This window comes from Nothobranchius furzeri, chromosome 13, assembly GCF_043380555.1.
Source record: "Nothobranchius furzeri strain GRZ-AD chromosome 13, NfurGRZ-RIMD1, whole genome shotgun sequence".
Taxonomy (NCBI): domain Eukaryota; kingdom Metazoa; phylum Chordata; class Actinopteri; order Cyprinodontiformes; family Nothobranchiidae; genus Nothobranchius; species Nothobranchius furzeri.
This window is the reverse complement of record NC_091753.1, coordinates 64,375,037-64,447,125: the sequence shown is the minus strand read 5'-3', so window position 1 is coordinate 64,447,125 and position 72,089 is coordinate 64,375,037. Positions and strand designations below refer to the sequence as shown.

General features: G+C 43.8%; 2 protein-coding genes and 2 long non-coding RNA genes across 4 annotated transcripts in view; 2 read left to right on the top strand and 2 right to left on the bottom strand.

Moving 5' to 3' along the window:
* The first annotated feature begins 21,315 nt into the window (after positions 1 to 21,315).
* apoa1a (apolipoprotein A-Ia) lies at positions 21,316 to 23,574 on the top strand. Its single transcript, XM_015974545.3, has 4 exons — positions 21,316 to 21,699; positions 22,241 to 22,286; positions 22,370 to 22,514; positions 22,594 to 23,574. The coding sequence occupies exons 2-4, from the start codon at positions 22,250 to 22,252 to the stop codon at positions 23,192 to 23,194; spliced, it is 783 nt and encodes a 260-aa protein (XP_015830031.1). The 5' UTR covers positions 21,316 to 21,699; positions 22,241 to 22,249; the 3' UTR covers positions 23,195 to 23,574.
* Positions 23,575 to 27,363: 3,789 nt separating this feature from the next.
* On the bottom strand, positions 27,364 to 48,448 carry LOC129157043 (uncharacterized). The gene is made up of 3 exons (XR_011515978.1): positions 46,766 to 48,448; positions 45,477 to 45,606; positions 27,364 to 27,626 (listed from the first exon to the last, which is right to left on the bottom strand). It is a non-coding gene; the product is annotated as an uncharacterized lncRNA (long non-coding RNA).
* An 18,129-nt stretch (positions 48,449 to 66,577) lies between these two features.
* On the bottom strand, positions 66,578 to 69,489 carry LOC139062441 (uncharacterized). The gene is made up of 3 exons (XR_011515977.1): positions 69,331 to 69,489; positions 67,057 to 67,727; positions 66,578 to 66,708 (listed from the first exon to the last, which is right to left on the bottom strand). It is a non-coding gene; the product is annotated as an uncharacterized lncRNA (long non-coding RNA).
* Positions 69,490 to 69,592: 103 nt separating this feature from the next.
* LOC107395220 (T-box transcription factor TBX1) overlaps positions 69,593 to 72,089 on the top strand; it is a gene marked incomplete at its 5' end in the record, with an annotated part of 3,656 nt that continues 1,159 nt past the window's right edge. The window contains 6 exons of the mRNA XM_070543288.1: positions 69,593 to 69,738; positions 70,320 to 70,421; positions 70,509 to 70,680; positions 70,797 to 70,952; positions 71,037 to 71,104; positions 71,786 to 71,840. Coding sequence (XP_070399389.1) covers positions 69,593 to 69,738; positions 70,320 to 70,421; positions 70,509 to 70,680; positions 70,797 to 70,952; positions 71,037 to 71,104; positions 71,786 to 71,840 — 699 coding nt within the window. The remainder of the gene's footprint in view (positions 69,739 to 70,319; positions 70,422 to 70,508; positions 70,681 to 70,796; positions 70,953 to 71,036; positions 71,105 to 71,785; positions 71,841 to 72,089) is intronic.

Here is a 72,089-nt window from a genome sequence, read left to right as displayed (position 1 = left end):
TATCCCAAGCAAGAATGAGCATCATGTCCTATATACCTCAACCTGCCAGTACTCCAAACATGTTGTGTAAGTGAAACCCAACATTTTTTTAAAACCAGACTACACTTCCTATAACCTATACCGATCTAAGACATGGTTTACTCCATTTCTGTATACTCCTTGTTGTTATAACCTATGGGTCAATCCTTTTCCCATCTATTACAGCATACCCTTCCTTCAGAAATGCTCTTCTGCCTTTGTTCCGAGCCTCCAGTACTTTCAGCCACAGCTTCATTCGGGCTTCACGATCTTCTTTGGAAAAGTCCTCTTTGAATTTTATGTGCAGCTCCTTGCAGACTCTGGCCTCCTTGGACATCCTCTACACCTCATCTCTTGCCGTCCTCATGCTGAACTGGACGATGATCGGTCTTGGTATCTTGTTAGTCGCAGCATTGTCTTTTTTCCCAGCCGATGTTCTGTGTCAACCATGATTTGAAGTTTATCCACCGACACAGAAATGACTCGGAATTCCAATCACTGTTTCGCGTGTATTTTCATTTTCTTTTTCAGCCAGTCCCAGTAGTCTCAGGTCCTGTTTCATCCGATGTCAAGCGCTCTCCAAACTTTTTTCTTTCAAATCTTTATTTTCCTTCATCAGAGACTCCATCTGTGTTTTCAGTTTGTCCATTTCTTCCTTGTTTTCTTTTGTTGCCTTCATGTTTGCCTCAACTCGACTTTCAAAAGCCTTCAGGTTTTTGTCAAGAATGTCAAATCTGTCCTCCATTTTTGGCGTAAAGGCTAGCAGTGTCCCATAAATATTTTCAATGCTTTCTTGTTTTCCTTCGGTCTTTTTTCTTTGTCTCTTTGGATTTGGGCTTGGTTGCGGAGTGTGGTCACCCAGAGTTTTTGCCAACTTTTCTTGGATTTCCATCTCTTCTATCTATCTATCTTTCTCTTCCCATGCTTCTCGGATTGCCTCCAGGTCATAATCGTGATTAGAAAGGCAAGGTAGCCTAGCTTTAGCCATTGTAGGTCGGATATATTGCTTAGTCAATATAGATGTTTTCTTGAAAGTATCTTCTGTAGCTTTCACTGACTGTATTTACTTCAGGAGTAGTTGTTCACAAAATAATCCTTCAGGACATCACAATTGTATTTTTAAGTCAGACCCACAAACTCTTCCAACTGCTCACTCTGCCATCATGAATTCCCCCCCCCCCCCCCCCCCCCCCCCAGGCGGGACCTTCCTTGGACATACTAGAATTCCAAATGACGCTTCCAGCGACCCATGGTGACTTAGGTTCCCGGAAAACGGTTTACCTTCACAACTTTAAACAGTCTCTCATTAGGCGCTTTAACAAAATTGCCTAGGTCTCACTTCATAATAAAAACACACAAAGTACCTAAACTGAAAAATAATGAAAAAGCTAGCAAAACCAAAATTCCCAAGGACACTTCTCTAGTTCTCTGTTGACGACGGATTGGCTAATTATTGTGAGGCTTTCATGGCTTTTTGGAATTTTGAAACGCATTAGAATACCCAGCTCTGTCATGGCGCAAATCGGATTGTTTATGTGAAAAAATTAATACTTGTTACTAAAAACTTGACTTGATTCTTAAAATCATTACATATATTTGTCAATGAACTTGACAATATCTTGTCATTTACTGCATTTCAATCAACTTTTATATAATGTATTTTAATTCTGTCTTTTAATGGTAACTGGTAAATGACCTGCATTTGTAGAGCCTTCTTAGGGGTTCTACAGCCCCCCAAGGTGCTTCACAACACAATCAGTCATTCACCCATTCACACACACAGTCACAGACTGGTGAGTGACTGACAGAGGCAAAGTCTGCCGAACAGTGGCGCCACCGGTCCCTTTCTACCACCATCAGCAGGCAAGGCGGGGTTGCCCTGCCCAAAGACACAACAGCAGCATTCTCTGGTCAAAGCCGGGATCAAACCTGCAACCTTTCGATTACTGGACAACCCACTCTACCTCCTGAGCTACTGCCATCCCAATGTCACCAGTTGGTCACAAAGCCCATAATTATAACTCTCCAGAGCATCATCATAAATATCCACACAACTTTCATTTCTTAATTCATTTAACAGGGTTTTTGATGGGCTCAAAGTCTGAAAGTAAAACTGTATGCTGGTTCAAGTCTGCACCACAAGAGGGCAGATTAGGAGACAAATACATTTATCACTAGTTCTATGAACAGGCAGTCTCTGTACCCATTTGTTGTGTAAATCAATTGCACTTGCCATGAACTAATGAGTTCTGTTTTATATTTAAATGTTGATTAAAAAATCTATTTGTATGAAACTTAAAATTTTCAACAACTTTTCCTCTTTTTGCATGTGCTTTATCTCTGATGTGGGTGGTTTGTTTCAAGTATCAGGGTGAATAGCCTCTACATCTTGAGCAATGTGTTAGAGCTACAAACAGGCCTTGAAACTCTGATTACTGACACCTACGCACTCGAAACTCCACAAAAAAGTATTGGGACATTTCACAGTGAAACGCATCTCATACTTTGTCAACTTGATCGTTTAAGAAGCTATTACTTTAAAACTGTATTTGTAGGTACAAGGGAAGAGCACAAACATTCATATAAACATGCAAACAGATGTGTATGAGGGAGACACATGCAGTACTGTGGAAAAAGCACTTGTCTCCTTGGTGGTTTTGCTTTTTGTCAGTTAAATGTTTCAGACTACAACGATAACCTGAGTAAATACAAAAATTTCACATGTTGATTTTATTTATTTGTAATTAAGAAAAAAAATTAAACCAACTTGGTCCTTTATAATTGACCCCTAAATTGGTTGTAACGCTTGGCAGAAACAGTTTAGTCCCACTCTTCTCTACAGAATCAGCCTATTTAAGGTCAAAGGTCAGATGTTCCCTATTCAGGATGTTCTGCTAGGAAGCAGAATTCACCACTTCCAGCAGGTGGTCCAGGTCCTGAAGCAGCAGAGCAGCTCCAGACCATCACACTACCACCATCATGTCTGACTGTTGCCATGGAGATGTTTTTCTGGAATGAAAACCGGATGTTTCAGGACACACATCCTCCAGAGAGTTCACCCTTTTGTCTCAATAGCCCACAGAATATGTTTTCTAAAAACTCACTATGCACTAATATGGTCTCTGATCTGATTTATTTTGGTTCTGAAAATAGTAACGCTTAAAAATCTGTCAGACATTTTTCAGGTTTACTCCAATCATTTTAAAACAGTTTGGTTTCCAACCCACAGCAACGGGTTGTAACCTCAGACATTCCAGCTAATCAAACATCAGCAATGGTGCCAGTAGAATTAAGTGTCCGCCCCATAATTGGAGGGCTGCTGGCTCAAGCGCCAACTTGCCTGCTGGTGGTGGTCGGAGGGACCGGTAGTGCCGGGGAAGCTGTGGCTGCATTTTAGACCATAAGCACCACTTTGTGAATGTGTGTGTGCATGGGTGACGACCTGGATGTGTTGTGAAGCACCTTGGGGGGGTGGGGGGGTGGTGGTGGTGGTGGGGGGGGGGGTAATAGAACCCTGGAAGGTGCTTTACAGAATGCAGGCTAATTATTATTATTATAGTTATTATTATTAGTAGTAGTAGTAGTAGTAGCAGTAGTAGTGGCGGTGGTAGTAGTAGTAGTAGTAGTAGTAGTAGTAGCAGCAGTAGTAGTGGTGGTAGTGGTGGTAGTTGTAGTAGTAGTAGTAGTAGTGGTGGTGGTAGTAGTAGTAGTAGTAGTAGTAGTAGTAGTAGCAGCAGTAGTAGTGGTGGTAGTGGTGGTGGTAGTAGTAGTAGTAGTAGTAGTAGCAGCAGTAGTAGTGGTGGTAGTGGTGGTAGTTGTAGTAGTAGTAGTAGTAGTGGTGGTGGTAGTAGTAGTAGTAGTAGTAGTAGTAGTAGTAGTAGCAGCAGTAGTAGTGGTGGTAGTGGTGGTAGTAGTAGTAGTAGTAGTAGTAGTAGTGGTGGTGGTAGTAGTAGTATTAGTAGTAGGGGTAGTAGTAATGGTAGTAGTAGTAGTAGTGGTAGTAGTAATGGTAGTAGTAGTAGTAGTAGTAGTAGTGGCAGTGGCGGTGGTGGTGGTGGTGGTGGTAGTAGTAATCATAGTAGTAGTAGTAGTAGTAGTTGTTGTAGTAGTAGTAGTATTTCAATTCAATTCTTTTTATATAGCGCCAAATCACGACAAGAGTCGTCTCAAGGCAATTCACACAATAAACATTCCAGTGCAGGTCATTTCAGTAAGCCAATCAGAAAAAAGTTTTCTAAATAAGGAACCCAGCAGGTTGCATCAAGTCACTGACTAGTGTCAGTGACTTTACATCAATCAATCAATCAATCAATCAATCAATCAATCAATCAATCAATCAATCAATCAATCAATCAATCAATCAATTAATCAATCAATCAATCAATCAATCATCAATAATCAATCAATCAATCAATCAATCAATCAATCATTCAATCAGTCAATCAGTCAATCAATCAATCAATCAATCAATCAATCATCAATCAATCAATCAAAGATACTTTATTAATCCCAGAGGGAAATTAGAGTTTCAGTACACACAATTCAGAGATCAGACATACATGGACAAGACACATGACAAGAATTGGTGACTGTGGTCATTCGCAACCCTGAGTCGCTCTACTTTAATAGAGATAAGAGGGTTACATGAGGATTGGTTCAGGTGGAGGGAAAAAAGGCACTTCAGAGCTACCCTCCCACCAGGAGGGCAGCTTTGCTCTGCAAAAAAAAAAAAAAAAAAAACACCTCAGACATATATGCAACAGACTTCAGACAGCACAACATAAGTGTCCACTAGGTGGGGTGGTGGGTTGGGACTATCCCTACTTCAGTTCCTGCAGCCACGATAAGCAGTGCATGTCACCTCAGTGTGGATAGGGGGAGGACCATTGAGGGTTGGAGGGTTGCAGTGACCCTGGAACGTTTCAGCGGCCTTCCCGCAGTCCCGCCCAGGCTGGGAAAGGAGACAGAGTTGAGTTGCTATAGCGATGGCACATTCCACATATCTTCTGAGGGGGGAGTTTTCGTTGGAGCCTTGATCAAGGGTGCCAGATTCCGATTAGAAATTGTTTTGGGGCCAGACAGAGATAATTTCCTCTCTGTCTTACAGTTTGTTGGTCCTCAACCTCTCAAAATCCCAATAATGGACATTAAACTATCCCAATCCATGCTGATTCGTCCACTCTCTCCTTAATGGCATCCATCTTTGTGCCAATGAATGAATCTCGACCAACGTTCCAGGCTTACAATTCATCTAGACAATTATGTGAGTCTGTGAATTCACAGCGCGGTGCAAACCATCTCTGAGCTCCGGCATCCGGCCAATATTCCTCGACAGCTCGTTAATTTTCCGGTAAGCCAGGTAGCCTCCAAGGCCATTGAGCAGGAAACCTGACACCAACACCACGAATGTCCACACGTCTTCAGAGTCTTCCACAGAGAGCTGAGATAAACAAATCAAGTTCCACTGTTTCCAAGAGTCCATGATGTGTCCAACTGGGTCTGTCACGGAGGGGTATCCGGGAGCCCCCTCTCCCGTTCTCATCGTTGAAAAAAATGTATTGATCGCGTTGAGAGACCAGCTGACGAGATTTATTTTAGAGAATTTCAGTTTCCAGTTTCCAGGAAAAATGCAGAAGCAGCCGTGCACCCAGCACACAGACAAAGGGCCTTGAGGATAAGATATGGAGGAGAGGAGGAAAAAAGCATCTGCACCCTCCAAGAGCCGGAAGAAGAATCCTCATACTAAGCAAGCATTTAGCGACAGTGGAGAGGAAAACTCCCTTTTAACAGGAAGAAACCTCCAGAGGATCCTGGCTCAGTATAAGCAGCCATCCACCACGACTCACTGGGGATGGAGAAGACAGAGCAGACACACACACACACACACACACACACACACACACACACACACACACACACACACACACACAAACACACACACACACACGCACGCAAGCACGCACGCACACACACACACACCATATACACCAAGTAGTGTTTCTATGGTTACATTGTGATTTCTTAGTAAATATTCTATTTGGTGAGAGATAAACTGTATTGTATTTATCCTAGTGAATCTTTAATTAAACCGGTAAACTAGTAGTAGCACATTCTATGTCAAGGAAAGTAAAAAGTTATTATCAGGAGAGGGAGAATGTGTGGTTAGCAACAGTGTTCATGCCAATCCCCCCCCCCCCCCCCCCCATGAGGTTACCAAAGCTCAGCAGAAGATCATTGTAGCTTCCTCTGGGGAGAAAAACAGAGAAAAATAAAGTTAACAGCTGAAATAGCAGGAAATAATACAGTTAAAGAGCAGATTGTAGAAGAAAGTAGTAGAGTGTGGAAAGTGGTCAGTATGTCCTCCAGCAGTCTAAGCCTATAGCAGCATAACTACAGAGATAACTGGATAACGTAGCCTTTTAGATGGAGGCATGTTGGAGGCGGGGCAAGGGAGAGCCATCTTTACCGACTGTACACTCCACCTCCCTCTACTCCCCCACTTGTCCTGATCTAAGCTAACGTCAGATTTTAACCAGAAGCCCTATCAAATAAAATGTTTTAAGCCTATTCTTAAAAGTAGACAAAGTGTCTGCCTCACGGACTAAAGCTGGGAGCTGGTTCCACAGGAGAGGAGCCTGATAACTAAAAGATCTGCCTCCCATCTTAATTTGAGATATTCTGGGAACCACCAGTAGACCTGCAGTCTGAGAGCGAAGTGCTCGGTTAGGAACGTATGGAACAATCAGATCACTGATGTATGATGGAGCTTGATTATTAAGAGCTTTATATGTGAGAAGAAGGATCTTAAAATCTATTCTGAATTTAACAGGTAGCCAATGTAGAGAAGCTAAGACAGGAGAGATATGATCTCTCTTTTTAATTCTCATCGGAACTCTAGCTGCAGCATTTTGGACAAGCTGAAGACTTTTAACTACATTCTGTGGACTTCCTGAGAGTAATGGCTGTAACGAACACCATGTTCGAACATAAAGATGTCCATCGGTCAAGGCCGGATTAACCATATGGGCAACTGGTCAATTGCCCAGGGCCCACGGACTCTAAAGGGCCCAGGGCAGCAAGGGCACGAGCAAAGTACTGTATCTGTAATCTCCCGTTTTATATTAAACTAGGGTGACCGTCCTGTTTTCCCCGGACATGCCCACTTTTCACTCTCTGTCCGGGGCGTCCGGACTGGAGTTTTTTTGTATTGATGAAAATGTCCGGCTTTTCATCCAGGAGCAGGGATTGAATTATGGGGGAGCTGTATATCCTACACATCCAGGGGAGGCGGAAACTAGTTTTCTACCTATATGACATCATTTTTGGACTCTTTTGAGCAGAGCACAGAGAGCGGCACAGCGCTGATCGTTGTTGAGCAGGATCCAGGCTGCTGCGTCCAGCGGACGGTCCATTCTCAAAGTGGCGCAACCAAATAACAATAATTAGCACACGATCGTTCATGTCCGCACATGTTCTCTACTTTCTGTCTTATTTGTGCCTGAAGCGCTCTGCTACTGCGGAGCTCATCACCTGTGCTGCGGTGATTTCACCTCACTGACGCAGCATCGAATCGTCCACTCCGCTTTGTGGTCAGGAGAAAGACATGGAGAAAGACTATTGATTGGCTTCTAAGAGGTTCTGGCAAACTGTCTGGCACCTCAGGAGAGGAAGGCAGCAACTTGCTCACACTATTTACAGTGGGGATGGGGAGCTGCTGATGTCAACTGGGGCTATAGTCGGACGGTGGAAGGAATACTTTGAGGAGCTCCTCAATCCCACCTACGTGCATTCCGAGGAGGAACCAGAGCCGGGAGACCTGGGTATGGACTGTCCAATCTCGGGGGCAGAAGTTGCTGAGGTAGTCAACCAACTACACAACGGTGGAGTCCCGGGGGCGGATGAGGTTCGTCCTGGGTATCTCAAGGCTATGGATGTTGTAGGGCTGTCGTGGTTGACATGTCTCTGCAACATTGCATGGTCATCGGGGGCATTTCCTGTGGAGTGGCAGACCGTGGTGGTGGTCCCCATCTTTAAGAAGGGTGACCTGAGGGTGTGTTCCAACTATAGGGGGATAACACTCCTCAGCCTCCCTGGATGGTCTACTCCAAGGTACTGGAGAGGAGGGTCCGATCGATAGTTGAATCTCAGATTGAGGAGGAGCAATGTGGTTTTCGTCCTGGCCGTGGAACTGTGGAACAGCTCTATACCCTTGCAAGGGTGATTCAATTCAAGTTCAATTCAAGTTTATTTATATAGCGCCAAATCACGACAAGAGTCGTCTCAAGGCACTTCACATAATAAACATTCCAGTTCAGGTCAGTTCATTAAGCCAATCAGAAATAATGTTTCCTATATAAGGAACCCAGCAAATTGCATCAAGTCACTGACTAGTGTCGGTGACTATACAGCAATCCTCATACTAAGCAAGCGTATCCAACGTCAAGGAAAGCAAAAAGTTATTATCAGGAGAGGGAGAATGTTTAAGTGGTTAGCAGTAGTGTGCTAGACAATGGCCCCCTCCATGAGGTCACCACAGCTCAGCAGAACATCGTTGTAGCTTCTTCTGGGGAGAAAAACACTTAGAGAGAAAATAAAGTTAACAGCTGAAATAGCAGGAAATAATACAGTTAAAGAGCAGATTGTAGAAGAAAGCAGTAGAGTGTGAAAAGTGGTCAGTGTATCCTCCAGCAGTCTAAGCCTATAGCAGCATAACTACAGAGATAACTCTGGCTAATCTATCCTATTTAGATGGAGGCATGTTGGAGTCAGGGCAAGGGAGAGCTGTCTTAACCGACTGTACACTCCACCTCCCTCTACTCCCTCACTTGTCCAGATTTAGGCTAACATCAGATTTTAACCATAGGCCCTATCAAATAAAAATGTTTTAAGCCTATTTTTAAAAGTAGACAAAGTGTCTGCCTCACGGACTAAAGCTGGGAGCTGGTTCCACAGGAGAGGAGCCTGATAGCTAAAAGATCTGCCTCCCATCCTATTTTTTAGATATTCTGGGAACCACCAGTAAACCTGCAGTCTGGGTGCTCGGTTAGGAACATACGGAACAATCAGATCACTAATGTATAATGGAGCTTGATTATTAAGAGCTTTATATGTGAGAAGAAGGATCTTAAAATCTATTCTGAATTTAACAGGTAGCCATTGTAGGGAAGCTAAGGCAGGAGAGATATGATCTCTCTTCTTAATTGTCATCAGAACTCTAGCTGCAGCATTTTGGACAAGCTGAAGACTTTTAACTACATTCTGTGGACTTCTCGAGAGTAACGAATTACAGTAATCCAGTCTTGATGTAATAAATGCATGAACTAGTTTTTCAGCATCACTCCTGGAAAGGATGCTTCTAATCTTAGCAATATTCCGAAGGTGGAAAACGAAAATCCTACAAACCTGATTAACCTGGGATTTGAATGACATGTCCTGGTCAAAGATAACACCAAGATTCCTTACTTTGTTCTCGGAGATTAATGTAATGCCTTTCAGGTCAGTTGATTGACTAAGCAATTTCCTTTTCTGGATTTCTGGTCCAAAGATTAAAACTTCCATCTTGTCTTGATTTAAAAGCAAAAAGTTTAGTCATCCAATTTTTTATGTCCTCAAGAAAAGCTTGTAATCTACCTAACCAATTAGGTTCATCAGGGTTAATGGATAAATATAGCTGAGTATCGTCAGCATAACAGTGGAAGTTTATCCCATGCTGTCTAATGATTTTACCAATTGGGAGCATATATATAGTTAAAAAAATTGGTCCAAGCACTGAACCCTGTGGTACTCCACAAGTAACCCTGGAGTATGAAGAAGTAGTAGGTGTAGTTGTAGTAGTAGTAGTAGTAGTAGTAGTAGCAGTAGTAGTAGTAGTAGTAGTAGTAGTAGTCTAGTAGTAGACAACCCAGGACCCCCTTGCTGCAAGGCAACAGAGCCAACCACTGTGTCACTGTGCAGCCCCAACTGTTTAGGAGGCATTTTGATGCTTAATGATAACGGACTTTTAAAAAGCACAACTTGCATGTTAATGTAAAAATTCGTCGCACTCTCCTCCCTCTCGCTCGCCTTTTTCCTCCTCCTCATTCCCTCTCGTCTCCCTCCACTCGCATGTGCTCTGCTGTGTGTCTGAGTCTGATCCTCCCTCTTCCCCGTCCCTACTGCTCTGTGTGTGGACAGTCTGGACACGCAGTCACGCATGTTGACCAATCGCCTGTAGCTTTCACCAAAGCAAGAGGAGAGGGGGGAGGGGACGCCTCCCAATGACGAGCCGGCTCCCGTCGTTCACTTCAAAGAGCCGGTTCTTAGAGCCGGTTCGTTCGCGACCGACACATCACTAATCTGTGGGGGAAACCGGAGAACCCGGAGGAAACCCACGTGTGCATGGGGAGAACATGCAGATCCACGCACAAAGGCCACAGCCGGGTTTCAAACCTGCAACCTTCTTACTGCGAGGCAACAGTGCTAACAACTGCACTACCACAGCTGTTGGTGAATTCTAATATTCAAACCAATGAACCAGATTAGCTAAAGAACAACAAAAAATGATGAATGATAAAAGACCCGCACTTGTATAGCACCTCTCAGAGTAAAGACTCCAAAGCACTTTACACTACAGTGTATCATTCATCCATTCACACACATTCACACACTGATGGTGATGAGCTACGATGTAGCCACAGCTGCCCTGGGGCGCACTGACAGAGGCGAGGCTGCCGAGCACAGGCACCACCGGTCCCTCCAACCACCACCAGCAGGCAAGGTGGGTTAAGTGTCTTGCCCAAGGACACAACAGCAGAATTCTCTGTCCGGAGCCGGGATCAAACCTGCAACCTTCTGATTACTGGACAACCCGCTCAACCTGTTGAGCTACTGCTGCCTCCAGTAAAGGGCTGTAACGCCTAAAACAAGAGCTTCAGCACGGATTCATCGCCTTGTGGAATCCCATTTGAAAACATCCAGGACCTTTCCCTGTAAGGGCCGGTATCTCTCGCTACTTCGGAGAAACACTTTGCTTCACAGTGTTGCGTCGTTTCATAGATGTTTGTGAACATCAGCTGGTGCTCAGCTCTTTGTGAACTCTGATGGTCCACTGAGGCGGTGGGGGCTCTTGCAGCTCGGTGCTCACATTTGATGGTAAAAATTTTAGGTTATTGCTAACTGAACTGTGCCACCTGATTTTGTCTTTACCTGTTGTAACATGCAAGGTTAATTTGTTACCTAAACCAGAGTGCACTCAGCTATCATGGCTTCATGCGAATGGCTTGTTTTATGATTCCGATATCTCCTGTTTATCGTCATAACTGCATCTCGTTCAGGTTATCTGAGTTCAGGGTGCATGTTCATGCTTAGCTGTCAGCTGTACAACCTTCGGGGCGATGTGACCTGCAATGATGCTCTGCTAGCAACACTTTGCTCCAAACATCTGTAAAAGAAAAGCAGAAGTGGCCTAACAGGTGTGAAATTGCAAAAGCACATCGTGCATAAACTTGTGGAAAGTGAACTATGATGTATGTGTGGGAGGGAAAAGCTGACACGCAGCTGAGATAACCTCCCCCACTGGTCTGAGAGCCACACTCCATCAAGGAGGCAGCTGGAACACTGATGCGACCTTTGAACCTCAGCTAGCACACAATCAGATGATGGATTTGGTGATTAAATATTTATCAGCTAATTACATGGTACTGTGAAAAAAAGTATAACGTAAAGGGGATTTCTGACCATGAAAACAGGCAAGAAACAAAAACTGTTAATATCTAATGGTTGTTTGGCAACTGATTTGTTTTAAAAGAAGCTCAGATGAGATGATGTCAGAGCTGCTGTTAATCCGACCAGGTTTCTCCTGCAGGTACGCAGTTTATAATGTTGCTTTGAAATTACATTTTTTAGCCCTTGTCTGAGAAATGAAGGGTTTCTGTGAGACCTGCAACCTCAGCAACCGTCCTGCCAGTGGACACGTTTTGAGGCCCTCGTGATAATGGTGATGACAGCAGTAATCCATGCAGATGGATCAGTGTGGATGCTGATGCTCAAAGGTTACTGTCCCAGATAAGAGTCCCTTCTCTGGTCCTGTCCCACTGAGGAGCTCTGAAAAGCTCAGTGTATGCGGAACATTTTTATCTCTGGGTGAGTCTGCTCTGTCTGCTACATGGAGAGGAAACCTGCTGCTATTCTGCACCAGCTGCTTGTGCCAAGATTTTAACTAAATTCCAGCTATTCTTGCTCCAAATCTATGGAACACCCTCCCTCTATGTGAGAGCTGCACAATCTATTAGTCCATTAAAAATTAATCTAGAAACCTGTTTGTTCTCTCTGGCTTTTAACTCCAGCTGTGCAAGAATCTGGGTTCCTGTTTTCATGCTGTTCAGCACTTTGGGCAACAGACGTTGTTGATAAATGTGCTAGAATACAAATAAACGTCGACTTAACTAAACAGCGTTCTCGGAACTGTGCATCTCAGAACAAGCTTCATAGTGGTCTCCTTTAAAAAGCAGCTGAAGACTCACTTGTTCAAGCTGGCTTTTGTATGACCTTCTTCACCTCTCTCTCTTTATTCTGCTCTCCCCACCTATTCCGCCTTCCTCAGGATCCACTGATTTCCCTCTTTCCTATTCACTCTCTCTCTTTCTTAACATTTTTTCTTTTAAATCGCAATTGCCTATTTTTGCCCATTTAATATATATATATATATATATATATATATATATATATATTTTTTTTTTTTTTACCGTGTCCTGTCTGGCTGTGAAGCAAGCAGAATTGATGTCTGAATGCTGGTAACAAGCCTTACAGATTTATTCTCAGGTGGGGCATCAGAGCGTCTGCTTTTAATGTCACGCCTGATACTTAAAACTTTATTGTTATTGTTTTCGAATGCTTTGTAATTCCGACCAGACACGGAGACAGAGGTGAAAGAGAAAGGAAAAGAAAGGGGGGGGGGGTCCACATAAATAAACAATAATGAACAAGAGTCTGCTTCTAGACCTGCAGAAAAAGACAAAAAAGCAAAAGAACAAAAAAAATGGGACACACAACAATACAACAGGAACAAGCTATCACTGCGTCAACTTGATGAAGAAATATATAATCAACATTGCTTAACTGAAGAATCACGATAATAAATCACAGTGCATTAAGTGCCCACCATAGTCTTAAGACCTGTGTTGAACGTGCCCAAGCCCATACTTATGAAAGCACCATGTGAGCACCTGTGTGTGTACACGCGCTTGTTTATGTAAGGTTTCTCTATAGGAGCGTCCAATAGAGAGTGTGAGGGACCACAGATCCACCCCCCAAAGATGTGCAGGAGACGGGGGGAGCTCCAAGTCCCAGAGATCCAGGCGCTGCCCCAGAACACAGGAACCCCAAGGAGACTGCAACCAGAAAGGCCCCCGCCCCCCTCGAGAGGCACAGAGGATCGCCCCGGGGGGCCACAACCAGCAGCCGGCAGAGCCCCTGGAGACATTCAGGCGGACTACCTTTTCACAGACTGCTCTGTCATACCAGGGAGTGACCTTCTGGAATAGTCTTCCACTATCTGTGAGGGAAAGTACCAGTCTAAACATCTTTAAGAGTCGCTTAAAACAGCGGCTGGGGGACACACAAACATGTGATCATGTCTAATACTTATATTTTTTATTTGTCCGGGAAAAGATTTGGTACAGTATTAAAAGGGAAACAACTGCTAGTGTAATGGGTGAATGTAATCTCACGACAGTCAGGGCATATGCAGCATCGGGGTTTGTGCAATACAATTGATGTGTTTCCGTTATTGCTGTCTATGTTGTTCTCTGTGTCCACTTTCTTTGACATTTGTTTGTGTTAGTATAATGGGATGACTGTTTTTGTCTCGGTCACATGACTTGTAAATACTATCTCGGTATGTTTACACTACTTTGTGTCTAACATCAACCTGCCGGAGGGTCTGCAGATGGAAATTAGCCCAAGGCTATAATCTGGCATATTTACATTTATTGAAATGTTCATTAATATGTATTGACCCTCTTCCTAAATAAATTAATATCAGCGGCAAGCCCACAGGCCCGTCCGCAGCCTCCCAACCCCTAGCTGGCTGAGCCCGGGACCCAGCGACCCGGGACCCAGGGGCGACCACCCCCGCCGGGGACCCAGCAGACCCCACCAGGCAGCCACCGGGATTGGTCAGGCAGACGCCAAAATCTTAAACATTTTCTAAATGCTTTTTTATATTTTTACATTTGTTTGTTTTTTGTTTTTGTGAAGCACCTCGTGATTTTTATCTTGAGAGGCGCTATAGAAATTATATTTTCTTCTTCTTCTTCTTATTCCTACTTTGTGCCGGCCTTGGGTTAAAACATGACAGGAAACAGTGGAGAGTTGCTTTAAGCTGCTGTCAAGAGTAGAGGATTTTCTAGAACAAACCATCTTTATTGACAGATTTTACATTCATAGTTAAAAAAGTGCAACAACACTAAATCATTATAAAGGATTATAAATAGTATAACAAATTATATTCACAATCAAACAAATCCTCACATTTATATATAAAATCAAAAGAATTTTAGGAAGATAAATGTTGTGTGCTGTCTGACTAACAAATGATCAGTTTTTTCAGCCTGTCTGAAGCATTTAGCTGATTGGTGTCAGACGTCTGACAACAGCTGTGAATGTGGCAGGAGAAATCAACCCATTTAACTGAACAGACCCGTCTTCTGTGGAATATCCACCCCAAAACGTGTAATGATAGCTTGACAGCTTCGTTTTGGCCATCAGATCATATTTCCCCTGTGAGGAGGAGGGGGAACGGTATCTGACGGTGCGGAGGGCCACAAAGAGGCTACACTCACACCCACTGTTTGTATGTAAAAATCGTTGACACCTCGGGGCTTCCTGTGCCAGGCCATATTTAATATGGTTGATTTCTGGCTGTCTCCTGAGACAAGCAAACTTGCATGTAAATGAGTTGAGACTGCTTTTAATGACCAACAGAGGAGAAGGACTAAAGATGTGAATGAAACCTACCTTTGTTAACTCCTCCACTTTGGTGACCTTGTGAGCAAACATGTCAACCGACAAAGTGGCCCAACAAGCTTCAGCACAGCTAACGGCTGCTGGACCACAGCTGGCCCCACTGTCCTCGTCTGTTTCCAGATATTTGGCTCCATGACCCTTCAGCATGGCTTTTTCACATCAAAACGCTGTTCGCACTGCGCAGCCTTTCTTCTGACGACACGAAACACCACCATGTGGTCGCTGTGCTGGATGCACTTTCCACCCGGCGGGTGATGTCTCTGCTCTGGAACCCTCCAGCGCGGGAGAAGTTTAATGCCCTCAAAAACTGCTGGTTTGCCGCTACACCCTCTCTTATGCGGAACAAGCAGAGAAGCTGCTCTCTCTCGCCGGACTCGGAGAGGGCACCGCCCTGGAGCTTATGGAGAGCTTGATATTACTACTTGGTTCAGACAATGGAGAATTCCTCTTTGGGTACCTTTTCCTCCGTCAGCTCCCGGCTCAAGTATGGGTCGTTGTCGCAAACTCTGCTTCACTGCAAAAGAAGGATTACTTCACACTGGCCAAGGAAGCTGACCGCACCCTCCTAGCCACAATGACCTCCACGAGCCAGGCTGTGGTTCTGGTTTCCCCAGAGACATCGTCTGATAATCTGCCCAGCTCCTCTGGACCAACAGAGCCCGTCGTAATGGCAGGACTTGACACTCGAAGACGCCGGGGAACTGCGCTTTGTTCCAACCACCAGTATTTTGGCACAAAAGCTCAACGCTGCCTTCGTCCCTGCCGGTTCAGACAGCAGGGAAACTGACGTGACAGTGCTCCGCAGCAGCTGTGGCCGCTGGCTACAGAGAAAAGCTGCTATTCATTGAGGATTCAAAGTCGGGAAGATGGTTCTTGGTGGATTCCGGCTCCCAGAAGAGCCTTATTCCCCCAACCACCACTGACAGACTAGCTGAAGGCTCTGGACCATTCTTGACTGCAGCTAATGGATCCACCATAAAAAACATTTGGTGAAAGGTTGGTGACAGTATGCTTCCATGAATGTGACTTTGATTAGAATTGCATTGTAGCTGCAAGTTCAGTTCCTATCTTAGGTGCTGATTTCCTCTGCGCACACGGACTTCTAGTTGACTTAGCCAACAGGCTAAGGTCTTGCTCTGTATTTTGTATCCATGCCATATATGACAAAAAGGACCGGACCCCAAATGCATGCTAATTTCCTCTCCACAGGAGATGCCTTCCAGCGTGTGTTATCTGAGTTCCCCACTCTCACAGCCCCTACCTTTTCTAGCTCTGTATCTAAAGCAGCAGCAGTAGCTCAACAGGTTGAGCGGGTTGTCCAGTAACTGGAAGGTTGCAGGTTTGATCCCAGCTCCGGACAGAGAATTCTGCTGTTGTGTCCTTGGGCAAGACACTTAACCCCCCTTGCCTGCTGGTGGTGGTCGGAGGGACCGGTGGCGCCTGTGCTCGGCAGCCTCGCCTCTGTCAGTGCGCCCCAGGACAGCTGTGGCTACATCGTAGCTCATCACCATCAGTGTGTGAATGTGTGTGTGAATGGATGAATGATACACTGTAGGGTAAAGCGCTTTGGAGTCCTTACTCTGAGAGGCGCTATACAAGTGCGGGTCATTTATCATTTACACACAGCATTGAACATTTCATCCACACTACTGACCCACCCGTCTTTGCATGCCCACACCACCTTGACACAGCTAAGCTGGCTGTTGCACCTAAAGAGTTTGCCAACGTGGAGCGTTTGGGCATTGTGCGTCGCTCTAACAGTCCGTGGGCTTCCCCATTGCACATGGTGCTGAAGACTGATGGACAGTGTCGACCCTGTGTGGATTTCCGCCGCCTAAACGGAGTCACTGAGAGTGACCAGTACCTAATACCCCACATTGAGGACTTTTCAGTACACCTTGCTGGAACCTCCATCTTTTCGAAGGTAGACTTGGTGCGCGGTTATCATCAGGACATAGGAGAAACCGGACGCCAACTCAACACATGAACAATAGAACATAGAAAGGAATGTGAGAAAGAAGCAAGTCGAAGACACACAAAAGCAGCAAAACAAGAAGCAGAAAGCACAATAAAGAAGTCAGCCGTAACAGATCACTGCGCAAGAGAAAACCACATAATGGACTGGGACAACACACGGATCATAAACACCGAACAACAGAAATACAAAAGATGGATAAAGGAAGCCATAGAGATAAGGAGACGTGGATGTGGGGCTATGAACAGAGACAATAGAGTCTACACGTTGGACCGCGCATGGGACTGCATCGTCGGGGAGGGGAGAGCGGGCAGCAGAGGGTGACAACGTCCTCTGCTGCCCGCGGATAAACGGAGTAGGAAGTGACGCCACCATCAGCGTCAGCTCTGAGGATGTTTGCAGCTGCGAACGAAACTGTCAGCAGCAAGGTAAAGAGAAACCTTTCCTGTGTTTTAAAAAAGAACCAACAATGCAATAATCAATAAATGATGAGTAAGAATCTGCTTCTAGACCTGCAGAAAGAGAGAGAGAAAAAAAGGGGGACACACAAAAATACAACAAGACCAAAACATCACTGCACCAACAACACAAGGATATACAAAAGTAACTATTTTTGCTGGGAAACACATGGCAATAATTCATATTGCATTTAGTGCCAACCACAGCCACCACAAAGGTGATGTGTTGAAAATGCCCAAGTCCTTATGAGACCACCATGTGAGCACCTGTGTGTGAACACGCGCTTGTGTGTGCAAGGTTTCTCTATAGGAGTGTCCTATAGTTACTGTGTGGGTCCACAGACCTGCCCCCAAAGACATATGGAAGAGGGGAGAGTTCCAAGCCCCAGAGATCCATGGGTCTCCCCAAAGTGCAGGAATGCCAGAGAGACAGCTGCTGGAGAAGACCCAACCACCCTCCCTGGGGCCACAACCAGCAGCGGCCGGAGCCCAGGGAGATAGCAACAGCAAGCCCCTAGGCCCCAAGCTGGCCAACCTTGGAACAGAGCGGCCCGGGACCTGAGGGCGACCAACGCCGTCTGGGACCCAAAAGAGCCCAGGGATCCAGGCCCCAGCAGGCAGCTTCCGGGAGTGACCTGACAGATCCCAAAAATGATCCTGCCCCCAACATGGGAGCTGCAGATATCCGGCTGACCGAGGCACCACCCACAAGCAGAAAAAGTGGCAAGGGGAGGGTAGGCGAAAATTTTGTTGCACCATAAGACGTCCCAGGAGAGGGGAGGAGTGTAGGCCCTTTATTTATTTTTATTTATTTATTCTTTATTTAACCAGTAAAGTCCCACTGAGATTAAAAACCTAATTTTCAAGGGAATCCTAGCCAAGAGGCAGCAAAAGTTACAGTTACAAATTTTTCAGCTCCACAGACTTGTTGTGCACAAAATTACAGAAGACAGTTACAACACAGAGAATCCATCTCAAGGGTTCTTGGTTTGGATTTAAATGTAGTCAGGGAGATAAACTCAGTTAACTTCCAGTTTTCTGGCAGCCTGCTCCATGCAGAAGGAGCAGAGTGAACGAAAGCCCTGTTGCCCAGTTTCGTGTGAGCAAATGGAACACAAAGTATAAATTGATTATTTGTTTGCTGTGACTGTGAGAAGTTACACTTCTCCGTGAGATTAAGTTACTGATTTAGGTGGGTAGTAATCCAAGCATGGCCTTATAAAAGAAGGTGTATCAATGTCCCAACCTCCTGGTGGACAAAGAAGGCCATCCCACTCGAGAATAAAATTCACAATGATGGGTCAGTAGTATACAGTTCTAAAGTCCTAAAGGGGGGGGGGGGGGGGGGGGGACAGCACAGACAGCTGATGCCACCACAAAACCCCGCTTACCCCAAGAACCCTCAGTGTCTAGGTGCAGCTTAAACTTGGAAGTGGGCACTGACACTTGGGGTGACACTGAGAAGTCCCCTTTAGGGAGGCATCTCCGCCACTGGCCCCAATAGGCACCCCCGTTTCCAAAATCTACCCGGGGCATGAAGACCTCAGGTGGTCAACCACCAAAATATTAACAGTATCAATAACAGCGTGGTCATTCCTCTGACCAACCTCCTCACTTATGGTGATATAATAAGTGACGCCACATTTACAACACCAAATGAAGTAATAACTAAGAAACACAACCCCCCATAATAAACACACATAACCCCCCCCCCCAAAAAAAAATCTAAAAACATGACTACCCACATGGATTTTTTTCCAATGGATCCACAAATATTAAGAAAAAAACACTTGTCTGTTTATCAAACACACATTAAGTTGATGTAACAATGAATAAAACAATATGGAAATATAAAATAATAAATTTGTAATTTTTTAGTCACTCTTTCGATTTAAGTTGTTAATTTATTTAAGCTATGCTTACAAAAAGTAGAAATTGTTTGAATTAATTAAAAAGTTTGAGTTCTATGTACTTAAAACAAGGAAAAAGCTGAACTAACTCAACACATTTGAGTTCTAAAACTATTTTAAAATTATGAGTTTCTGCTCAATATATTTGATTATTTTCAACATTTGGGTTTACAGTGTAGTTGGAGATGGTCTTCTAGCCTTTACGCAGACTAGATGCAGTCTGTTGTTGTTTTTTTTTTTTTTTTTTTTTTACTTAGGAGACTTGTTAGAGAGAAATAGTTAGGAGACTTAACTGGCACAATGAACTGAACTGACAGGTGGGTATAATTGGAACGTTTGCTTTAAAGTGCCTTGAGACGACTCTTGTGAACTGACGTTATATAAATTAATTGAACTGAATTGGATCAGATGGTCTTCCAGCCTTCAGCTGATTGGAGATGTTCTTCTAGCATTTCCCTTTAACCTGCTGGTCAATAAAAATCTGTAATCTCCTGAGACAACTGTGTCCTCAGCTTTCAGTGATCCATGTCCATGTATGGTACACACCCTGATACCAGACAGCCCTGTGACTACCTTTAACCCTTTGAACATGCAGACTGACTGATGCCCAGACTGAACACACCTGTGATGCAGATAATACACCTGAGTTTAAGGCTATGGTCTATTATTTTTTTTAGTATTTTTGAGGGGAAATAAACATTTTTCCTGCTCAGTTTTTATTGTTCTGATAAACTAAAATACAAATATTTTCATTCATTTCATTCAGTAATTTGTGACATAATTATCCCTTTTGCCAGTTTCAAGTTATTCGTTATTTTTCATTATTTCACAGAAGGGTACCAGTAATCTTATCCACCTTCGTATTTCCTCCTTTCCAAGGCTTTTGTACAGCTGTTGTTTATTATTAGATTTCCTGCCCCGTGTTGCATAAGGGGGTCCATGGACATGTGGCAATAGGACAGACTGAGTACTTACAGGATAAGAAGTTGAGAGTAGCAATGTTTAGAAATTCAGGTATTGATCATATAAGTCATGCATTGAGCAAGGCAGGTAAACCAGAGTACAATGATTAATCTTGCACTTGGTAACCCTACCGTTGGCTTTCACTGACCTGAGTGAAACTGAGAGGGACAGGCAGTTGTTAGACCAGCAACAGAGGGGTTAATAATACAAATGTTTAAAACATGTGTGTACCACGTTCTAAACCTGAGTAGAACAGTTGGTATAAGTGTTTATCAGAAGATAGCATCCATAGAAATGTTTCATGTTAAAGATAAAAATCCCTCCGTTTCTTCAAATCACATGAAGCCACTGAGACAAAGTCCACCGCTGATAGAACAACAAACAACAGGACAGAGCACACAACTCTTTGACCTATAAATCGTCACACACATGCACACACACATACACGTGCACGCTCCCACACACACACACACACACATGCAGTCCTTTTAATAATCCCTAAAACCAGATGGTTTTCCTTTGACGGCTGTATTGTGTGCTGTTACTGTGACCCGGTTTTAAGATTGGCATTTAAACTTCAGAACCTTTGATTGAATATTTTTGCATTTCAGAGAGCTGATTGCATCAAGTCTGTCTTCTGTTCTGTTTACTCTTGCTTGTTGTTCTTGGCAGCGTTTTGAAACGACTGCGAGGGAAACCAGTGTGGCTTTCTGATCAACGGGAATAATTAAAATCTTTTCTCTGAGGTGGTGTGGAAACAGTTTTATAAACCTTCTAAACAACCGTTAGTGTTTCATTTCCCCGTTTCTTCTATCTGCATTCCTCTAGCACCTCTGCTGATTGATTAACATCTATGAAATGTTTTAGGAGGAGCTGGTCCAAGAAGCTGGGGAGAGGGAAGTCTGGGCCTCTCGACTTAGGCTACTGCCCCCGCGACCCGACTCTGGATAAGCGGATGAAAATGGATGGATGTTTTAAAATCTGAGCTGTGTCTCCACACAGCATGATTTCATTTTCTATATTCATATAGACATGCGCTGTTCATTCAGGCCACTATGAAAGAAAAGAATATTTTATGACATTTTTAAAGGAATAAATCTGTCAGAAGGTGAAGCCATTTGTGAAGCATGTGTGTGAGCCTGTGGTCTGCTCTGCTGACACGTGTGATGGCTGATCTCACAGCGGGTGACCCTTGAACTCTCAGTCCAGTCCTCCTGCTGAGAGAGACGTCTCAGGGGTGAGGTCCACCTCCACGGAGACATATCCCTCACTGCTCCACCTCCCACCCCCCTCGCACAGGCTCGTCCCTCAGCAGAGCGCTATAAAAACTCTGCTTGTGCAGAAGTAGTTCAGTCTCGACCAACTCCACCAGGTAAGACACGAAACTTCAGAGGACAGGACTGGATCTTAGGCTTTAAAAAATCCCTTCCGGACGAGTGCATGTTAGGTGCATGCTGGAAATGTTGTACAGTTGAAAGAAAACAAACTGTAATCGGTTTTTATTTGTAACTCTGAAACCTTGTGCTTATAATCTGCAATTTGAAATTTAAATAGTTTAATCCAGAAGAGATTTAAAGATGATGCTGCAGTAGTAAAATCTTAAATGTCTCTAGACATGCCTCTGGACAGGGACTGTCTCGCAGCCAGCTGCTGCCTTTTACAGATTATGAAACAGTTCAGATCCCCTCATCCTTATCTGGTTTACTAATCGGCTCGTATTACATGTACTGTCAGTAGACAGGGACAGCTCCTTTTAGAGAGAAGTCTGTTGTAAAATATTCTTACCTTTAGGTCTGCAAACCTCTGTTAGATGAGGGGTGAGATTGGGGCACTGCTGTTTTTAAATCGGGTTAATTTCTACTTGTGCTTTCTAAACTTTTTCATTAAAACTCCCTCAACTGTCTTTCCTCCAGACCTCCATCATGAAGTTTGTGGCACTTGTCCTTCTCCTGGCTGTCGGTGAGTTTGGAACCCATGTACTGTAATATATTTAAACTATGGGAGATTTTACGTATTGTTTTAATCTTCCACCTAAACCCCAGGCTCTCAGGCCGCCTCCCTGCAGGCTGATGCTCCGTCCAGCCTGGCCCACGCCCGCGCTGTTGCGGATGTCTACATCAATCAGGCAAAGGAAAGTGCCATCAAAGCTCTCGACCATCTTGATGACACCACATTCCAGGAACATAAGTAAGCCATCCATAAGTTTGGTCCAACCTTCTTTCATTCTTGCAGACTGGTGAACCTCACCACCTCTACTCTTTCTCAGGGCGGCCCTGACTCAACATCTGAACAACATGCATGAGCATCTAAAGGCCTTGCAGGCCCGTGTTTCACCTGTTACTGACAGCGTGGTAGGTACACTGGCTGATGCCACTGGTGACCTGCGTGCCGCTATAGCGAGTGACATTGAGGCATTGAAAACCGAGCTGGAGCCCAAGCGCGCTAAGCTGAGAGAGGTGCTGCAGAGGCACATGGAAGACTACCGCACCCAGCTGGAGCCCATCATCAAAGAGTACAGTGACAAACACAACGCTGAGATGGACGCCCTGAGGGTAAAGCTGGAGCCCATTGTGGCAGAACTGCGTAACAAGATTGATACCAACGTTGAAGAAACCAAAGCTGCCCTGGTGCCTATCGTTGAGTCTGTGCGCACCAAGGTGGGTGAGCGCGTGGAGAACCTGAGGCAGTTGGCTGCCCCTTATGTTGAAGAGTACAAGGAGCAGCTGACAAAGGCCTATAGCCAGGCACAATCCGGGGGTGATCAGATCCAGGCTCTGAGGGAGAAGATAAGTCCTCATTTTGAAGAAATCAAGGAAAAGCTTGCAGCCATTTCTGCAGTCATCATGGAATCCTTCAACAAACAATAAACCCTCTCTGTTTGTCTTTGACTAATTTCACCTGCTCATCTGTCCAAGAGCTTTCCCATCTCTCTCTCCAACCTTGCTTCTCTTTCAAACAGATCACCTCACAAATAAAGCTAGTGCCTAACTTATGAACCAAAATGGTGAGACTGTCTTTTCTGTCCAAGAAGTCAACTTACTTCATGCTCATGCTCAAGCAAGCACAGGCAGTCATGCACACAGAGACAGACAAACCCAGCATGCACATGCTCTACGCTTCACATGCCAACTGCTAGCCTTTCATGTATGTACTGTATGTGAATTACAAGTGCTAAAATCTCTGTGTAATCTTGATGACTGTGATTTGTTGAAAACAGCTCAATAAACATCTGACTGTTTTTACAACAGCTCTCTCTGGAACTCTATCTAGTAAATATAATTTTACTTACCGAAAAAAATGAAGTGGAGACTCCTTGGACGCTCTATTAGTGCAATTAATGCCACAGCAAGTCATTTTGTCCAACAATTGCACAAATAATATCCAAAAAGAACGCACAAACGCTACAACTAATCGTCTAAGTTGAGAGACTGAAAATGACGGAAGTTTTCAGGCAAGACCGAGGCTCTGCTGAGGCCTTTCCACGGAGCTAGCTCTGTGGTCACGTGGGTCTGATGCTCATTAATTATACAGAATTTTAGGCTTTTAATACACTTAAACAGAAGAGTGAGAAAAAAATTCACCCCCCTCAGAGTTGTCATGAGTGTAAACTAGATCATTTAAACCAAAAACATGTTTTGGTACCAGGCTGTAAACATGTTTATTTCTGCTGTGAATTTGGTATTTTTAACATGGGAGTCAATGAGGATTTGCTCACTTCTGACACCAGCCCCCAGTGGATGAGGGTGGAACTGCAATTTATTTCACTTCCGCATTGGACTCAATTTCTGTCCCGCATTGTGGGGGCTTGGTTTAAACCAACTAATCACCATGCAGCTCATTAGCATATTCATGTCCTGGCCAAGTGGGAGGGGCAAGCAGCTCTTTTCACAGCAAGGCTGATTTAGGGGGTATAGAATGGCCTGTATCAGGACTCCTGGGACAGATGAAAGCCAAAAGAAAGTGTATTATGCTTCTTAGAGATTCAAAACAATGTTTTAGATTGCCGATAAACTGCACTCTTTGTCCCCTTTAAATTACCAACACACACACACACACACACACACACACACACACACACACACACACACACACACACACATATGTGTGTGTGTGTGTATATATATGTATATATATATACAGTATATATATATATATATATATATATATATATATATATATATACATACCGTAAATCCTCTAATATTAGCGTGTATTCAATTAACAGCCAGGTATCATATTTTGGCCGGTGTCGGAGTCGGCGGAGGTGAATAATGGACGTTTTTTTTATTGTGGCCGGGTGGAATGTGGTAACAAGCAAGTACGGGGGGCGGTTGTGTCATCTGTCTCACTTTTGATTTGCCAGTGATAGACCGCGAGGGTAACTTTAACTGTGCAGAGACGAAGAGGAGGCGAAAATTTGATATCAAGTTCAAAGAGAACGTGTTGATTATGCTGCAGAACACTCTGGGGAGCAGTAGCAGGGGTTGTATGAACTAGTCACTAGTCGACTTCACCGCTCTATAGTGACTTGTTATGCCTGTCATCGACTAGTCGCTGTCACGTGATAATGACCGGCAAGATGCAGTCCACCGAAAAGACAGCAGCCTGCTGTCAGCAGGTGACAAGCTCCTGCACGTCGGGAGGTAACACGCTGTGCCAGAGCGTCGGTACTGACACCCGCCGTAAAACGGACATTTAACCAAATTGTGACCTTTTCCCTTTTGCAATTTAACCTTTCCCTCACCCCCATCCTAACCTTAACCAGCTTGCGCATGCAAAGCTCTGATTGTTGACGCGCTCCAGACATCTGCGTCCTGAGCACGGCCACAGTAACATTATCAAATCAGGTGTCCCCACCTCAAAAACTAATTTAACACGCGATCGTTCATGTCGGCTCATTTCCTTTAATGTTTTCTGTCTTTTATTCTTTTATTTGTGCCTGATGCATTTCGCTGCTGTGGATCGGGGCGCATCACCTGTTTTATCCTCGGTGACGCACCTAACTGATGCGGCCGGCGAGCACTCCGCTGTTTTAGGAGTCTGTAGATCTTTTAGAACTGCAGTTCAAAGGTAACTCATAAGGTGAATATATATGAACCCAGGTAGCAGTTTCTCTTTAGGATTGAGAGGAGATGCAGGAAGATAATAAACAGACAGGACAGAAAAATAGTCAAATAAAAACAAGTTAGTTTTTGTACCTGGTGGTTGCAACAAACAGACACCATTGAAGGTAATCAGAAGTGAGGAACAGAAAATTAAATAATTATTTTAATGTTTAGAGCAGCAGGAACTCTGAGAGGCTGCAGGCGCATCAGTGAGTTTGCGGCCGCTGCGCAGGGGGAGGGGGGAGAAGGCTGAAGCAGAAACTACCGTTGTTAAAACAAATGTGTTTAACTTTGAAAATGTGGGCGCAATTTTAATTGTCAAAAACTCCAGCGAACCATTAGTTCATTTTGCTCAAATAGAAATTGAGGCCTGCCTCTGATTCTGGTTCTCCTTCCAATAAAGGCCTGGAGCTTGATGAGCTTGAGTCAAATACAGGCCCGGGCCTGTATTAGAGGATTTACGGTATATATATATATATATATATATATATATATATATATATATATATATATATATATATATATTCTGACCGCAGGGTTAACAAAAGTAGTCATGAGCAGCTTTTTCCATCAACTTCATTTTTAAAATAATAATTAAAATTCAACACCATTACAGTTTCATTAAGTTTCGTTATTTAGAGTGCCCCAGTAAACAATGCAATTGAACCATTCCACTTGTGGCCAGAACCACTAGCAGAGCAAATCAGAGTTGTCTGGGGGCGGAGCAAATGACCGGGCCCTTTAAACCCAAATAATAAAGGTCATGATAACATGGTTTTAGCAGTGGCGGCCCATGAATTTGGTAGCTGGGCCTTTACTACCCAGCTCCTACCTAGCTACTGAGCTAATATGATGTTACAACATTGTCGGACTGGCTAGCTGTGAATTCTGGAGAAGAACGGCCGATGTTGGCCTTACCCCTCTTGTCGGAGATCCCCGGGCAGCAGAAATGTCCAGCCTCCCACCCAGTGCTTTGCGTGGTCCTGTATGGTCACTTCTTATTTTCAGGCTTTTCTAGTAATTTATTAGTATATATTTCAGAGATTTCTGATATATCTATCTGTGCTCAAACATCAACCATCCACAGTCCACCCAGCGCCGCCCCTCCCGACATGCCAGATTCGCGCTCCACGAGGGGCCAGCTTTTACGGTCAAGGTGCGTCACTGCAGTGAGGCGCACTGTGCGTAAAGCACCTTCAGTCCATGCACAGGAGTGAAAAAATGAGACAAATAATGCGACACGGTGCTCGTTCCCAACTGATAGCAGCAGCATCTGACCAACCAGAATGCGTCGAAAGGCAGGCATTTATGGAGCTAGATAGTTGGCACCCAAAATGAAATATGAAGAAAGAAAAAGTCAAAACAAGAGGATTGTGCTTTATTTGAAAGTGGGCATGTTGGAGAAAAAGTAAAAATAAATTTTAAAAGTTTGTGATTGCAAACATCCCAGCAGGTATGTTGTACATCCCAGGTACAACATATCAGCAGATCATGAGACAGAAGAGAGGATAAATCTGTCTGGATGTGGACTCACTAGTTATGTTTTATGCTAAGAAAAAGAGAGAAGACTTTGTTCGGGAGGTTTCATTCAGATTTTTGTTCTTTACATACATTTGTCATCATGCAGGAGCTGATAGTTTATGCAGTGCACCGACAGAGGAGGGGAATGAGAGAGGCAGTGACAGGATGCTGTGTAATTTAGAGATTACGTATGGATGTTTGTTCAGTTAGTTAATAATTAAATATTAAGAAAGGCATTTGGGTCATGACCTGAGGCAACTTTTTGACCCACGACATGCAGAATCACGGGTGGAGACAAGGGTAAAGTTAAACAAATATTATAAAAAAATGTAACTCAGGGCACTGCTCGTCTGGAGGCAGGTTAATCCATGAAGGTCTAAAAAACAAAGAAGAGCCAGAATACAAGAGGCGCAGATGGAATTGATGTTTATTTTAGTTTGTTTGCTTATGGTTTCTTACAGGTGAATATCTACAAGGGAGAGGCAGTCTTGGTCTGAGTATGTCAGCGGGGGGTTCCAGAGGTGTGGGAGGACGCAGAGCACAGAAGGATCCAGGAAGGATCAGGAGTAAGCAGGTGGATGGCGGAGTGGGCAGCCAGGGGAAGTACAGCGTGACAAGGAGCTAGAATTGAGAGCTGGAGTGATGTGGATGAAGAAGATGGTCATGGGTAAACCTGAAGAAGCACAGAGTGGAATTAGCGTCAGTGGATCTTGAAGTCACAAGAAACACAGGAGATCTAAGACAAAGGAATAAACACAAGTGGACACGAGAACTAGACATGTCTAGCACTCAAAAACTTAGTTTGGCTAGAGATACCCAGCGTGAGTAATCATCCAGCATGGCACTGCCACACTGTTCCTTAGCTCCCCTGGGCAGTGATTGTGAAATTAGCGTCAACTGGACCCGCTTTCCAGGAACACCCAATTGCAAGTAGAGGACTCAGATTCCCCTGAGACTGCCAAGACTGCCTCTCCCCTCAGACTCCGAAGAACAGCAGACAGAGAACACAAACAAACAGTTTCAACCCTCTACACTACAGCCGCAGTTCATGATTGATTAATCTGAACCTCCCCCCTACCACCTGTGGGTGGATCAAAGATTTCCTCACCAATCGCCCACAGGCTGTCAGGTTTGGTGACAAGCGGTCATCCACTCTGATGCTCAGCACTGGTTCCCCTCAGGGCTGTGTGCTAAGCTCCCTGCTGTTCACCATCTACACCCATGACTGCATTCCTATTCATCGCTCTAATAAGATCATTAAGTTTGCAGATGACACCACTCTTGTAGGTCTTATCCATAACAACGATGACGCAGCATACAGAGATGAGGTTTGCCATTTATCAGAATGGTGTGATGATCATAATCTCTCTCTTAACATCAAGAAGACCAAGGAGATGGTTATTGACTTCCGAAGAAGTAAGGATGCCCCCCGCCCTCTCTGCATTAAAGGAGCTGAGGTGGAGAGCGTTCCCTCCTTTAAGTTTCTCAGGATTTACATCTCTGAGGATCTGTCATGGACAATCAATACCACTGCCTTGGTCAAAAAAGCACAACAGCGGCAGCACTTCCTGAGAGTCCTGAAGTGGAATAGGCTGCAGACCAACCTCTTTGTGTCTTTTTATCGAGCAATCATTGAGAGAGTGATGACTTACGCTATCCCTGTGTGGTACGCGGGGTGCACAGTAGCTGATAAAAACAGATACCAGAGGATCATCAGAGCGGCGGAAAAGGTGATTGGGTGCACCCTTCCCTCCTTGGACATTATCGCCCTGCAGAGGTGTCTCACTAGAGCAAGGACCATCTCCAGGGACATTTACCACCCAAACAACTACCTTTTTGCCATGCTGCCCTCTGGGAAAAGGTTCAGATCCCTCAGCTGCAGGACCGACAGACTGAGGAAAAGTTTCTTTCCCTGGGCTGTTAGAACCCTGAATGGACAGAAAAATCAACTCTATTGATATTGTTTATTGTATTTTGTAATGTTTTTGTTTTTATTGCATGGTGCATATTGTACTTGTTTTAGCTATTTTTCTTAGTATTTTTAGCGGATGCCTAATGTGGAGCTCTAGGAAATTTCGTTGAATGGACAATCATTTAATGACAATAAAGGATATCTATCTATCTATCTATCTATCTATCTATCTATCTATCTATCTATCATCTATCTATCTATCTATCTATCTATCTATCTATCTATCTATCTATCTATCTATCTATCATCTATCATCTATCTATCTATCTATCTATCTATCTATCTATCATCTATCTATCTATCTATCTATCTATCTATCTATCTATCTATCTATCTATCTCTCTATCTCTCTATCTATCTATCTATCTATCTATCTATCTATCTATCTATCTATCTATCTATCTATCATCTATCTATCTATCTATCAACAAAAAATGTATTCATTCATTTGGTTTTACGTGTAAATAAAGTTAATAACAAAGTTGCTAATTATTTATAGTCTATGCCAATAACTTTGTCATAAAGCTGTCTCTGCGTTTTAGTTCCATCAGTAAGTCCTTTTCTACGGCCACAGAGGCTAGTCACCTCTGGCTGAGAAAAACAAGCTAGCGATGGAGTTTGGCAGCCTCTTGTAATGATGTCAGCTTCAATGTCTTCTTCTCTGTTAGCTACCTAGTGTGCTATCTGTTGACAAGTGATGATGATGAAGTTAGTGGATGGCTGGTGACGAGTTTTACCCATAATGCACTAGGGGACCATTGTAGAGATCCACTTGTAAATTTGCAGGTAGCAACTATCAGCAGAGCCAACAGATGAGCTTATGAACGGTTCTGAAGGAAAACAGGCTTCAAAACAAGTGGTTGTTTTCTGCTTGGTCCTAGTGCTCAACCAGTGTCTGTGGTTGTTTTTGCATGTGTAGCGTCATGAATGGCCTCTAATTTGTGACAAAGGTCACATTTTCCCTGCTGGGTCAAGCTGGATCGAACTGTAACTTTGCCCCACAGATGAACCCGCCAGGAGCCGGGATGTCTGCTGAAACACCATCTTTATCTGCTGCTGTTCCGTCCCAAGATGAAGGACACTTCAAGATTTCACAATAATAATTTTTAAATAATAATTTTAATAAACTCTGACTTTATTACTGTTTATTGCAATCATCATAAATCTTAGTTCAGTATAAATGTATTTAATTACTGAAATGACTTATTATGCTTGGGGTAATAATGTAATTATTTATGATAACCCGTAATGTGTCTTCAGTAAACCAGAAGGTCATCTTGCACGTTAACCACCTCATGCAGAGGGTGAATCCAGGGTAAAGTTAAAACACCTCACATGCCTTTACTCATAACATCAAGCTTTCTGACGCTGAGAGGGCGTGTTCTGAGGGTTTTGTTAAAACCAAATCCCGCAGCTGTAAGTTCAGTTCTTGAACCATACCAGGAGACGAGGGACGGCCGCCCAAGTCTCTACTAAGCATTCTGTCAAGCCGATAGTCTTGCTTCGAATAAACAAAACTGTAACCAGCTGACGCAAAACTCCTTCAGAGTTAAGCCAGACGCTCGACACCGTGTACCCTGCGACATCTTTGGACCAGAGAGTCGGTTCCACCCGGATGTTCTCTACCGGACCGAGTACCCTGAGGCTGACAACATCCTCCTTTGACCTCCGGATCCACACAGAGGGTCGTCTTGCTGGTTGAGGTAGCACACAGATGGTGTCCGATGCTGTTTTCTCTAAGTAACATCAGTTAACTGCAAAACAACTTTTCCACCCAGAACGCTTCCCTCGCTGAAAGAAACCTTCTGATATTCATTCACGCATCCAAAACCTCGCATTTCCTTTTAGTTTCCATTCAGTCACAGGTTTGCTTTTTAAAACAAGTTTTAATATCAAAGCTGTTAAAATTTGTCATTTCTAAATTGTCATTTCAAAATGTCATTTTTAAAAGTGTTAGTAATAAATTCTTAACTTTAAAAACCTGATTCTTCTTTGAAATGAAACACAGAATGGTGTATATTTTGGTTATTGAATAAGCAAAGATTCCTAACTTCTGATTCAATAAATAAACTTTTGCTATTAAATTTAATTATCTTAAATTAAACATTAACCTTTGAATTAAAAATAGACCAAGCTCGTTGGCATATGAACTTCTATCGAATATATTAATATCCTAGATATTTATATATGATAGAAGCTTCATTTGTTAACCTGTTTGATCTTTTCTCAGGATCTAACCAAACTGATAGCAAACAGTGTTAAATCCTAGTATGTAGTTAAACACGCTACACATTGTAAAAAGGGCAGGTGACAAAAATTGACTTTGGAACAAAAAGTATGTCCATGGTATAGCTATGCAAATTTTAAAGTGGTTCTCTCACATTTATCTAAAAACCTTCGCCAATAACATGTTTTTGACCAAAAGATGCTATTGAACCATCCAGGTGTCAATCTCGCTGAACTGCCACACTTCCCTGCATCCCCCATTCATTAATGATAATTGACCCACACTTGTACAGTACCTTTCAGAGTAAGAGGACTCCAAAGCACTTCACACTACAGTGCATCATTCATACATTCACACACATGGTGATGAACTACAACATAGCCACAGCTGCCCTGGGGTAAATGGTAAATGGCCTGTATTTGATATAGCGCCTTCTAGAGTCCTATAACCCCCAAGGCGCTTTACAACACAATCAGTCATTCACCCATTCACACACACATTCACACACTGGTGAGGATGAGCTACAATGTAGCCACAGCTGTCCTGGGGCGCACTGACAGAGGCGAGGCTGCCGAGCACTGGCGCCACCGGTCCCTCCGACCACCACCAGCAGGCAACGTGTCTTGCCCAAGGACACAACGACAGCGACAGACTGAGCGGGACTCGAACCAGCAACCTTCCGATTACGGGGCGAGCACTTAACTCCTGTGCCACCGTCACCCTGGAGTGCACATATAGAGGGAAAGCTGCTGAGTATGGGCGTCATTGGTCCCTCTGCTGCCAGGGGCTGAAATAAAACCTACAACCCTTTGATTTCTGGACAACCCGCTTTACCTTCTGAGCCACTGCTACCCAATTACACACTTGTTTAGCAACAGAACACCACTGGTGAGAGGTTCTTCACTCAATATGATCAGAGAAGGAGAAACAGCCAGCTGCTACCACTTCAACCTTTGGACAAACTACCAGAGTCCCAAAAAGAAAAACACCATTTGAAGTCACGAACGATAAAAAAGTTTTGGACCTAGAAAAAAGTGACTAGTGTTTAGCACTGTCTTATTTACTCTTGAGAGCCCGATAATAAGGCATACTAAGCAAGCATGCAGCGACAGTGGAGAGGAAAACTCCCTTTTAACAGGAATAAACCTCCAGAGGATCCTGGCTCAGTATAAGCAGCAATCCACCATGACTCACTGGGGATGTAGAAGACAGAATACACACACACACACACACACACACACACACACACACACACACACACACACACACACACACACACACACACACAACATTTATAACAAACCAGCTTTCATGAGAGGGTCTGTGACGATGGGCTGATGTCCTGTCATCGTCGTCTTCCTCCGCTTATCCGGGTCCAGGTCGCGGGGGCAGCATCCCAACTAGGGAGCTCCAGACCGTCCTCTCCCCGGCCACCTCCACCAGCTCCTCCGGCAGGACCCCAAGGCGTTCCCGGACCAGATTGGAGATGTAACCTCTCCAACGTGTCCTGGGTCGACCCGGGGGGCTCCTGCCGGCGGGACATGCCCGAAACACCTCCCCAGGGAGGCGTCCAGGAGGCATCCTGACCAGATGCCCAAACCACCTCAACTGGCTCCTTTCGATCCGGAGGAGCAGCGGTTCTACTCCGAGTCCCTCCCGAATGTCCGAGCTCCTCAACCTATCTCTAAGGCTGAGCCCGGCCACCCTACGGAGGAAACTCATTTCGGCCACTTGTATCCGCAATCTCGTTCTTTCGGTCATTACCCAAAGCTCATGACCATAGGTGAGGATTGGGACGTAGATCGACCGGTAAATCGAGAGCCTGGCTTTCTGGCTCAGCTCCCTCTTCACCACGACAGATCGGCTCAGCGTCCGCATCACTGCAGACACCGAACCAATCCGCCTGTCGATCTCCCGATCCCTCCTACCCTCACTCGTGAACAAGACCCCGAGATACTTAAACTCCTCCACTTGAGGTAGGACTGATGTCACATCTAATACTTAAACTTATGATTGAATTAGAGGACACTTATTGTCATTGAAATGTGTTTATTTATTGAAGGTGTGATTGGCAGGTGGCCCAGTGGGATGAGGAAAGATGGATTAATTGATTTTACTTGGCTGTTAAATGATTAAATAGCACAAACATTTTACTTACTTACATTTAAAAGAAAACAAGAATAGATTAAAGCTGCAAGCAGCGTCGTTCGGCCCTCACAGCGAAGCTGCTCTCCCTCCCTCTTCACCCCCTCCACCCCACCCTCAATGCTCTCCCAACCCAGCCCCCTGACCGGTGGTGCGCGAGTGCCACCACCGCCGACACCTCAATGTGCGTTCAACTATGATCACTGCCAGCTGTCACCAGGGGCGGATTTAGGACTGAAGAAGATCCGGGGCTTAACATACACACACGCGCGCGCGCGCACACGTGTGAAAAGCACTAGTCACCATCATATATATTTGTCTTGTACCACATCATTTTTAATCTGAAGCTACATATGAAGCATATTCAGGGCAGAGTATTGTTCCTGTTAGTGTTTAGTGTGAGATGATAGTAAATATTCCCTTTCTTTCTCCAGCAACTTTACCTGATAAGCTAACTTTAGGCAAACCAGCAGCTCAACAAATATTTTCAAATAAGACTCACAAACCTGAGTCAACACCAGTCTCATCAAAGCTGGGGTTCTGTCGTTGTACTTTTCCTCTAAAAAACATCCTCATGTCCATCTTCACTCATGCGTTTCAGGCAGAGAGTGTAGAAGAAGCCGGCTGCTGAAGGGCTTCTTCTTCAGTGGTGGAGGTTCAGGTAGGCTGTATACAAACTACTGCCAGCTGCTCCCTCTCCGTTGGACTTTGGTACTGCACGTTACTTCCGCATTTGAGATCCGGGGCTTTTCAAGTAGCCGGGCCTAACGCCGCCCCTGGCTGCCACCCCAATCTGACTCAACCTCTCCTCTGAGCCTGCCAACAAACTCTGTACTTCATCAGTAGGCGGCACAAAAACACACCTCCTATGAAACAGTCTGTAATGCTTTGCTAAGTTCCCAGTATAAATGTTTTACATTATCTAAATATCCCAGCTTCAAAGGAGATTCTTCACCTAATTACGTCTTAGGTTGGGTTGTGGATGACAGTTTTCTTAATTTACCACACCTGAGAGTTAAATTGTCATCCTCGAGGAAGCCCAGCTAATTGGATGGAAATCTTAATAGGAATCATGGAGATACACTTGTTTGAAAAATCAGAGGACCATGACAAAAATCAAATCGATTCCCATTTAGCTGTTCATGGGTTGACAAATATCATTTATATGAAGTTACATAGAAATCATCAACATATACACTGGACAGTTTGTGTTGCTCCAATTGTAAGTTTTTGTGCCAAAATGGGATGTTCCCAACACCGCCATTTTGGCCATGTCACAAGTTCCGTCACACCCAGACAATCCAAAAATGGGAAAAGAGGTGGAGCTGAGGGTGGGGCTGTTACGTTTAGAGCAAGGGTTGGAACAAATGTAACCAATGTAGCCACTAGCTAACTTAGCTAACCCAAGAAGCTAAGAAGGGCTTCAGGGAGCGGGGTAGTCCACTCGCACGAGCAACTGGCTCCCGTGCGAAGCTGTAATCATGCTGGTTGCCTGTGGAGATCTAATGTGGACTGGGACTATTAAAGTACAAGCAGAGCCAGACCTCTGTGACCAGGTGCCCTGACCTTTTGGATCAGCTCATTCACCACAGACAATCAGCGGGACAATAGCTACATGCTAACCCAAAGCTAACAGAGTTTCCCGGGAGAGACGCCAACCAACCCCGACTTGTCTTCAGTTACCTGCTACAAATTTGTGATGATTATGTGAAATGGAGAAATTTAGGAAATTTCACATAGGAAATTTCACTTGACTCTTTTGGTCCTGAGGGGACGGGGCTTGTGTGACATCATCATTCGTCCATACATTTTTGTTCCCATCCGATAACGAGATCAATGAGTTTCTTGACAGGATAACACTTTCTAAATTATCAGACAGCCAAGCTACAGTCCTGGACTCGCCACTAACATCAGCTGAGCTCCAGGAAGCCCTTAAATCCTGCATGGTGGCACAGTGGTTAGCGCTGTTGCCTCGCAGCACGAAGGTTGCAGGTTCAAAACTCGGCTCGGCTGTGGCCTTTCTGCGTGGAGTTACGTGTTCTCCCGTGCATGCATGGGTTTCCTCCGGGTACTCCGGTTTCCCCCACAGATTACAACATGCCCTATTTGTTATAAATTGTAAGTCACTTTGGATAAAAGTGTCAGCTAAATGAATAGACATAAACATAAATCCATGCTTAAAAGGAAGGCTCCAAGTCCAGACGGGTTTCCAGCAGAGTTCTACAAAGAATTCTGGATCATTCTGGCTTCAACATTCTTCAGAATGGCGAGGGAAATCGAAGAGAGCAGCAGATTACAGCCAAACATGAATTCAGCCAATATTAGTCTCTTGTTAAAACCAGGCAAAGGCCCTGTATTTCCTACCAGCTATCGCCCAATTTTCATATGTTTCAGGATCGATTTTAAGATACTTTTAATCCTTTTTAAGTGTCTTAATGGTACTGACCTGTCTTATCTCTCACAACTGCTTTTACCATATGAACCCTTGCGGTCCCTGCGCTTCTCTGGCAGCCTTCTCCTAGTCATTCCTAAAGTCAGGACTCACACTCACAGCGAGGCCTATTTTAGTTATTATGGCCTTCGCCTCCGGACTGGGATGCCGGCCCGGATATTTGCAGGACTACAGAGTGGATGGTTAAGGTTGTGGGGACAAAATAGATGATAAAATAGCAATCCCTATTGGAAAATGGGAGGTGGATCTATCAGTTAGCTTTGACCAGGACTTCTGGTCCCAAACTTGTTTAAAAACTTTTAAAATGATCAGACACCCCAATTTACAATTAATTCAGTACAAAATTCTACACAGAGTACACTATACAGGTCATCAGATGTTCAGGATGGGGTTTGTGTCGTCTGACACCTGTACACACTGCACAAACAACATTCCTGACAATTACATCCACGCACTGTGGTCCTTTCCACCTGTCCAGGAATTTTGGGGTAGAGTATGTGAAGACCTGTCAAAGTCTCTGAAATGTCATATCTCAACCTCCCCCTCTCTTTGTTTACTGGGAAACCTGGATAATGTCCAAATTGAAACACCTTTGGTTCACGTGGTTCTGACTGCCATATGCATCGCTAAGAAAACTATCCTGATGAATTGGAAAAATAGAGAAACTCTCTGCATTAACCAGTATAGAAATCTTTTGTTAGATCATATTACACTTGATTTAGCCTCTGCTTCCACTTCAAATCAATCTCTCTGGGCTCCTTTGATCGGTTCCATCACATAGCGATGAAAGGGGGTCATTGATATTGTCCTGCGGGATGATGTGGGTGATGAGGTGGAGGGTCTGAGTTTGGAGTATCCAGACGTTCCCTGGAGTGGGGCTCTGGGGGTTTCTGGGGCTGGGGGGCTGCTGCCCCCTCTGGAGGTGCTTTGGTTGCCTTTAGGGGTGGACTACTGGTGGCTGTGAGTGGGTTCCCATGGGAGGTCTTGGTGGCGGAAATGGGTTGCTGCCTGGCGGCTGCATCACCCCTGATTAGGTCTGGGTGGGGGCTCGGAGTTTGGGGGTGGCAGGCCCCGTATGGGGATCTGGGCGGGGATTGGGGATGGGGTCCTGACTAGTAAGCTGCCGGGAAGAAGGCAGGAACAAGCGGCAGTGCATGGCCCAGGCTCAGGGGCCTCAGGTGGACCTAGGCTCCTCTGAAATAATAACAACTCTGTCCCATCATGGGGGAAGGGGATGTCCAGGAGGGGGAGGACCCAACCTTACCTGGATGTCTCATGTCTTACATATTCTGGAAGTTGTGCAAATGCAGGGATGGGAGTACATATTCTGCTGGGGTGGGGCTGGATTGGTACCCTCGCAATCCGTGGGGTTCTGCGAGGCTGCTGCTTTGGGCCCTGGCAAGATGAGCTGGGGTTTTCATGCCCTGGGGAGCATTTTTGGAACAGACGTACCTATTGGGGCCAGTGGGGGAGCTGGCTCCCTGAAGGGCTTAGGCCAACCAGCCATTCCTCCCCATCCCCATACATTTTTCTCCTCCTGCTCCTTCACATCATCACACAATCATGCACATAGGACCTTGGGGGGTGGGCAAGTCAGGGGATAGATCCCATTTCTGCATTCCTGTGGCAACCTGCCCCCCAATTTTATTTGCACATTAAAAACTTCTACCAACGACATTCCATACAAACACACACTTGGGGCCTTGGGAGTGAACACACACAATGGCATTTGGCAAGGGGAACTTTCAGCCTCAGCCCTAGAGCCGGTGCCCACTTCCAATTTTAAACTGCACTTGGACACAGAGGGCTGTGGGGGGAAGTGGGGTTGTGTGGTTCCATCAGCTGGCCTAGACCAGACGATGCCTGCACTGCCCGCTCACCACAGCCATGGAATACACCTCATCAACGCGCACTAACACTGTATTGGAGCAGGCGGAGGGAGATTAGGGGTCTTAGCACACCTCTGTTGTCGCTTGGTTTCCCGGGGCTGGAGGCTAGGAGGGGGAGCTGGCCGTCATGTTGGGGTCTGGGGTGGTGCGATTCTTCGCTCAGCGTTGGGTGGGGGTGCTTGCTCATCATCACCCCAGTAGAAAGGGGTGAACTCTGGGAACCGGTGATAGTTGTTCTCCTTGTGCAGCAGTGCCGGGACCAGAGGGAATAGGGTGTGTATAGGGAGCGTGAGTGGGTGTCTAGTGTTCATTTTTGTAAGTCTTAGGTTGTATGTGTATGTGTGAGCATGAGGGAGGGAGTGTGTGACTGTGTCTGTGTATGGCTGTATATGTCAGGTGGAGACTTGGACTCCTCCCCTCTCCTGGGACTTCTTGCACTACTACACATCTTCACTTACCCTCCCCCTGCCACATCTGGTGTGGAGTGTGGTGCTTTGGTCTACCTGAGTGTTTGCGGCTCCCGGGTCAAGGGGTTTAAGATTTTTGGCGTCTGCCTGATCGATCCCGGTGGCTGCCTGGTGGGATCTGAGTCCCTGGGATCTGTTGGGTCCCCAGCGGGGCTGATCGCCCCTGGGTCCCGGGTCGCTCGGTTTCGGCCTCTGCCGGCTTGGGGGTGGGAGGCTGAGGGCGGGCCTGTGGACTTGCCACTGATATCTCCCGGGACTCTGCTAGCTGCTGGTTGTGACCCCGCGGGGTAATCCTCTGCACCTCTCGAGAGGCTTTTCTGGTTACAGTCTCCCTGGGGTCCCTACGCTCTGGGACAGCTTCTGGATCTCTGGAACTTAGAGCTCCCTCCATCTCCTACACATCTTTGGGGAGCAGATCTGTGGCCGCTCACACTCTCTATTGGATGGTCCTATAGAGAAACCTTACATATACAAGTGCATGTATACACACAGGTGCTCACATGGTGCTCTCATAAGTATGGACTTGGGCATTTTTAACATGTCGTAAGGCTGTGGTTGACACTAAATGCACTGGGATTTATTATCATGTGATTGTTCAGTGGAACAATGTTGATTTTGTATTTCCTCATCAGCTTGACGCAGTGATAGCTTGCCCTGGTTATATTGTTGTGTGTCCTTTTTCTGCAGGTCTAGAAGCAGACTCTTGTTCATTATTGATTGATTGTTTTTGTGGAATCCCCACTTCCTTTTGTTTCTTTCTTTCTCTTTCACCTCTGTCTCCGTGTCTGGGCGGAATTATAAAGCATTCAAAAAACAATAACAATAAACCCTAACCCTAAAAAAAAAGAAAAAAAAAAAGAAAGAAAATTGTGTTACTGTATTTGTTTCGGTTATGACATTGTAGACATTCATATTTTTTGGGCAAGTACTTGAAGTTTGAGGCCTGGCCCCGCCCCTTGAGTATATATGAAAATTCAAATTTATTTTCTCATTTCGATCGCCCGTCTAATTTGAGCAATCACACGCATTTTTTGAGACAATCGTGTGCAAAATAACTGAGGAGTTCAATCAAGTGCGTACCCTACAAATGACTAAAAGGGGGTCATATTCGCCACTTCAAACCAAAATGGTTGATTTCCTGTTTGACTTTGACCATAGGTGCAAGAGACTTTATTGTGCATTTTGGGGACTACTGAGGGTGTACCAAATTTTTACTTCTACTACAATAGGGATCTGACATTTTTGCTTCCAGAGGGCGCTGTCGAGATGATTTCTTTGCGATTTTCGTGGTGCTTTTAAAATACAAAAATTTCACACACAATCTACATTTGGGCAAGTTTTGGTGAGTTTTTGAATATGTTAAAGGCTCCATAAAAGCAGTCCTTTTGCTCATAGAATAGTAATAAGACGAAACGGAGCAATTACAATAGGCCGCAATTCACAGCTTCACTGCTCGGGCCTAATAAAACTAATGATTTACAACAACACAACAAAAATGGCCACAACACAATCCCTGAAGGTAAAGTTAGAGAGACACCATTAATGGAAAAGGTCTTGTAGAAACAATCTGTTCCACATGAGACTGTTCAGCTCCTCTGCCTCTGGTAACAAACGCTGTGATCAATGAGCTGATCAGAACCTGAACAGCCAGATGTACACTAGAGGAAACCTCATATACCTCACATCCCCCAGGCTGGAGGTATCAACACTGTTCCATCACAAGGCCACATGAGGCTAAACACACACACACTCACACACACACACACACATGCACCGCACACTTAATATATACAAGCATAAAAGTTAGTGAAAGGCTCAAATGCTAAACGTTGAAAGAAAATCTACAGCTGATTAATGTTAAAATCAACCAACATGGCCACCAATGGCCTCATACATATGAATGGCAGTACCTTGGTCGGTTTGATATTTTCAAATATTGGTGTGGTACAAACTAAAGGTCTCTGACTCTTAGCACCAAAAGATTAAGAGAAAACTTCCATCATCATGTCAGATTGTGTCTAAAGTTATTTGAAGATTTGACCAGGATGGCTACAGTTCTCTCAACATGAGATAATGTTAGTTTAAAGGTGTGGAACACTCATTTAATCAATACATGTACAATGGTCTCTAGGAGGACGGAACAGGACCAGTTTTGCTGACAGGCAACACAAGCAGCCGCCTGGGGTGCAATCTGCCAGATAGGGTGCAAATTGCAGAATAAAAAAATAACATTAATTAAATGTATGCATGTATTGTAGCGTCCGGCTGGATGTTGAGAGAGGGACAAGAGGGTTGCTAAAGCTGTCACTTTTTTGAATGAATGAATGAATGAATGAATGAATGAATTAATGAATGAATGAATGAATGACTATTTATAGAGCCCATTTCCTGTACGACAACAACTCAATGTGCTTAACAGTAAAAGAGACTAAATAAAACAAACAATTGTAAAATATGTACACCCGTAAAAACGATTGGTGTTTACATATTAAAATACACACATGAAACTAAAACCTATACATTCAAACATGCACGCACACATACACACACGCACACAAACATTTATACACGCATTTGCACATACATCCATGCACAGCCATAAGACATAATTGTAAGAACTTATTTATGAATAAAACCATATCTATGAAATGAGGAAATAAATTAGAAATGAAACAACCTAGCCACATGTTTGTTCAAATAAAAAGGTTTTCAAATTTCTCCTAAAAGTATTTGTTGTAGCTGCTTCCCTCTTCCCTAAAGGCAGAGTATTCCAGATCTTAGGTGCATAGACGCTGAAGGCAGCCTCCCCTGACTCAGAACGTGTATGCGGTATCACCAGATTGCCCTGATCTGCAGACCGGAGTGGTCTGACCGGTGTATAAGGTACTAGCATATCTGTGATATATTGTGGTGCATGGCCATTGAGAGCTTTATATACAAGCAGTAGGATTTTAAAATCAATTTGTTTTTCAACTGGTAGCCAATGCACAGACAGTGGTAGACTTTCTCGCCTCTCTGTCTCTTAAATGTAAAAATGAAGCATGAAACTTGGGTGTATTTTTAGACAGTAGCCTGAATTTTTAAAACACATTAATCATACAACTAAAATAGCATTTTTTCATTTACGTAACATTTCTAAAATCAAACATTTCGTCTCAAGAACTGACCTCGAAAAGCTACTCCATGCATTCATAACCAGCAGGCTCGATTATTGTAATGGTCTTTTAATTGCCCTTCCTCAGTACGCTATTTACAGACTGCAGCTGATTCAGAATGCGGCTGCTCGTGTTCTGACTGGTACAAAGAATTCTGAACACATTACTCCTGTTTTAAGATCTCTGCACTTGGACCAAATACCAGAATTTCTGTCTTGTCTTGATTTAATTGTAAGAAATTTTCAGACATCCAGGCATCCATATCCTTGACACATTGTATTAGAGAGTGAAGAGAGTGAGTTGAAGGGATTAATAAAGTATTTTTGAATTTGAATTTGAATTGAATGCCACACACACACTAGCATCCACTCCGCTACGCCCCGCACCAGCCTGGCCTCGTTTGTTCCACTCTGCCTTACGCCTGGAACACACCAGACGCGGAAGTGCGTGTAACACGTTAAAGGACCAGGTGTCCTGACTGCAACTTCACAGACAGTGAACTATCAGAAGTAGTTTCGACTGTGGAGCCTGAGTGTGTGAATAAAACACAGGAACCCAAAATAGAGCTCAAAATATATATATTATGCATGGTATGAAAAATATATAGACAGATGTACAAAAACTATAACCACATACAACACAGACAATGAATTTTGGTGACATACAAAACAGCTTATTAAATCCCAAAAGGAGGTGGGATGAGGTTTAGTCCAGTATGAGATCAACTTAGGTGCATGGGCCTGGGATAGGTCATGTGTTAACCATCTTTAGTCCAAAGGTTTGCAAATCCTACCGCAATACAGCGGTGGTCGGGTGGCTCGCCATCCCGCGCTGATCAGGGCTGATCACGGGGGAAAAAAAACCTGACCTAAACAAGGTCAAAAACATAAATGATCATTCACAGAAGAAAATAAAACAGTGTTCTACTACTATGACAAAGAAATCAAATAATAGATTAAATAACAATTAAATAATTGATGCCATATGTTATACAACAATCAATGAACCAATAACCAAACAAATCATATCATCATCTCTTATAATGATTATCATTCAAAATACCATTACGAAATAACATCATCATGGGTCCCATCAAAGTACATCAGCAATAAAGCTAATAAGTTAATCAAACATATTCTTCTCACATAATCACAGGTGTTGCGCAACAAGTTCAGTTATCTAAACGGAGTTTAACTCAATGCAAAGGTCGCATCGGCCGTTTTGGCATTTAATCAGAAACGTAACCAAAACGGACCAAACTACCAAAACTACCAAAATCAAATCACTCGTTCAACTCTTGATACATCGATTTAACGTTCGGCCAAAGTGTAATAAACATAAACAACAAGGTTTGATGAATACAACTAGTAGGTTTAGTTACTGTTACTAGCCTAGCGTTAGCTTACCAGCATTCTGAATGTGCGACCGCGGCTCCGCACTTCATTATTTATGACCAAACAAAACAAACAAAAAACTCACCGTTGAGTCGATTGTGAGGTGGTGTATAAATGAATGAATCGGCCGGGTTATTGCACGCTGTCAGCTAGTATGCCGTGTAAAATCTGTCAATATCTGACAAGTACGCCAACCACAGGGAAAACAGCAGCCAGGTAAACAGGGAAGAGGCAGCTGATTTACCCGGAACTTATACAGGGTTCATTCCCGCCACAATAAAAGGATTGGCGGAAATGGGGTCAGAAGTTCATGTTGTTACATGCGACTATGAGATGCAAAGCGCCGTGGAACGACGAGCATTTCTAATTGGTCCCTTGTTAACCTACGCTCTCGGTCACATCAGCCGTGAAGCACCACGAAGGCTTGCGCAGTGATCGTTTCGGCGTGAGCTCTATTTTTTCGTGAGCTGTGAGTGAGCCGCGCCAATTCTCAAACCAAAGCAGAAGAAGCAAGCTGGTAAATTTAAGAAAATAAAAGAAAATTTTCTAAATAAAACACAGTGATTGATAAATGTGATCATTTTTGTGTATCTACACAGACTAGAGAGATGAAAATGAACAAACACACACACACACACACACACACACACTGCTGCAGAGAAACTGTGTTTCCATAATTTTAAATGTAGTTTTTACATCAAAGATGGATTTAATAAATGTGAATACAAACAAATACACAGCAGCAGGATCAGCACAGTTTCCGATATCAAGTGGGGCAAACTGGTTACACGCACACGCACACACACACACACACACACACACACACACACACACACACACACACACACACACACAGCAAGGCATGGACGTAATTTTAACTTTAGAAGTGGGGGGGCATGGGGGGTGGGGTATCTTTACAGTATGCTCTAATGGGAAACAGGCTTCAACACAAATGGTTGTTTTCTGCTTGGTCCTAGAGCTCAACCAGTGTCAATTTAATATAGCATAACATTGTTTTTGGATGGTAAAAAGTGCAGGGCTCAAAACTTGACTTTGGAAAAAGTGGGGACCCGCCCACCCCCCCCCCCCCCCACCCCCCCACCCCCAAAAAATTACGTCCATGCAGCAAGGGCATGGGGGTGGAGGGGATTGTAGGCGTGAGCAGAAGGGCTCGTTGAGACTTCTCGCCTGATTTCTTCTACTAGAATGTTTTACCTTTTTTTGTAATTTGTAATTTGAACTGCTTTTATTTTCGATTTATTCACCATATTTAACTTTGTCATGTACTATATTCAGCGCCTTGCGCTACCCGACAGTGTTGCGGAAGGCGCTATATAAATAAAGCTTTGATTGATTGATTGATTGATTGATGTGAACAGAGGAGGAGCGGACAGTGCATACATTTTGTGAGCGATCCACTTCGCCATCACAGCTCACCACCTGAAAAGCCTCCCTCCCGGCAGGAGGTGGTGAGCTGTGATGGCGATCCGAACCCAGCCAGCCAATGACATGACAGTAATAAGTGGGTTGACGCTCTGAGGAAGACGGAAATTAATGCAGTTGAAACTGTCGGCAAGTATAACATCTCAACAACCACATTTATCTTACTGAATAAAAAAAACGCATTACAAAACAACAACAAAAAAAGATTTAATGAGTTAATCACACTGTACCCTACCATTACAGCCCCTATTTGCAGTGCAGGTTATGACCTAAACGGATCATTGTTAGAGAAAACATTTTGGAGGTCACTACACAAGTGAGAACTATATACATCACATTATGTTATCAGCCTGATTCTGGATTGAGCTCAGCAACTGCTTGCCCAGGTTTTCATCAAGGGGCCGTTTTCATAATTCACCAAAAAACAGGCGACAGCAAACAGTTGGTTAATGCTGCCTGTGATTGAAAGGGGGTGACTGTGCTGATTATTTTGTGTTCTTTGACCCTGTGAATCACACGCTCAACATGGACTCTCAACCTCGCATCAAACTGTCTTTCTGATCTCTGGCCTAGACAGTTGAGCTCTCTGTGACAGAAACATGGGCATGTGGACTTTGCATGGAACTCAGTCTTCAACAAGGAGACCCTTGTCCACCATGATGGCCATTGATGGGTTAAGGAGGGTCACAATCGCTGACTGCTTTAAGATCTCTTTATCACAGGTGGCACCTTAATAAAGAGATGGCACAAATGTCATTGCACCATGAGGGGCTATCCCAATCAACCCTTTGAATGTACAGTGTGATTTATAGTTTGAAAACACCTCGCTCTGTAAGAGGAGGGAATTTGGGGTTTGGCAGTTCTGTGCAATCTAAAATGACCCGAGTGTCAGCGTAACCCTGGAACACATCTGGAGGGAGAGCTTTCACAGAGTCTCCATCTAACCAAATACCCATCGCTCCTAACGCAATATAAAGGAAGTTGGCCCAGGTGTTAACAATATGACTAACAGTTGACCGATGGATTCTAAATCTGTGGGCCAAATCCTTTTGTGTGAGTCCCAGTGACAGGTAGATCACAAACAGGAAGAAATCATCAACCGGTTGAAGAACCTGGAAATGATGAAAACCATTATTACCATCCATCCATTTTCAGCCGCTTAGCCGGGGTCGGGTTGCAGGGGCAGAAACCTGAGCAGAGAGGTCCAGACTTCCCTCTCCCCATCTACTTGGACCAGCTCCTCTTGGGGAATCCCAAGGTGTTCCCTGGCCAGCTGAGAGACATAGTCCCTCCAGCGTGTCCCGGGTCTTACCTTACATTATGACTATCAAAATGTATTTGATTAATGGATTAATTTGAAAATGATGACAAGCACTTACCGTTGCACTGGCAGAGTGGGGGACCTGATCAGGCTTCGCTACACTCGATGCTCTTGTAACCCATATCATAACGAGGGTGGCTGGCTCAATTTGCTTCTAGAAGCCCATCAGGTGAGCGTGACTTGCGAATCTGTGGAACATATGAGTTAGATAGATTAAAGATCATCACTCGGATCACGTCTAATGACCCAAAGAAGCTTTGCATAACTAGAAACACTCAACATTGAACTGCAAATATGTAGTAATACGATCTTCATTGTTATATCAGTTATACAACTCTGGGCCATTTAAGAGCTATGACCAGTACCTGGACCACACACAAACAACTTCACCCAGAATGAAGCTGAAGTTTGTTCTCATCTAGGGTTCCTGTTTAGGAAGTAACAATTCCAACCACAATTTCCACTCGCTGAGCATCTTTAATCTGCTCACATTATAAACATACAACACAGAGGATATGATAAGAGCAGAAGGCAAACCAGGATTGAAAACCAACTTCAGCTTCATTCACCCAAAGAACTTTTTTTGTACATTGTAGCCCTGCTGCTCTTTGGGTCTAACTCATACACGGTGATTATTTTTATGTACATGGTAAATAATTGCATGTCCTAATCAGAGGCAGAAAACCACTCCAAACTAGGGATGGGTACCTTTGACATTTGAATCGATTCGGTACTAATTCCCGGTACCTAGGAATCGATACCGGTACTTGACGGTACCAATTTTCGATACTTTTGGGTGTTTATTATTTTAATTCTCTTTTATAATTAAATATATATTTTTCTCAATATATAACAATATTTGATAAATATCACGATAAATAACATTCAACTGTTTGTATTTTAACATCGTCCTTGTAGTTTTACAAGCTGATAATGAAACTGAAGCAAACATCTTTACTGTGAACTAAATTTACTGTGTATCTTCATTCCTTTGGCCATCTTTTTCTTCATTTGATTTTTCCTACTAAGAAGTTAGAATTTCCGAGGAGAAAGCGAACGCACCATTAGATGATAACAATGGTAGCAATGGAAGCTAACATATCAAGCTAACGTTATCTTAAACAGTTTATTTAGCTGCTGGAGCAGATTAAAACGATGATGCCTCACACTTAGATCGTTGTCACTGGTTTCATCTTCACCCGTCGCATTTAGTAAAGTGAAGCCAAACTTTAGAGCGCGTTCATGTACTTCTAGTCGGGAATTTGGAGTTCTGAGTAGAAAGCACCATTAGCGAAACGGAAGCTAACATATCAAGCTAACGTTATCTTAAACATTTTATTTACCTACCGGAGCAGATTAAGATGAGGATGTCTCACTTAAATCGTTGTCGCTGGTTTCATCATCACCCAGTTACCCATCACATTTAGTGAAGTGGACCCAAGCTTTAGCGTGCGTTCTTTCTACCATGCTGCTCTGTTTACAACTGGCTCGCAGCGAGCGACGGCATAACGCTCTTGCGCATGCGCAGCTGTCTAGGCAAGTTCTCGTTATGATGGACGGGTACCGAAACGAGGCACCGTTTGAAATGACGTGAATCGGTGCTCGGTCGGTACTATGGAATTCGGTCGGTACCTTAAAAAGTACCGAATTCGGTACCCATCCCTACTCCAAACAGAACTTTAATTCTTCTGTTTGTTTTCGGAGCCTTGATATCTCCTCACGCAGCTCATCATTTTAATGTTTATGTATTTAGCAGACGCTTTTGTCCAAAGCGACTTACAAGTGACGTAATTGAGGGACAGATCAAGGGCAGCAGGCTCATTGCTGGATTTCATTTCCTTTCATTTATTTATCAGATCCCCATTAGCTGCTGCTTCGTTCAGCAACTATTCTTCCTGGGGTCCAACATCACAATACAGCAACCGACATTTACAATAAAACACACTCAAACATTCTCACATCACAAAAACAAAATCTCAAAAAAAAAAAAAACATCTGCTCAAACTACACAATAACTTCAAACCATGGCAAAAGCTGCATCAGCCATTTAGCACATCTCCTTCACATGTTCGATCACAATTCCCATAACTAATTCCAAGGCTCTTCTTAGGATAAACGTTTTACTGCTCTATCAACAAAAATATATTTAACTTCTTTTTGTAAGTAATTAAATTATCCTCCAATACTAGAACGTTAGGTAACGTGTTCCAAGCCACCATTGCTCTGTTACTCACAGTTTTTTGCTTTAAAGTTGTTCGACACCTCGGTAACACAAACCGATAGAGTGACGTTCGCCTAGTGGAATGATGATGTATATATGAGAAGAATAGAAATTTTCTGTAAAATAACTCTGGTACTTTGGTCATCACTACTCTCTTAACAAAACACAAATGTGAATACTTCTTTCTATTTTCCACATACAACCATGATGGGTGAGAAATCATTACACTTGTACCAGTGCTATATGAACACTGCAAAGTCAGACGAGCCGCTTTATTCTGAGCTACCTGTAATCTGGCCAAGTTAACCATCGATGTACTCGAGCAGTAATCATGTTGATGACACAGCGATGGGTCATCCTCAGGGTCAGTCTGCATCTCCCTTGGATCGGTGTTGGGCGGACGCTCTGTTCTTTCCCACACTCCAGATCGCGGGGTCGGGATATTATAGCTATTCCACTCAAAAGCATAGGAACAGCTCCGGGTCTCGGTCGTCGGCGTCCAGCAGTATAATAAACCTAAATGTCTATAAACATTAATGTATTTTGTCAGAACAGAGCCAACAGAGGGGGTGGTGTAGCTCTGTATGTTAAAGACCACCTGCATTGTACTATTGCCCTTTGTAAGTCAGTCCCTAAGCAATTTGAATTATTGGTGTTAAAACAAACTCTCCACAAAATTTTCTCTTACTGTAGCTGTTTGTTATAGAACTCCATCTTCTCCCGCCTCCCGACTAATAGACCTTAGTGAAATCCTAGTACCACCTCTGAGTTTGTCCTTCTGGGTGATCTAAACTGGGATTTGATACCCCCCCCCCCGCCCCCCCACCCCCCCCGCCCCCCCCCCGGCTCAGTTTTGCAGCAATTTGATGCTTTAAATCTCTCTCAAATTATGTCTGAACCCACCAGACTCAATTCTAAATCTCCAACATCCTCGATGCCGATTGACCTTATTCTCACTAACAGTCCTAACTATCGGTCTGCTGGAGTCTTCAGTTAAATAAGTGACCGTTGCTCTATAGCATGTATTCGCTCCAACTGCTCAGTTAAATGGCCACCAGTGATTGTGACCAATCTGACTCTGACTCAGGAACCTGGACATGCAGGTTTTCCTTCAAGATCTTGCATCCGTGAATTGAAGCAAAATCAACTCTAGCTCCTCCTTAGATGATGCCTGGTCCATTTTAAAGAATACTTTCTGCCAGATCAGTGCTGCTCTGAAAAAATTTAGGACTAAGAATTGCTACAGTCCTTGGTTCTCCCATTAACTATCGGGACTTATCCACCAAAAGAACATCCTTTGGGAAAAAGCTTGTTCCTCTCAGTGTCTTTAAGATTGGCTTGCCTTCAGACAATGCAGAAATCAAACCACACAGGCGATCAGAATTGCCAAAATGTCCCACTATAAGGAGAAACTCTCCACCTGTGGCACTGATAGAAGAAAGTTTTGGAAAACAGTTAAATCCATGGAAAATAAACTGACTTCTCCCCATCTGCCACTACCTATGGTAGTCAATGATATTGTTATTTCTGATAAATCTCATATAGCTTCACTTCTCTACCATCACTTTGTCAACTCAACCAAAGTTCCCACCATTCCAAACCCTGTTACAACCTCACCTGTTATTCAACCTTCTTCGTCCAGCAGTACTGGTCTCTTCCTCAAATCTCTCTCTCTTTCTCTCTTTCTCTCTTTCTCTCTTTCTCTCTTTCTCTCTTTTTCTTTCTCTCTCTTTCTCTCTCTCTCTCTCTCTCTCTCTCTCTCTCTCTCTCTCTCTCTCTCTCTCTCTCTCTCTCTCTCTCTCTCTCTCTCTCTCTCTCTCTCTCTCTCTCTCTCTCTCTCTCTCTCTCTCTCTCTCTCTCTCTCTCTCTCTCTCTCTCTCTCTCTCTCTCTCTCTCTCTCTCTCTCTCTCTCTCTCTCTCTCTCTCTCTCTCTCTCTCTCTCTCTCTCTCTCTCTCTCTCTCTCTCTCTCTCTCTCTCTCTCTCTCTCTCTCTCTCTCTCTCTCTCTCTCTCTCTCTCTCTCTCTCTCTCTCTCTCTCTCTCTCTCTCTCTCTCTCTCTCTCTCTCTCTCTCTCTCTCTCAGAAGTGCAGGATGAACTCACCAAGCTGGAACCAAACAAATCTGCTGGCTTTGATGGAATAGATCCTATGTTCATAAAAGCATCTGCTCATATTAGCACTGCTCCCATTACAAGAATTTTTAATCTGTCTCTACAGTTCTCTATTCTACCTACAGGTTTCAAATCAGCCGTGATTGTTCCTCACTTCAAAGGTGGGTCTGACTCTGACCCTAATTGCTGTCGACCCAACTCCATATTGCTATGTTTAGCCAAAGTCCTAGAGAAGTTAGTTCTCAAACAGTTGAACCACTACCTTGTCTTTTTCAGACTTGCAATCTGGTTTCCAGACTGGACATTGGTGCATGATGGCCACCATGAAAGTTCATGATGATATTATCACAGCATTAGACAGTAAGAAGGTCTGCACAGCTGCCTTTATTGATCTGGCTAAGGCCTGTAACTCAGTAAACCAAAGTATCCTGTTACACAGCTGAGGACTGAAAACATCTCATTAGAACCACTTACTATTTCTTGAGGTGTGCCTCAGGGCTCCATCTTGGGCCCAACTTTATTTTCTATCTACATCAATGATGTTCCTAAAACTGCTGGTAGTTCTCAGATCCACCTGTATGCTGATGACACCATTCTGTACTCAGTTGGTCCTTCTCTCAACTCTGCAGCATCTACTCTTCAGCTCAGCCTCACCTCTGTTGAACAGTCCTTTCACAACCTCCATCTCTGCTTTAATGGCATGAAGACCAAATACATCATCTCTGATAGGAAAAACCAAACATCCAATCCCCCAAAGATCTGCTGTGCTGATGGCTCTGCCCTGGATTACGTTACAACCTTCAAATGTCTGAGCATCTGGCTGGATTCATCTTTATCTTTCACCACACATATCAACAGTCTGCAACCAAAAGTCAAAGCAAGATTAGCTTTTCTTTTTTGTAACAAAGTCTCCTTCATGCATGCTGCCAAACACATCTTTGTTAAAATGACAACACTACCAATTCTGGATAATGGTGACATCATCCACAAAATACCTTCATGCTCTGACCTAGAAAAACTGGACATTCTTCATCACTCCGCCATCTGTTTTGTTACTAATGCTCCCTTCCACACTAACCACCAAATTTTAGATTCCATGCTCTTGTTTCTGAGAAGCCAGGCGTGCACACTTTTAGAGTCTTGGTTCTGACAAACCCAGTCAGCTTGCTCTTTTCCACAGAACTGGGTGCAAGAGAGGGAGGGTCAGTAGGGTTGGAGGTCAGAGGTTTCCACACAGAGAGGAGCTTGGCCCAGACTCGAACTATGTTATCAGCGAGTCTGCCCCAAGTCTCCTCTCAATATGTCCCTGGGAACCACAGACCAGGCAGGGGGGCAATTTGGGGGAGGTACTGCACACTTCCCGGCCAGACACTCATCTGCTGGGTTCTCGGAGGTGGTACAGCTTTCACCCACACTGGCCCATTGGCGCCTGAAACAAGAAAACTTGGTAGTTCTGGGAGGGGTTCATTGAGGTCAACCACAAGTGCTGATCTTGGTTCTGGTACTGGTACTGGTACCGGCACTGGCACTGGCTCCGGCACCGGTACTGGCTCCGGCTCGTTGCATTCCTGTACATAGTTACCCTTGGAGGTAGAAATCCAACGCCACTCAGCTCCCCCTTGACGCTCCCTGAAATGAGAAAGTGGGCAGGGGAGTCTATTCGCTCCCTGAATTATTGGGTAAGAAACAGATTCGAAGTGCTTTATCAGCTCTGATCTGGTGATTCATCTGAGTATTTCCTCTTTAGTCTCAACCTTCGTTCCCTTGTGAACGCGCGTGATGGGGAATGTCTGTTCAGGAGCGTGGCTAGATGGGGGGAGCACCACCCTGGAAGAAATTAAAAACAAAGACGAGGATTCCATTCCACATTCCAGATACACAATATCACAATTTCTCTCAAACAATGTTCACAAATCTGTCTAAATGTGTGATTGTGAGCACCTGTGCTTTGCTGAGATAATCCATCCCACCTCACAGGTGTGCCACATCAAGATGCTGATCTGACATCGTGAGTAGTGCACAGGTGTCCTTGGACTGCCCGCAATAAAAGGCCACCCTGGAATGTGCAGTTTCTTTGCTTTATTGGGGGTCTGGGGACTCAGAAACGGTCAGTATCTGGTGTGACCACCATTTGCCTCACAACACATTTGCAACACATCTTCTTCGCATAGAGTTTATCAGATTGTCAATTATGGTCTGTGGAATGTTGGTCCACTCCTCTTCAATGGCTGTACGAAGTTGTTGGATATTAGTGGGAACTGGTACACGCTGTCATATACGCCGGTCAAGAACATCCCAAACATGCTCAACGGGTGACATGTCCGTTGAGTATGCTGGCCATGCAAGAACTGGGACATTTTCAGCTTCCAAGAATTGTGTACAGATCGTTGCAACATGGGGCCGTGCATTATCTTGCTGAAACATGAGGTGATGTTCATGGATGTACGGCACAACAATGGGCCTCAGGATATCGTCACGGTATCTCTGTGCATTCAAAATGCCATCAATAAAATTCACCTGTGTTCTTTGTCCATAACAGATGCCTGCACATACCTTAACCCCACCACCACCATGGGCCTCTCGATCCACAGCATTGACATCAGCAAAGCGCTCACCACCACGACGCCACACATGCTGTCTGCCATCTGCCCTGAACAATGTAAACTGAGATTCATCCATGAGGAGAACACCTCTCCAACGTGCCAGACGCCATAGAATGTGAGCATTTGCCCACTCAAGTCTGTTACGGCAACGAGCTGGAGTCAGGTCAAGACCCCAATGAGGACGGCAAGCATGCAGTTGAGCTTCCCTGAGACAGTTTCTGACAGTTTGTGCAGAAAGTGTTTGGTTATGCAAACCAATTGTTTCAGCAGCTGTCTGAGTGGCTGGTCTCAGACAATCTTGGAGGTGAACCTGCTGGATGTGGAGGTCCTGGGCTGGTGTGGTTACACGTCGTCTGCGGTTGTGAGGCCAGTTGGATGTACTGCCATATTCTCTGAAATGCCTTTTGAGACGGCTTATGGTGGAGAAATGAACAGTCAATGCACGAGCAACAGATCTGGTTGACATTCCTGCTGTCAGCATGCTAATTGCACAGTCCCTCAATGCTTGTGGCATCTGTGGCATTTTACTGTGAGACAAAACTGCACATTCCAGGGTGGCCTTTTATTTTGGGCAGTATAAGGCACACCTGTGCACTACTCATGATGTCGCATCAGCATCTTGATGGGGCACACCTGTGAGGTGGGATGGATTATCTCAGCAAAATAGAAGTGCTCACTATCACACATTTAGACTGATTTGTGAACAAGGTTTGAGAGAAATGGTGATATTGAGTATCAGGAATGAATTTTAGATCTTTAAGTCCATCTCATGAAAAATGGGAGCAAAAACAAAAGTGTTGTGTTTATATTTTTGTTCAGTGTAGTTTGCTAGTTAACAAACCACTAGCAAGAAAAGTAAAACACTTTTTAATATCAGGGCAAATTTGACTTCAATGTATTCATTATTCATGGAAATAATACATGTATGAGCTTACCTTTATGTGTTTATGAAGTCCATACACTTGACATCTCCATGATCACTCAGCTTTAAAAATCATCCTCTATTATGCCTTATTCTGACTGAAAGTCCAGTTTTTATAAATCTTTCAGTTTTGAGCCATAAATCTGGTTTTTAATCAGAGCATATTTAAGTTACTTAAACTACTTCACCCTTAAGCCTAATTTATACTTCTTTGTCAGCTTCTGGCTGACAGAAACAAAAGACTGAGTGCGTTTGTAACCGGATTACAGGATACAATAAGATAATTAAAAGAAAAAATAAACAAATGGGCCAATAATTAGGTTCGGGGAGAATTGGAGGTTGTTTAAGAATGACTGGAGTCACGGGTATAGCATGAAACGGTTTATATACTAAATTTTAATAATAATGGGAAATATAACACATAAAGATAACACACAAAAACAGATGAAAACAATCGACAATAGTAAAATGGTCGGTATGAGATTTGATCATATGAGTCACAAGTCAGCCGGCGTCAAGTCAAATCCCCACGCTTGGGGTGAAAGTCAGAGTCCGGTGGTGCGATTTTTTCCTACCACACCGTTGAGATTGTTCACAGAAGAGAGCAGTCTGCTCTTCAGTTACTTGAGATGTCCTGGTTCTTTCAGTGGTTAAGGCTCGCCATCTCCCTCGTCAGGAAGAAATCCAGTTCTCGTTCCAAGTGAGTGATCATAGGAGTCGGGATCAAACCCAAGGAAAAAAAAAACCCAGCCTGTAAACAACAGGACTGTTAGCAAGTTGGCATCGACCCTTCTCGTCACATCACAGCATAAAGTCTTACAGACTTAAACAAATGCTTCACTCTACTGGCATAGCCAATCATGTTTGGGTTCACAGTTCAACTAACATAACATCAATTTGATTGTCTATTAAAATAATTCTCAGTAGCTCTGGAAATATAATTACATATGACAACAATTGTTCAGCTCAATAGGCTCAGTTAGATTCTATTACTCTACACTATTCGACAAGAAATACATTCATGACAACAAGGATACATTTAGTTGTGTTTCTATACAGCATTGTGACACCTTGTATATCTGTAACACAATAAATAAATAAATAAATAAACAAACAAATAAATAAATAAATAAATAAAATTTTCTATAACAAAATTAAACAAAATATAAATTCTGGTCCTTTGGTCCACCTTTGTAAAATAATTCCTCCCTAATCAGTTAGCTTTTATTTATTTTTATTTATCTATTTTTTTTATTATTAAATGTTTGGTTAAGGGACGCATTGCTAATTCTATGGCGTTAGCTATAACGCCCCTGAGGACCTTGTACATCTAGGCCGTACCACCATTAACTGGCGGTTTGAGCCGTTAACTCCTATATGCCCTACCACCGTTAACTGGTAGTTTGAGATGTTAACTCCTGGGATCTAACGTCTAGCAGCCCACTGCTGTCACCTCGGTTGCTGTAATTAGCTTTTTGAATTTAATAATTTACTGAATTTAATCTCATTCACTCACCAACGCGCTCCAACGGTTCCCTCCTACAGAGGATTGGTTCACTCTGTCGTCTCCACACAAATCTATAAGAATGGAATTAATTTGATAAGCTATTTAAGTTTCCTTTTTTTTTTAAGTTGCATCGTTAGCTTTTTCTCTTCTTTTTTCTTTACTCACCGCGTTGGTTCCAAGTTCCTAGCTCTTATTAGAAGGAGTCAAGTCCGCCTCTCCCTCTATCTATGCGGCACCCAAATCAGGGTTCTTCACGGCCTCGACCGTTGTTTTTTTTTTCTCTCTCTCTCTCTCTCTAACCGCTCAGTCTTTGCTTTCTGTATCTGCGTGCTGCACAGCCGTTTGTCTCTCCTCTCGCTCAGCTGCGTCGCACGGTTTTATTTCGCGGAGGCGGGACTTATTTCTCTCAGCCAATGAAATTTCAGATTCCCACCTGGACCAATAGTATACAGCTTTCCTCTTCTGTTTCTGTTAGGGATGTTCAAGATTCTTGTTTTAACCGATGTTTAATATTAAACTCGTTATTTTAGTTATTCACCCTTCCAATAATTCATTATGAAATTATCTATTAGTTAATTAGATATCTATTAATTAGTATTGTTAATTTCCTTAATTTATATTTTATATTTTATCTAAATTGAGGATGGATCATATTAGTAAGCCAATTAGTTAATACCTCATTAAGGTTCTAGCTTCTGGGTTACACGTTCTTTATTTTTTATTTTTTTTAATGTCCTGTCTGGCTGTGAAGCAAACAGAATCATTGTCTGAATGCTGGTGACAAGCCTTACAGATTTACTCTCAGGTGGAGCATCAAAGCGTCTGCTTTTACTGTCATGCCTGATTCTTAAAACCTTATTGTTATTGTTTTTTGAATGCTTTGTAATTCCGACCAGACACGGAGACAGAGGTGAAAGAGAAATGAAGAGACAAAAGGTGGTGGTGGGGGGGTGGGGGGCTACAAAAATAAAAATTAAATGATGAACAAGAGTCTGCTTCTAGAACTGCAGAAAAGGGACACACAACAATACAACAAGAGCAAGCTATCACTGCGTCAACCTGATGAAGAAATATAAAATCAACATTGTTTTACTGAACAATCACACGAAAATGAATCACAGTGCATTTAGTGCCAACCCCAGCCTTAAGACGTGTTGAAGACGTGTTGAATGTGAGCACCTGTGTGTGTACACGCACTTGTATATGTCAGGTTTCTCTATAGGAGCGTCCAATAGAGAGTATGAGGGGCCACAGATCTGCCCCCCAAAGATGTGTAGGAAACGGAGGGAGCTCCAAGCCCCAGAGATCCAGGAGCTGCCCCAGGGCACAGGGACCCCAAGGAGGCTGCGACCAGAAAAGCCCCTGCCCCCCTCGAGAGGTGCAGAGGATCGCCCCGGGGGGCCACAGCTAGCAGCCAGCCGAGTCCCGGGAGATATTAGCGGCAAGCCCACAGGCCCGCCCGCAGCCTCCAACCCCCCAGCCGGCCAAGCCCAGGACCCACTGACCCGGGACCCAGGGGCGACCACCCCCGCCGGGGACCCAGCAGAGCCAGGCAGCCACCGGGATTGATCAGGCAGACGCCAAAAATCTTAAACCCCCTGACCCGGGAGCCACGAACATTCAGGCAGACCAAGGCACCACACTCCACTCCAGGTGTGGCAGGGGGAGGGGAGACGAGGAACTATATCATCAAAAGAAGTCTGAGGACAAGGGAGGAGTCAAAGGCCCCACCTGACATATACAGTCATACACAAACACAGTCATACACTCCCTCCCTCATGCTCACACATACACATACAACCAAAGACTTACAAAAATGAATACCAGACACCCACTCATGCTCGCCATACACACCCTAATCACTCTGGTCCCGGTACTGCTGCACATGGGGCACAATCATTACCGGTTCCCAGAGTTTGAACCTTTCTGCTGGGGTGCTGATGAGCAGGCTCTCCCGCCCAACGCTGAGTAAAGCAACCCACTACCCAGACCCCAGCCAGACGGCCAGATCTCCCTCTTAGCCTCCAGCCCCGGGAAGCCAAGCGACAACAGAGGTGTGCTAAGACCCCTAGTCTCCCTCCACCTGCTCCAATATAGTGTTAGTGCATGTTGATGAGTTGTATTCTATGGCTGTGGTGAGCGGGCAGTGCGGGCATCATCTGGCCTATGCCAGCTGATGCCACCACACCACCCCACTTGCACCCAGAGCCCTCTAAGTGCAATTTAAAATTGGAAGTGGGCACTGGCACTCGGGATGAGGCTGAGAAATCCCCCTGCCAAATGCTGTTGAATGTGCTCACTCCCAAGGCCCTAAGTGTGGGTTTGCGGGGAATGTCGTTGGTGGAAGTGTTTAAGGTGCAGATAAAATTGGGAGGCAGGTTGTCACAAGAGACTAATATATGCTTAATTCAGGTTTGGCTGTAATCTGTCATTCTCTTCAATTTCCCTCACCATTCTGAAAAATGTTGGAGCCAGAATGATCCAGAATTCTTTGTAGAACTCTGCTGGAAACCCATCTGGACCTGAAGCCTTCCTTTTAGGCATGGATTTAAGGGCTTCCTGGAGCTCAGCTGATGTTAGTGCGAGTCCAGGACTGTAACTTGGCTGTCTGATAATTTAGGAGGTGTTATCCTGTCAAAGAACTCATTGATCTCGTTATCTGATGGGTTTGTATGTGGTGAGTACAAACTTTGGTAAAAGTCTCTTAAAGTGTGGTTTATTATTTCAGGATCAAAAACTATATTCCCGGTTGAGTCTTTAAAGCAGATATGGTAGTTTTCTCTTTATTAATTTTTAATTGGCTAGCTAAAAATGTACCTGATTTATTACTATGTTCAAAGTTTTCTATTCATAGTCTTTGTGCTAAAAATTGTGCCTTTTTGTCAATAATTCCATGAGATTCTAATTTAGCTTTATGTAATTTGCTCAGTAACTCTTCTTCTGTGGAGGCCTCTAAAGACTTAATGATTTCTTCTAACTCATGAATACGTTTGTTTTCTGTTTTTTTCTTATGTGATGAGAAAGAGATTATTTTACCTCTCATCACTGCCTTTCCTGCCTCCCAGAGAATAGATGCTGATGTTCCAGGCAGGTCATTATGTTCTAAATATAAAGCCCACTCATTTTTAAAAAAATTCTATAAAACCTTCATCTTTAAGCAGTGATGTATTAAACCTCCAGTTTTTGCTTGGTGGGATTATCTTCTTATTTACCAGAGTTAAAGAAACCGGAGCATGGTCGCTGATAACTATGGGGTGTATCTCAGTGTCTGAAATGTCAGCCAACAATGAGCTGCTGACTAGAACAGTGGTTCCCAAACTTATTTAGCCGCGCACCCCCTTCTATGTCCCGACCATGTCGACGCACCCCCCCACACACACACACACATCACGGCATGGCTATATATATATATATATGTATATATATATATATATATATATATATATATATATATATATATATATATAGCTAGATATAGATATATATATATATATGTATATATATATATATATATATATATATATATATATATATATATATAGCTAGATATAGATATAGATATATATATAGATATCAGACGTCAAGCTAAACAGACAGGGTTAAAAAATATGATCGACCTTTTTCCCCATCACTTTCATTTTTTTAAATAGTAATTAATAAGCATTCGATACCATTACAATTTCCTTTGATTTAATTTTTAATAAATATTTAGAGTGCCCAGGTAGCACATAAACAATGAAATTTAACGGTTTTCTTAAAGTAGGAACGTTTAAACTGTGCGGCCAGAGCGCTCTCCTTCCTTCTGCTCTGCGTAAACCTGAACTGGCCACCTACTTGTGCGTAATCAAATGCCTATAGGGGAAAAGGAAAAAGTTTTAGCCATGAGGTTCACTTTTGCCTCAGACCGACTTATTGCTGTTTTATGGTGTGGCTGAATCTGCGATCCGCTGCCACGCGGACAGGAATAACAAATGCTGCAGGTTCGGAGTCACTGGCTGGAGCGGACCCGACTTTAATACATCATCCCAAAATAGAAGCTAATATCTTAATTTGACCTGGAATGAAAAATGTTGTTATAAAACCTCTTAAAAGTTTTTATCACAGAGGAGGCAGAGCTCATTTCTGCCTTCAGTCTGACGGTATCAGTCTGGCGCGCCGGAGTTTGCGCAGCGTGCACTTATTGAATCTGTGTGTGTGTGTGCGTGTGTGTGTGTGCGCGCGCGCGCGGCACAGCTCCACGAAGCTTGGTTTATGCTTGACGCATTCACTTTCCGCTTGGTGATGCGTCTCGCGGATGGAACGCGCTTCACAACTTGCAGCGTTTAAGTCACTGTGTCTCGTTATTTGGCGCTATTTAAACCAATGTTGTAAAATTACTTCTGCCCAGCCCAGATGTGCTCACTTGTGCACCCGTGAGCCGTGGTTCCGGAACGCGTCTGACCTCTGACAGATGCACTCTAAACTTCAGATCTTCAGCGCGTGTGAGGTTTACAATGTCAGAACACCTGCATGAGACAGGGTGTTAATTACAATCTGCCAGAATTACTCACCACCTTCAGATTTCTCCAACACCGTTAAAAATGATAAAATACGGAACATATCGTCGTGCGCAGGCCAGAGTGCTGAAGCTCGGCGCATTGTTATTATGAAGTTAGGGCACATGTGGAGGACACACACACACACACACACACACACACACAAGTAAAATATACTTGTTTTCAATTACATTTATTGGGCCCACTTACTTTTTCTTTGGCCCACCCACAAATGAGTTTTCTGGCTACGCTAATGGTGACATATGACAGACTTCTCTGAGCTCCGCAGCCATTACACTTTTCATCTCGCGCACCCCCTAGCGGCAGCTCGCGCACCCCCGGGGGTGCGCGCACCACACTTTGGGAATCCCTGGACTAGAAAATAATCCAAACGTAAATGAGAGTGATGGACGTGTGAGAAAAAAGTATACTCACTACGGTTAGGATGAAGAGATTGCCATGCATCACAAAGCCCATAATCACTCATGTACTGTTTAACTATGTTAGTGGATTGCCAATTGCGCTGATTCCCAGCTGTACTGAGCCTGTCTGTTAAAGAGTTCATCCAAAAATTTAAATCGCCTCCAAGTACAAGTGGACAGTCCAGGTGTTCAGAGAGTACAAAGAAAAAAATATGAAAGAATGAAGGGTCATCAATACTTGGACAGTATATGCTGATATTACATAAGCTTTGGTTCTGTACAGATATTTTTAACATTATAAATCTACCCTCTGGATCATAGACTGTGTCCAATACTGTGAAATTGATGTTTTTGTGTATTAAAATAGCTACACCTCTTTGCCTAGAGTTATAGCATGCAGAGAACATGCTGGGAAACTCAGGTGTTTTAAGTTCATCTGCGGATGTGGCAGATATACGTCTGCTTGCACTATATTCAACTGATCAAAAATCTTTAATCTTTTCTCTCTGGAGCCAGCTCCATGTACGTTCCATGAGACAAACTTTAGTGCACCCATAGATGTATGTGTGAGTAGCTAAAATATGATGCCTTCATGTGAATAAGTTGGAGTAAGTACTTAAATATATAAAATAATATGTTAATAAATAACATAAAATAAATAAGAATAAGAATAATAAAGACCCAACAGTGTTTGTGGTTGTAAAATGAGATGCATGAACTGTGATATTGTGCTGTAGATTTAATATGTGTGTGTGTGTGTGTGTGTGTGTGTGTGTGTGTGTGTGTGTGTGTGTGTGTGTGTGTGTGTGTGTGTGTGTGTGTGTGTGTGTGTGTGCTGAGTCTGACGCAGTGTTGGAAAGTTGCGTGGCTGTGCCATACAGATGTGAAGGTCAAGAAGCACATAAAAAGAGGAAAGGAAAGAATTATAAAGGTTGAAGAAGAAGAAAGAACTAAAAAGAAAAGGTGATAGGGGTGTGAGGTGGTGAAGAACAGGTGATCTCATCATCTAGAACACGGATCTAGCAGCTATTTAATGCTGATATGCTCAAACCCTGTGAATCCTGATAAGAATAATAAATGTGTGACCTAATGTTGGGCTAATACAGCCAGTCTGTCACTCTTCGCTCTTTCTAAAGTTTGCTCAACTCATAAAGCTCATCCACCGAGATGACAGCCCTCTTCCCATCCTAGGTAAACTTTTCACTCGACGGGAAGAGGACTCGGCGCCGATCCGGGATTTCCTTAGGAAACTGGTCATTCACGCTGAAGTCTCTTCCTTTGAGCTCACTTTCATGGCTTTTAACAAGAGCCTTCCACTTAAAATGTTCAAATTTAGACACGATGGGACGAGGTCTTCTTCTGTCTACTCGTCTAGCTCCAAGGCGATGCGCCCGGGCCAGTGAAAGGTGATCTTTTGTACCGTTTCTTCGGGTATCTTCATTTGGGTCTGGAGAAATTTCTTGCTTGCTCACAGTTCTCCGCCCCTCCCGTCTGCTTTGGCAGGCCTGCGAAAACCAAATTATCCCTCATGCTATGGGCTTGAAGGTCCAAAACCGTCTCCTTGAGAACCTTGTTGTCCTGGGTGATCTGCTTCACTCCCTCTTCCAGGGAAGAAATGGACTTCTGCAGGGACGCGTTCTCAGCAGCGAGCCGCTCAACCTGCTCTTGGCTGAATTCCAGAGATGTTCGGAGGTTCTGAAACTCCTGATGTAGAACCTCAAGCAGGTGGAGTCACCCCTTAAATCCCAGAAGCCATTTATCTATAGAATCTAATAATTCTAATATGTCCTTACGGGGAGATGAGACCTCAGGTGAGTCATGAGAACAGCTCCTCTTGGTCCCAGGTGTTTCCGTCTCAGCTGCTGATTACCTATGCGTTCTTTAGTTTGTTAGAGTCACATCCAACTGAAGATTAGCTTAAATATTTGCAGCAGAATGATAAAAATTCGATTTTGTCAACAGATGTCTCCTCAAAATGAAGGCGAAAGAGCTTTGGAGCCTTTAGATGACCTGATGACCTCAGGAGGTTTGCATCACCAATAGGACTTCAGCAGAGCCAGATCACAACAAGATGAAACCTGTCTAAATGGTTTCTGTAATAAATACTAGCTGTGTTACCTAAATATAGATTCAGAAAGACAGGTAATTTTTTATGTTCATAACTTGTCACACCTGCAGTCATCATCAAGGATAATTTCATCATTTTGTTGCACAAAACTGGATAAATGATGGCTGTTTGGCAATAATTTAGATCATCCATATGGTGTCAAGTTTAAAATGATAATTTGTTGTTACAGACAAAATTAAGATTCCAGCCATCCTCTTCTGATTGATGGATAGTGGTGCTGGGGAAGCAGTCATCCTTCCGCAGGCCAGACTTCCTTCATCGTGGGAACTACTGCCAGCTTCTATGAGGGAATCTTGGGGTCTCCAGGCCAACGTGGAAATTTAGTTCCTCATGTGGCTCCTCAGTACAAATTGGTTTGATGTGCAGTTCTTCAGCCTCACAAACTGTGGTCTGTTTGTCAGGTAGTCTTTAATCCAGGCGATAGTTGAGGCCCCCACCTGTGTCTTCTGGAGTGTCTGGCAAAGTACATCAGACTGGATTGTGTTAAATGCACTGGAGAAATCAAAGAACATGACCCTCACAGTGCTGCCTGCTTTGTCAAGCTGACAGTGGGTTAGTTGAAGCAGCTGGATGATGGCATCTTCAACTCCAACTCCATGGTGATAAGCAAACTGCAGCGGATCCTGATATGTTCTAGTTTGCTTATTCAGGTGGACCAACAGGAGTCTCTCCAGTACCTTCATGATGTGGGATGTCAGGGCAACCGGTCTGTAGTCATCATTGACTGATGGGCGAGCTTTCTTTGGAACTGGAACAAGGCAGGATGTCTTCCACAGGACTGGAACCTTCTCCTGGGCCAGGCTGAGGTTGAAGAGGTGCTGCAGAATCCCACAGAGCTGCTCTGCACAGGCCTTCAGGACCCTGGGGCTGACACCATCTGGACCTGCAGCCCTGTTCCTGTTCAGTCTCTCCAGCTGCCTCTTCACCTGACTTCTAGAGACAGATGGGTGGGAGGGGGAGGTAAATGGGGCAGCAGCATCTCCTGACTTGGTTGAAGACAGATTTAGAGAACCAGAAGAGTCCATGTCTGTGTTAAAGGACAAAAGAGCTTGCGTGTGACAGGAAAATGTTGGATCTGAGGAGAATGGGATGTCTGATTGGCTGGGGACGGGCGAGGAGGATGATGGGTTTGTTCCTGAACTGAACCTATTGAAGAACTTGTTCAGTTCATTGGCTGTGTCCAGGCTACCATCTGTGAAATCCTTCCTCTGCTTGAAGCCTGTGATCTTCTTCAACCCTGACCAGACATCTCTGATATTTTTCCTCTGTAGTTTGTTCTCCAGCTTCTTCCTGTATGCCTCCTTGCTGTCCCTGATCTTGATCTTCAGTTGCTACTGTATACTCCTCAATAATTCCCTGTCTCCCTCCTTGAAGGCTCTTTTTTCTCATTTAGCAGATTCTTCAGTTCACTGGTGATCCAGGGTTTGTTATTAGCGAAGCATCTCACTGTTCTTGTGGGTATGATATTGTCCACACAGAAGTTTATTTAGTCAGTGACACATCCAGTCATGGCATTGATGTCCTCTTCATGTCCTTGGCAGAGAGTCATCCAATCTGTGGTCTCAAAACAGCCCTGCAGGGCTTCTTCAGTGTCCTGTGACCATTTTCTCACAGTTATTCTTGTCACAGGTTGCCTCTGAACAAGTAGTTTGTATTCTGAGCAGAGAAAAACAAGACTGTGATCTGATTGTCCCAGAGGAGGTCTTGTTTTGGACATGTATGCATTCTTTAGATTTGCATAACACAAATCTAATGTCTTGTTTTCTCTGGTGGAGCAGCTGACAGACTAATGAAATGTTGGAAGTGTAGCAGAGAGCGAAGCATGATTAAAATCACCAGATATAGCCACAAATGCATTGGGGTGCTGGGTTTGTAGTTTGGCGACAACGGAACTGATGGCATCACATGCACTTTCAGCAATGGCTGAAGGTGGAATATAAACGGTTGCCAGGACAACACTGGTGAACTCTCTTGGCAAATAATATGGCAAGACCCAGAAATTAAGCCACAAAACACAGGATAAGCAGTAAAAAATTATGTTTTATTGAATCAAACTGAGGATGGTTGCTTGGGATTAAAAAAACGTTTGGAGGAGCTGCAGAGAGAGAGAGAGCAGGTGAGGGACTGATTTCGTGAATGTTTCCAGAACTAGAGAGATGACAGAGCTGCAAGGTTACTGCAGTGGAGACTGGCAGCCAGGAATTTAAAGAGCAAGTAACGTCTAAATTAACTTTTTTTGCTGATGAACTGTATAAATGAGTGTCTAATAGTGTTTTAAATGTGTGTATTCATTATTGTAGCATTTTGGTGCATTTTCTTTAAAAATTAAAAATTCTGCCTAAATACCACAGTATAACACCACCTTCAGCTTAAAACATAGAATTTGAGTCATTTTGAATAAATTTTAGCCAATGGCTAAAGAGTAAGATACTACGTAAACCAGTAGAGTACTACGTAGCAGCTCTGTGTCAAAGTTATAAAAGCATCGAGCGTCTCGCCCACGCCTTGTGGGGAGTTGGGAGTTGGATTTGCAAGCGAGTGTAAGAGGTTAGTGGTAGTTCAGCATTAGCATATAGCATTAGCATATCCTAGTCTTTAGCATAGCTTTTAGTGTTATACATACTTATTTAGTGTTAGCTTGGCTTTTGGATAGTGTAGTTTAGTTAGTGTTTGGCTGTTAGTGTTATTAGGAAAGTAGTTCAGGTTTAGTGCTCCATGTCGTGTTAATATGGTGAGAAGGTGTAGTGTAGTATGGTTGCGGTGGCTCTGTGGGGTTGTACTCCTTTCCGCTGGACTTAGAAATTAGGCGCCAGTGGTTGCGCGCAATCGGTGTCTGGAAAACATTCAGCTCCCGCCTGGTGCTGTAGTTTGCAACCAGCATTTTACCCACAATTCTGCACGTCTCCATTTGAAGAGGGAGGCTGTGCCCACCGTGGCTCTTCCGCGATTTAGATGCAGCCCACCGACTCTGCTCCCCCACCATGGCGGGCTCCAGTCTGAGGTGAGTAAGCTAAATGCAAGTTTTAACATCTTCTAAAGACAATTTCCAACCTAAATGCAAAGTTTGAGTGACGTGGTTCACTCCATTTAGCTAATATCAGCCTACACTGCCGTCGGGCAGATTTGTCAAGTTCACAAAATGTGGAACGGGATGTAAGGTTAGAATCAGCGGTGAATCGGAACATATCTCGAAGCCCTGGCCGACAAAACGGTCCACATGACTGTCAGGCTCAGAGAAAATTCGGGTTGTTTTTGTGTCAGTTGGTAATTCTGCAACAGTGGCTCTAACTAACAGCACCAGTTGACAGACAGCATTACAGCGTGAAATCCAGCTGGTGACCCGGTTCCGTGAGGAATTCTGTTCAGGAGGTCGCATTTCAGGCTCTCTTCACATCATATGTGACCGACTTTTACGTTATAATGATCACACACTAGGAATGTTATAAAGCGCCTATATAGGACAATTTCTTTTGTATATTATCTGACTTTATAAACAATGTGCTTCTATTTTTTTTTCAGGCTAAATCTTCCCAAGACATTGGCTGTCAGACTGATTTTGTAGTCTGCAAGATTGCACTTGTCCAGGCTGACGTGAAGCCTTACTCGTAGCAAAGGTGAATTATTTTTAATAATCGTCTATGTAAACATTTTATTACCTTGTAGTTTTAATTTGTTTTACAGATTATTGTTACATGTGATTTTATGCTCTTTTAAACATTTATAAATGTGCTGCTTCTTTGTTTTTTACATAGCCACCCAGAATAGAGCTCACAGCCGCAGTGTGTCTGGTGACCCACGGGGACCATGACGGAAATTCATCTTCCAGAAAGTCCCAGAGCAGCATCCACATCCCTGAAAAGACCAAGATGTGAGGTGTCTGCTGTTGATTCCAGCTTCCACCTCAGTGACAGTGCAAGCTCAGTGAACTGTTCAAGGTAAAAAAAAAAAATTAAAACATTTCAGAATTTTTAAGAGATTAAGTAACAATTAAATAAGTATGTGATTACATCATGACATCATGAAGGAGGCTACTCATTCTGCCCCTGTGACACTTGGTGGTGACGTGTGAGCTGATTCACCTGGTAAATAACTTTTACATTAACTATTTTGTTTTTGCTATCAAAAGTAAATTAACTAATAACCTGCATTATTGCAGGACACTCAGCAAAATATGGACTCTACACCATGAGGCAGGCACACGTTAATAAGAGCACATAAGGTGAGAAACACCACATGTTATTGTACACTGTCCTGGATTTGTTTTCTTTCTGCATCTCATCATTTGCCTGGCTGATCACCTGATAATTCCAGTCATCTGGTTATGACAGCATGAGGATGTCCTCACACACCTGTAACCTATCAGCTCATCTGGCAGAATAGAGAGAGAAGAGACAACACCACATCTTCTGTTCCTGGAAAGCCTTCAGCCATCCTTCGATGACTGAGAACCTCCATCAGCTCTGTCTCCTGTCTGCCTACAATTATTATAATAAATATTGTGTTTGACAAGTTTTTTGTGCTGCCAAATGTCTCATTTTGATTCCAGTTTTGATATTTTAATGGATATTTATAAATTACATTAATTGAATTATCACATTGTTGCACGTTTAACTAGCTCTATTGTGATGAATTAAACTAGCAACTCACTGTTTAAACTCGTTTTAACTTCAAGCATGTTTAAGTATTTATGGACATGAACAAAAACAGGAAATATATAAATTGAGATTTATTTAATTAATATAACAAATAAGGGGGAAAGAGTCATTGAAAGGCACATTCTTCTGGAAGCTCCTGATCCTGACGACACCAGCAGGAGACCAGCTGCAGACACCAGAGGATCACCTACAACCAAGAGCAGCTAGTATCAGTAAATAAATAATGAAATCAGGGCAGTTTTAGTGGGCTGAACACATTACAGAATAATTTTCTCATGGGGTAGTTTCATAACTTTCTATGCAGCAGACTGTAACTTGAGCCCAGGGCTCCTGGAGAGCTGCTATCCAGCATTTTTCAGTGGTTTTCCTGCTTTAACAGGTTAGATTAGCTGTTAAGCAGCTCAGCTATTTGTTGCTGATTAAAACCAGATGTGTTGAAGCAGATAAATCTCTAAAACATGCTGAATACTAGCTCTCTAGGGCCGTGGAGCAAAACCCTGCAGCTAATCCAATGCTATGGCTAACGGCTACTTACCATTCAGAGCTGGTTCTGTTGGGTCGGTTCCGGTAATTTCAGGCAACTCACAAGCTCAAAACAATAAGGCTCAGGTCTGCTTGTCTCCTCCAAATAGACTTGGTCCCTTTCTTCTCAAATGTCTGGGTAAGGAGGGGGAGAAACGTCCTCCACTTCTAATAACTGCTCAGAGTGAAGGGAGCTAGCATCGTCTAGTTAGCCATCGTCTTCGTCACTGCCGCGGCTCCGCCCTCTCGGTCCTCCAGGAAACGCCTACTAATGTTGCAGTTTTTAAAATTGATATGTGGGTGGAGTAAGGCTCTGAGGGGGGCATTACCACCTCTTTAAGCAGGAGGGATGTCAGATGGCAGGGGGTGGGGGGGTTCTTTCAGTGTGGGAAGTGGAGGGAGGAGAGCCAAGGCAAAAATGTTCACAGGGGGCGAGATCCAGAATTCACTGGAAACACACATGGCAGGCAGGAGGTCATACACGAGGAGGCAGAGATTTTAATACTTGCAGTTGGATTAGGCAGGTCTCGGTGGTCAATATCCAGAAAACAGGTCAGGTATCCGTGAGGCAGAAAGGCAAACAGGATCCAGGAAGGGCAGAGCAAGAGGCGAGGTCAGGGGCATAAACTTGGTCAGAACAGAATACTGGAGGATGAACTTGGTCTTGGATAGATGGCTGGATATCTATGGCAGAGAAGCACACAAGATAATCTGGCAGAGAGGACAGGCAGGTGGAGGGTTTAAATAGTGAGGGGAGCAGGTGGAGATAACCAGGTCATGCACAGGTAACCATGATCATCCTAATGAGTGCAGGTCCCGGAGAAGAGCAGCATTACATTGTCATGTTCAAGAAACCAGTTAGAAATGATTGGATCTTTATGACGTGGTGCATTATCCTGCTTGAAGTAGCCATCAGAGGATGGGTACATGATGGTCAAGGGATGGACATGGTCAGAAACAATGCTCAGGTAGCCGTGGCATTTAAACCATGCCCAGTTGGCACTAAGGGGCCTAAAGTGTGCCAAAAAACCTCCCCCACCCCATGACACCACCACCACCAGCCTGCACAGTGGTAACAAGGCATGATGGATCCACGTTCTCATTCTGTTTACGCCAAATTATGACTCTACCATTTGAATGTCTCAACAGAAATTGAGATTCATCAGACCAGGCAACATTTTTCTAGTCTTCAACTGTCCAGTTTTGGTGAGCTGGTGCAAATTGTAGCCTCTTTTTCCTATTTGTAGTGGAGATGAGTGGTACCCAGTGGGGTCTTCTGCTGCTGTAGCCCATCCGCCTCAAGGTTGTGCGTGTTGTGGCTTCACAAATGCTTTGCTGCATTCCTCGGTTGTAACGAGTGTTTTTTTCAGCCAAAGTTGCTCTTCTATTAGCTTGAATCAGTCGGCCCATTCTCCTCTAGCATCAACAAGGCATTTCCGCCCACAAGACTGCCGCAGACATGATGTTTTTACCTTTTCGCACCATTCTGTGTAAACCCTAGAAATGGTTGTGGGTGAAAATCCCAGTAACTGAGCGAATTGTGACTGGCCTGTCTGGCACCAACAACCATGTCACGCTCGGAATAGCTAAAATCACCTTTCTGTCCCGTCGTTCTGACCTTCAGTTTGGAGTTCAGGAGATTGTCTTGACCAGGACCACACCCCTAAATGCATTGAAGCAACTGCCATGTGATTGGTTGATTAGATCATTGCATTAAGGAGAAGTTGAACAGGTATTCCTAATAGTCCTTTACGTGGTGTATGTCAATCTAAATCTTTGACCATGGGGGGGCTGTTTGATACATGCTCCTTTGTGGACAGCAATACCTTAAGAGCTGGATAGAAGGCCTGTGTTTATTGTCACAGCTTTGGCACAGTAGTGAAAACACCAGGATGTTGCCTTTGAACAAGACATGTGACTTTCCAATTAGTATGGTGTTGAAAATCTACTCTTGAGAATAGTAAAGGCAGTTTGTTTCTGTCCTTGTCTGTCCACACCCCTAACACCAAATTGATCAAGGTTTTATTAATGTGCAAAATGTGAATCCGCTTAAGGCTACAGGACTCAAAGTGCAACAGAACAAAGATCTACTGAATCCACAGCACAGCTTTTATTAGTGCTTGTCACTGACTATTGTAATGGATGAGACAGGCATGCAGGTCCCCTGTGAGTGTGTCATGGTGTATAAAACCAGGCTGTTTGTGGAGCACAAACAGGCACTCCCCTGATCTGGATCAACATCATCCACCATGCATCCACTACTAGAATGAGATAAATAAATGCCAACCTTACAAAGCTACCATCTGGACTTGATTCTTCTGGTCTTGGTTCGATGACAACTTCTATTTGCAGTCAGAAAAAGAAGCATCAAAATTTTGGAAGAACAACCTAATAATCATCATCAAACAAGAACACAGAAAGAATGAATGGTAAGTATTTTATATTCAGAACTGATTACCATTAACATTTGACACTGCGTTGAACATAAGGGGAAAAAGCTGAAAGTGATCCTCTCCTCAGGTCTTCAGTTGCCTCAGAGCTGTGAATTATGTCTGCCCTGCTTTACCAATGGGGGGGCACTAGTAAGCTCCAAAGCCCCCCAAGTCAGTGGGGTCAGAGTTCAGCTGGAGATGCAGGCCCTTTGGCAGCAGTTTGACCAGCTGGGAACAGAGATGATTGTTACGAAATCTGGAAGGTGACAACAGTCCTTACCCTTTTTATGGGGACCTGTTTGCTGCAGATAGCATCCTAAACAGCCTCAGTTTGGAGAAAAGGAGGGAGCTAATGGTGGATTACTGTTGTCTCAGGTAATTTCACATTATACTGTTACTTTGGTAGAAATATGACCGACAGGATCTCCTGGAGTCCTACATTTACCTGCTGCTGCTGATTTTTACACTTGTAAGCAGCCACATAATGCTAAATCAAATGTGGTGTAAATATGATACAAAGCTACTAAGTGATCTTAGGGATTACTTCAAAACAGCAGCAACAGATATTGCTCTTGACTGTGCTCAGACTGTTTGCTCATCAGCCCTGTTTCTCCAAACAGCTGTTCAGGAAGTTGTCTTGAGTTTGTACATTACAAACTATTTAAAACGTTCACACAGAAACACACTTTTAAATGGCTGATTATTCCCTTTAAGCATTTGTCCTTGATCTGCTTTTTATGCTTTCAATTTACCTCTGGGATTAATAAAGTATTTTTGAATTGAATTGAATTTAGTTGAGTTTCTCCAACTACATGAAATTCTTTATCTTGTTCATAAATTGCAGGAGGATGTTTCCCACATTTCAGGTGAGGATCTTTGGAATGGATCCATCTGCTGACTATGTTCTCCTCATGGATTTTATCCCTGTTGATGACAAAAGATACAGGTCAGGCATAAAGTGTTTGATTTGAGGCACCTGTCTCTCCAAAGCGTTCATCTGGACCTAAAACTTTTCCAACTGTGCCTGTTTCAGATATGCGTTCCACAGCTCCTCCTGGTTGGTGGCGGGCCGGGCAGATGTGGCAGCCCCGAGCAGGATGCATTTCCACCCAGACTCACCAGCTCCTGGAGCCCAGTGGGTGAAGCAGACTGTGTCATTTGACACACTCAAGCTCACCAACAACCTGCTAGATGACAATGGACATGTAAGTGGAGGTTTTTAGCATCACTTCTATGCTTTTATTTTGAAGAGCTGGACTTAAAGGTGCAGTCATTGTTTTTACAGTAAATGACAGATGTGTTATTATTTTGTCTTATCCAGATGATCCTAAACTCCATGCATCGCTATCAGCCACGTTTCCATGTGGTGTATGTGGACCCGACTCCTAACAGCCATTTAAATGCCTTTAAGAACTTCTGCACCTTCTCTTTCCCAGAGACAAGATTCATGGCCGTCACCGCGTATCAGAACCATCGGGTAGAAAAACAAGCTGCGCTGGGCTGCAATAAAAAATGAGTGAAATAAAGCTGTATTTAATAGATAAAGCTCTCCTTCTCTCAGATCACGCAACTAAAAATTGCGAGCAACCCGTTTGCCAAAGGCTTCAGGACCACGAACCCACAGCCATGGTGAGATGATTGCAGATTATGTTTGTTGTAGCTATCAGCTCAACATGGAATTGGTCTTTGACCTTTGAATGCTGAAAGGCAGTAGTAAACGGCATGCTGGTGACCTTGTCTCAGACATAATCATGACATTCCATGATAAGAAGATGTGCATAGCTGTAAAAAGTAGCTCCTCCCTTCTAAAAATGTATTTTTAGTATTTTTTGTTTTCTCCTAGACTTAGCCCTTTAGGCCCTAGGCATTTTTTCTCTGGGCCCTGGCGCCTCCCAGTTGGGGGCTTTTGGAGGTTCATGTCCCAAGTGGCAGTGATTGTTTGCATTCCCCGAGCACAGCTGCAGCTACAATCAAACCAGTTTAGATTGTAAACATAGCAATTTTTGGTTTTTGATACATTAAGATAAAATAATACTTGAACTTTATTTTAGAAGAGCTGCCCTGTGTGAAAGTGCTGATAGGATGGAGGTTGTGAGTTCAAATTCCATTTAGGAGATGTTTTTGTGGCAAGGTGGAGAAACGAGGGCCCGGGCGGGATTCGATCCCCAGACTCCCAGGTGAGAGTCACGCGTGCTAACCAGTCAGCCAAAGAGACATCTCATTGGCCAAGTAGCCAGGGCGCATGATCAATCGGGACACTGTGACAGGACGCTCACACTGCCTCATATTCAATTGCTTTATTTATTCCAGGGGTCCTCAACTAAATTTGTTCAAGGGTTTTTCTTTCCAGCAGACACCAGAGAAGGTCAGATGCTCTTCTAAAATAAAGTTCAAATATCATTGTATCTTAATTTATTACAATTAAAAATGGCCTTGTTTCCCATCTGGGCTGTTTGACTGTGGTTTTAGTTGTGTTTGGAGAATGCGGACAGTTGTAGGTGTTTGGGAAACTGTAGAGGCCCCCAATTGGGGGTGTTAGGGTTAAACAGGCTAAATGTTTCATACCAACAATCTAATTTTCATTTCAGAAAAAATTCTGACTAACAGCTAGTTC

What these genes read in the sequence shown, in the direction of transcription:
- apoa1a (XM_015974545.3), top strand. Translation starts at nt 22,250, where the DNA reads ATGAAGTTTGTGGCACTTGTCCTTCTCCTGGCTGTCG. An exon ending in TGTCCTTCTCCTGGCTGTCG is followed by an intron (nt 22,287 to 22,369) that starts GTGAGTTTGGAA and finishes CCTAAACCCCAG; the next exon opens with GCTCTCAGGCCGCCTCCCTG. An exon ending in ACCACATTCCAGGAACATAA is followed by an intron (nt 22,515 to 22,593) that starts GTAAGCCATCCA and finishes ACTCTTTCTCAG; the next exon opens with GGCGGCCCTGACTCAACATC.